Source organism: Zingiber officinale, chromosome 5A (assembly GCF_018446385.1).
Source record: "Zingiber officinale cultivar Zhangliang chromosome 5A, Zo_v1.1, whole genome shotgun sequence".
Taxonomy (NCBI): Eukaryota; Viridiplantae; Streptophyta; class Magnoliopsida; order Zingiberales; family Zingiberaceae; genus Zingiber; species Zingiber officinale.
Genome location: NC_055994.1, coordinates 92750703 through 92822791, shown reverse-complemented (window position 1 = coordinate 92822791; position 72089 = coordinate 92750703). Strand labels below are relative to the sequence as shown.

At 38.7% G+C, this 72089-nt stretch overlaps 1 protein-coding gene and 1 pseudogene across 3 annotated transcripts; one reads left to right on the top strand and one right to left on the bottom strand.

The window, feature by feature from the left end:
- Window positions 1-19280: 19280 nt before the first annotated feature.
- On the top strand, window positions 19281-24213 carry LOC121980995 (protein SPA1-RELATED 4-like). Of its 3 annotated transcripts, none has more exons than XM_042533292.1 (7): window positions 19281-20410; window positions 20488-20645; window positions 21194-22178; window positions 22260-22406; window positions 22540-22851; window positions 23135-23194; window positions 23761-24213. In XM_042533292.1, the coding sequence occupies exons 1-7, from the start codon at window positions 19745-19747 to the stop codon at window positions 23947-23949; spliced, it is 2517 nt and encodes an 838-aa protein (XP_042389226.1). In that variant the 5' UTR covers window positions 19281-19744; the 3' UTR covers window positions 23950-24213. The 3 variants fall into 3 exon arrangements, with proteins under 3 accessions (XP_042389226.1, XP_042389227.1, XP_042389229.1); XM_042533293.1 differs by having other exon boundaries at window positions 23733-24213; XM_042533295.1 differs by lacking the exons at window positions 23135-23194; window positions 23761-24213 and having other exon boundaries at window positions 22260-22429; window positions 22540-22815.
- A 1087-nt stretch (window positions 24214-25300) lies between these two features.
- On the bottom strand, window positions 25301-28237 carry LOC121979798 (annotated as a pseudogene).
- Window positions 28238-72089: the final 43852 nt, after the last annotated feature.

Here is a 72089-nt window from a genome sequence, read left to right as displayed (position 1 = left end):
ACTGTTAACCAATAAGAAAATAGATCTTCACAAGGAAAGGTTCAATGGATAAAGCCTGCTTGTCCTATACCGGACTCAATTGCTGAATATTATCACATACCCTGATTCCATTCATGTGAAGATTGTTAGAAATGTGAATGGAAAATAATAGGTAGAAGAAGGAAACTTCATTGTGAATGAATTTTAGTCTCACATTGTAAGTTTCATGGTTTTAGTGTTGGTTTATATTATTGCACATGCATTTATGATGTGAACAAATGCATAGGGAGAGACTCTTTCTCACACGTGGGTGCATAGGGGCTGCAAATCCAGGACTGGGATTGTACCAAACAATATTGACTCATGTATGAGTATAAAAAGTGCGCGTTGAATGTCAGACCAGTCGGGGCAAAATTTATCCAAGCAGAACAACCAACATTTTGTCACATGGATTCTTTTTGCTTGCTACTCAAACGAGTAACAAAAGCATTAACTATTGTTAATGACAATTTTATAACCTCCTAAATAATAATGGTCGAATATTGAGGTTCGACGACTATTATTAAGTCTTGGTCATTGAATGACCTTTACTCGACGTTCAATGCAGAGGAGGGATGGTGCTCCTATATAAAGAGACCATGGTCTTGAGTAAGAGAGTGACGCAGAACCGAAAGCTATAGCAAAGAAGAGAATCTTCATCCACCTTCGTTCCCTAAATCTCTTCTCTGCCGTGCATTTCGGTCGGTGGTTTGCCCATGATAACAATCAGGTAATTTCTCAGTTCACTACTAACAACTAATGCTTGGTTGTGTATGAAGTTCTGTCGTTGTATCTTGGGAAATGAATGCCCATCATAACCTGAAAGCACAGTCGGAGGAGAATGAATATGTTTAAGAAAATTGGTTGAAAGCAGACCTCAACAGTCAAGAGTCTATACTTGGGAGTCGGGCGTCTGCACTCGGACTTGGCAGTTAGGAGTCGGGAGTCTGCACTTGGACTTGACACTTGAACTTGGTAGCCGGGAGTCTACACTTGAGAATCAAGAGTCTGCTCTCAGACTCGACAATCGAGAGTCTACACTTAGGAATTGAGAGTCTGCACTCGGACTTGGCAGTCGGGAGTTTACACTCGGACATAGAAGGTAGCATAATTTTTCAGCTAATTTAGTCATCCTAAGTTGCTCTTCTTTCCTTGCTTGGTAGTCTGAAATTATCATCTCAGGTAGGGGCGTAGCCAGGATTTAAAATCACCATGGGGTTTATCGTTGACAGTTCCCAGAGGTCGGTGGTGGCACGGGATTGGGGCAGCTATGGTTGGTCGACATTAGTGTTCCAGCAACGGTGGTCATGGTTGAATCATGACGATAAGGTGGAGTTTATGTCACTTGCAATAAGGAGAGCAGTGGCAAAGAAATTCTAGACGAGGAGAGTGTTGGTGCAATTAGCACTAACGGTCTAATTCAAGTTTTGATGAATGACAAAATAGGTTAAGTTAGTTTTATTGTTATCTAACACTCTAACCGAGTGTGCAGGAGAAGCCCAGATAGGTCGACGGACTGACCTGATGTCTGGCACGAAGCCCAACTAGGTCGATGGGTTGACCGGATAGCTGGCACGAAGTCCAAACGAGTCGACGGGCTGACCGGACATTTGGCACGAAGTCCAGCTAGGTCGACGGGTTGACCGGATAGTTGCTACAAAGTCTAGACTAGTCGAAGGGCTGACCGGACGTCTGACAGGTAACTGAAGGTAAGTGACTGGAGGGGAGTGGCTGTGAGGACGTGTTCCCGGGAAAGGAACTTAGGCGCCGATCCGACTTAGAACCATTTTAGAACTCTAAGTCGAGATCTTGACTAGATTCCGGTCTCGGAGAGACGGAATCTAATTAATATTCTATTTGATTTTAAACTGTGCTAATACTCTGTGTTGCAGGATATATATCTTATATTTGACTCTGGACTAACGTTTTCTTGCAAGAAGGAATCTGTTGGAAAATGAGGGTCCGGGCGTCCGGGAGGGATCTGGCGCCCGGAGGTGAAATCTCATCCGCAACGTCATTTCGCCACGTGGAACGCCCTGGTTGGCTCGGCTACGTCATATTCAAGGCGCCCTGAAGGTTCCGGGCGCCCCGAACCTCCTATATAAGGAGGGTGAAGGCTAAAGTTCCAACAACAACTCACGATTCGCTCTTTTGTGCTCCTGCGATTCTGCGAAGATATTCTGACAAAGCACTGTTCTTTAATTCTTTTCTTTTGTCAGTATTGTCTTTTCATTAGCTTTCTTGTACTTTAAGTTGTAAACAATAATTTTGAATTGCTAGTGAATTGCCTATCGAAAGCACCCTTGCGTGCGGGCCTTGGAGTAGGAGTCGACACAAGCTCCGAACCAAGTAAAACTACTTGTGTTACTCTTTTCGCATTTATTATTCCGCTGCTTACTCCTGAATTTTTTTATCGATATTCACCCCCCCCTCTATCGAAATCTATGATCCAAAAAGTGGTATTAGAGCAGGTACCGCTCTAATTTGGTGCAACTACTAATCAGACAGGGGGTGAAACTAGTTTTTTTCTTTCTTTCTTCGATTTTCATATTTTCATAATTTTCCAAACTAGTACTATTACCTTTTTGGAAACGTTTCTTTTGTCGCAATCAACCTGAATTGGTGCAACACTAATTCATTTTTTAAATTATTTCTATCTTATCCCGCACTACTAATCCAAGACCTAGTCTTGGAATTTTTTTTATCTATTTCTTGTGTGCAAGATATCTCAAATTGAAGGCTTCAGCGCAGTACACCCTCTCTTGTTCAACGGGGATGACTTTCTGTACTGTAAGAAGTGGATGTCCAAGTTAAACCAAAGATGTCCAAGTGACTCATCATAGCCTAGAAGTTTGTCCAAAGAATATCTATTTGTTGAGCCCAAAACTAAACTTAAATTTAACACAAAGTTAAACCAAACCCTAAAACTGAACCAAATTCATCTCACAACATTATAGGATTCCCTGATTGAAAACGTAGATCGGGTGAGATGACTAAGGAGTCAATTAAATAAAATTTAATTATTAAATTAATTAAATAAAATCAAACTAATCTAAAATTAAAATTAAATTAAAATTGAATTAAAATTGAATTAAAATTAAAATTAAAATTAAAATTAAAATAAAATTGAATTAAAATTAAAATTAAATTAAAATTAAATTAAAATTAAAATTAAAATTGAATTAGAATTAAAATTGAATTAAAATTAAAATTAAATTTAAAAATGAATTAAAATTAAATAAACTTTAAAAATTATTTTAAAAATTACTTTAAAAACTTTAAAAATTATTTTAAGAATGATTTTAAAAACTTTAAAAATTATTTTAAAAACTCGTTTAAAAACTTTAAAAATTATTTTAAAAACTTTAAAAATTATTTTAAAAAAAAACTTTAAAAATTATTTTAAAAACTCTTTTAAAAACCTTAACAATTATTTTAAAAACTTTAAAAATTATTTTAAAAACTTTTTTTTAAAACTTTAAATATTATTTTAAAAACTATTTTAAAACCTTTAATTTTTTTTAAAAAAAAACAATTATTTTAAAAACTTTAAAATTATTTTAAAAACTCTTTTAAAAAACTTTAAAAATTATTTTAAAAACTTTAAAAATTATTTTTAAAAAAAAACTCTTTTAAAAACTTTAAAAATTATTTTAAAAAACTTTAAAAATTATTTTCAGAATTATTTTAAAAACTTTAGAAATTATTTTAAAAAACTTTAAAAATTATTTTAAAAACTCTTTTAAAAACTTTAAAAAATTATTTTAAGAATTCTTTTAAAAAAACTTAAAAAATTGTTTTAAAAATTCTTTTAAACTTCAAAAATTACTTTAAAAATTCTTCTTAAAAAAAATAAAGTAAAAAATCAGGGGCAGACGTCGCTTGTATTCCCTTCCGGGGCGCCCGGAAGGGATTCCGGGCACCCCGCCCCACCTGATCCCGAGCACCCGAAAAGGGTCCGTGCGCCCGAAGCCCCCTATATATAGGGGGGCAACGGTGCCCTCTCCCTTTGCCCCATATCTTCTTCACTTTTATCAAGGCTCTTTTCGAGCTTTACCGCAAGAGTGATCAAAATTAAAATTTTATTTCATTCTATGGTTATTACGCTGCTACGAATCAACCGAGGTCGTCATCTCTAAAATTTTTACTCACGATGCCTCGGTAAATTTCTTTTTCCCTCCTAAGTTTCCTTTAAATGTTTCACTGAATTTTTGCTTAGTATACTTTTTTATATAATGTAGAAAACGTTCTAGATCTGGTGCTAGGCCCTCTACTGCTAGTATTGACCCTAGGTTCCCTACTGACGAACTTAGGATTAAGTTTGAGTCGACCATCTATATGCCTATTAGGACTAAGTGCTTAGATAATGTTAGAACTTTCGAGCCGCAAAAATCATTTTTTGCGTTACGGAAACCTCGAAGCTAGCCACGGATCCGTGCGAAGATAAATAAAAATATTCATGTGCATGTTTGTCTACACTAGATCTACCTTAGATCTACATGAAAAGGAAGTATTACTCTTGTAGCGATGCCCTTCGCTTATCCCGCTCGTCCAAATGGTTGCCGGATCTCGTAGAGTATCAAGTGTACACTCCTCTACACGTATCCACACGGACAAAAGGTGGAGAGAACCACTTAGAGTGTGCTAGCACTCTTGAGAGGTCTCAACAATAGAGGAGAAGGAGAGAAAGATGAAGAGAGGAAGAAGAAGAAGAAGCCTTGAATGCACATCACCCACTTCATTACTATGGCCGACCACTTAATAGAGGTTTTATACCTCCATGTAATAGCAAGAGTCATGACTCTTGATCTTCCTCATTGTTAGGACCAAAAGTAGCTGGGGGGGGGGGGGTGAATAGCTCGTCGCGTTCGCTCGGTGCTCGGCGTTGCTTGTTCCTTCAAAGATGTGCAGCAGAAAATACAGAAACAAATACAACAACGCTAACACGGTTGGTTTACTTGGTATCCACCTCACAAGAGGTGACTAGTCCAAGGATCCACACCACGCACGCACCCTCCACTATGAAAACACTCCTTTTCGGTAACTACCGAGGGCGGAGAAGCCCTACAAGACTCTCCGTACAAGAAGAAAGGAAAGGGAAACAAAATACAAGCACAAAGCTTACAATGAGTACAGAAAACCCTAACCCTAGCTTCTCTTCTTGCCTTTGATCCGCCTCTTGACTTGGAAAGCTTCCAAGATCCTTCAAGAACTGGCGATCTGATCTTTGAGAGCGCTGTGGAGGAGCTGGCGAAGATCTGAGATGAAATCGTGAGGAGATGCCGCAGCCATCATACGCCTGCAGCTATAAACGACGCCAACGGTCGGATCCCGATCGATTCGAATGTTCCCAATCGATCGGGGAGGCTTTGGATCGATCCACGGATCGATCCAGAGCACCTCTGTGCTCTGGAAACGCGCTTGGATCGATCCACGGATCGATCCAGCGCTTATCGCGCGAAGCAGCCGCGTCCCAATCGATCCACTGATCGATTGAGACCTCTGGATCGATCCACGGATCGATCCAGAAGCTCTCTGTTCGCTGGGACAGGTCTGGATCGATCCACTGATCGATCCAGCACTTGATTTTTGTCCAAAACCAAGTCCAAAACCTCCCAAACCAACATCCGGTCAACCTTGACCTGTTGGTATGTCATGCCTAGCATCTAGTCACTCCCTTGACCTGCTAGGACTCCCTTACCAAGTGTCCGGTCAATCCCTTTGACCCACTTGGACTTTTCTCTGTGTCAAGTATCTGGTCAATCCCTTTGACCTACTTGGACTTTTCTTTCATGCCAAGTATCCAGTCAATCCTTTGACCTACTTGGACTTCCCAGCACCAGATGTCCGATCATCCTTGATCCATCTGGATTTTCCCTTGCCTGGCTTCACTCACCAGGACTTTCACCTAGCTTCACTCACTAGGACTTTCACCTGGCTTCACTCACCAGGATTTCCATCTGCCTAGCTTCACTCACTAGGACTTTCACCTGGCTTCACTCACCAGGATTTCCATTTGCCTAGCTTCACTCACTAGGACTTTCACCTGGCTTAACTCACCAGGATTTCCATCTGCCTAGCTTCACTCACTAGGACTTCCTACCGGCTTCACTCACGGGACTTTTCTTCTGGCTTCACTCACCAGTGTTTTTCTGCCCGGCTTCACTCACCGGACTTTCATACGCCTAGCTTCACTCACTAGGTCTTTCATTTTGCCTAACATCCCGTTAGGACTTCGATCAAGTATCCAACAACCTTGACCTACTTGACTCTTCTTCAATCAATATCTTATTGTCAAACATCTAAACCCAAACCAAGACTCAGCTTGGTTACACAGGTCAACCTTGACCTGAGGGATATTGCACCAACAATCTCCCCTTTTGATGTTTGACAATACCACAATAACACTTACAATCCCATATGTAAGTTAGGCTAATCCCATAGCCTCCTTCTTCATGCCACTAGGTAATGAAAGCATAAATTAAGCTCTTCATTCTCCCCCTAAGAGGGCAAACTCCCTCTAGGTAATGAAAGCCTAACTTACTCCCTTTCATGAGTCCTTTCATTCTCCCCCTATGACCTTCCCATAGGTAATGAAGGCCTAAGCTTAACCATACATTCTCCCCCTATTGGCACACATCAACCCATCGTTGGACACACATCAACCTATGCTCCAATTCTGGGCACACTTCAACAAATCCATTTGTTGAAGACTCTCCCCCTGAAGAGTTGCTCATCGTGATCACAACTTCACTCATTGTGATCACACGATAATGAGATCCCATACCCGTCATTATCACCTTAACTTCTCCCTCAATGTTGACAAATACCCAACCTTGAGCATTTTCAACCACTTGAGTGTCCACTTGAAATAATGAGGATATCCACTCCCCATTTCTCCCCATTTCAAGTTTAAATGCTCAACCTTGAGCAAGTTCACAACAGAAGGTTAACCACCTTCCAAGGTTCATGAAAAATAATTTTCATGTCTTTAAAGAGTCCCTCCCCCTAAAGACATGGTGGTAACTTCTGTCATTGCACCAACAATGACTTGGAATCCCTAAAACATTAGGAAACCCAAATTTAGAAGTTTTGAGGTTCAAGTATTCAAAATTTGAAACAACCTCAACCTAAACTTCTACTTAGTCTTCGTTAACCAATCCATCCTTGTTTTCAACATGAAAACACCCTTTGTATGTATACAAATGTATTTAAGGGGTTTGGAATGGTTACCTAGACTAAAATAGGTTCAAAGATGCTGAAATCAGGCCTTCCCAGCCAAAACCAGCAACTTGGATCGATTGAAGTTGGGTTCCAATCGATTGAACCTTTCTGAATCGATCCACTAATCGATTCAGACTCCCTGAATCGATCGGCTGATCGATCCAGCGAGCTTCTGCTCGCGGGAATTGCCGTTTGAATCGATCCATGGATCGATTCAGGAACTCCAATCGATCCATGGATCGATCGAGACTCGATAGTTGCTGAAATTCCATTTCATTCAACTTGAAACCCCTAGAAAATTCTACAAAATCCAAAATTATGAAATTTCGTGTAGACATTATTTAGGGCATACTTAATCATGGAAAAATAGCTTTCTATGAAAATACATCATATTTTCAAAGATTGACACAAACTTGAGAACTTGCAAAAACTTTAGTGTTTTTCTTCAAGTTTGTGTCTAACTATTCAATGGTGATTACTATCAAAAGATAGCCTTCACCAAGGTTTTCCAAAAACATTTTAAAAACTTTTTCAAAACCAATATCCCATCATGTTCCTTGGGCATAATGCACATGACTTGTACATTAGCTTTCCCAATGATGGGAAAACACATAACTATGTGTTTTGATGAATTTAAAACTCAAAAGAATGCACTAAATCAACATCTTGAGTTTTGTTCATCATCCTAACATCTCACTTATATATAATATGCACTAAAACACATACAAGTCACCTTAGAGGTCTTTGTGAGATGTAAAATTTGGTTTTGCCCTATTCTAGGGATCATGCATATCTATCTAGGATTTTAGAGATATTAGACATCCACCCAGGATGTCACTTGTTAATAAGTGTCGTTAAATGCCATTCGTCCTTAATTACAAGGAATTAAACTTAATGCATGATTATGTTATGGCATACATCAAAAGAAAATAATTTTCAAAAGAAAATATCCTATTACTACATGATGTATGAATGTCATGACATGGTATTTTTGGATTTTTCATAATAAAACATGAATGCAAAACTAGACATGATGTCATGGCATATTATGGGCAAACAATCATGGCAAGATTTAGCATAAATAAAATATACCTAGATTAGCTATCTAAGTATCCTTAAAATCTTAGCTAAACTTACAACTTAAACCTAGATTGCCCTAAAGTGCTTCAAGAGAATGCCAAAACCTAAATTGGCATTTCTAATTTCCTTGATTTAATGTATGCCAATTGAAAATAAACATGTCCTCAAATGTTGGCATATTCCATTTTTCCTCAAGAGTAACACTTTTAAATTTAAGGCCCGGATTGCCTTAAATTGCCTAAGAACATACCAAAATCCCAACTTGATAGTTCTTATGAATTTCCCAATATGTGCCATTTAAGATTAAAATCAATTCTTCCACCATTAGGCACATTTTACTCTTTCAAGGAGTAATCAATAATTCCATTTCATTTTCAAAGGTTAATTAAAACCTTGAAAATGCTCCTTGAGTGTCAATTTCCTCAAAGTTGGGTTAACTACCCTTCTAATCGGAGTTGACACTCTCTAACCCATCTATGGGGTAGAGAAGATGCTCCTAGGAACCCAACACCTATTGGTGCTCCTTGGATGCTCTAGGTACTCACTAGGGATAACTTCCCTAGATACCTTCCTAGTGACCTTGTTGGGCTTCTTAGAAGCCTTGGTCACATTTTCTAGGTCAATTCTAGGGATAGCCTCCCTTGTAACCTTGTTCGTGACTTTCTTAGACTTCTTAGAAGTCTTAGTCACTTTGGTTGCAAAGATACTTCTAGGGATATCTTCCCTTGTATCCTTGACTTGACCTCTAGACTTAGGGTTCGTTCCATAACTATATGGAACCCTATAATAACTAGGCACATCCTTCTTAGCTTTTGGTTTGTATCCCAAACCTTTATGGCCATTGGATGACTTTGATTTTCCTAAACCTAAGTTATGCTCACTTTGCCCTAATAGGATATTTTCCATCATTTTTAGGGTCTTCTCCATTTTATCAAGTTTTGACCTCAAGACTTGATTTTCTCTCACTAAGTCCTTAGTATTTGATCCATGAGCATTTTTGTTTCTAGGCTTGTATCTTAAATCCTTAGAGTTATCGCCTAGGTTTATACCTACATTCCTAGCCTTAGGGATAGTAGTTTTGGCATGTAGGGCCACATGCTTTTCCTTAAAGCCCTCATGCTTCCTATTCTTATGGTAAATCGCATTAAAATGATAAAAATTTGACCTAGCATGCTTTTTACCATTTTGCAAGGGAATAGGCTCAACGAAAGTTACATTCCTTTTTACCTTGGAGGCTCCCCCTTGACTAGTGCCTCCTTGAGCCTTGACCATCTTCTTCCCCTTGGGGCATTGACTTCGGTAATGCCCTTTTTGTTGACACAAGAAACACACAATGTGCTCCTTGCTCTTCTTTGTCCCGGGGGTGGTCTTCTTGGGCTTCTCCTTGCCCTTTTGTGCCATTTGGCCCTTCTTCTTGGCCAATTTAGGGCACTTGCTCTTGTAGTGCCCACTTTCCCTACACTCAAAACATATTATATGATTTTTATTTTTAATTGAAACATTTATACCTTCTTGTGTAGGAGTGGTGCTTTCTCCTCCATGTGATGTGGATGTAGGGGCTTCCTCTTGATCCGATAGTGATGCTCCTCCATTTGATTTTTCTTGACTTGTGGAGGTGGAAGCTTCTTCATCCTCTTCATCTCTTGACCCGGATGTAGAAGTTTCTCCTTCTTCTTGATCCGGTGTCACCAAGGATTGCTCCCCCTCAATCCTAGAGGTGGAGGCTTCATCATCTTGAATATGAAACAAGGAGTATGCTCCCTCCTTGTTCCCTTCGTTGCATTCCCTTGAGGATGAAGCTTCTTGGATTTCCTCTTCTTCGGAGGTTGAACATCTCTCAACCTTGGATTCCTCCTCTTGGTCTTGCTCCAAAGAGTCACCCTCTCTGGATTCTTCATGATCTTGTACAGTGGAGGGGATCTCTTCATGAAGCTTAGCCAATTTGCTCCAAAGTTCCTTTGCATCTTCAAATTCTCCAATTTTGCAAAGAATGGTGCTTGGCAATAAATTGACCAAAAGCTTGGTCACTTTGTCATTTGCCTCGCACCTTTGGACTTGTTCCGGGCTCCATTTGCTTTTCTTTAGAACTTTGCCCTTTGAATTTCTTGGAGCCTTGAAGCCTTCCATTAAAGCAAACCATTGCTCTATCTCCATCATTAGAAAATTTTCGATTCTTGATTTCCAAGAATCGAAGCTTGTAGATGAATATGGTGGAGCCACCCTTGTGTCAAATCCAAGTCCATTTTGGAATTGCATCTTGAAGTTGAGCTTGATAAAGTCTTGAACTTGAAGAATTTGCTTCAACTTCTTCACCCCTCTAGCTTTTCTTGTTATACTTGACCCTTCCGGCGATGATTCCGGTGAAGAGCAACCTCGCTCTGATACCACTTGTTAGGACCAAAAGTAGCTAGAGGGGGGGGTGAATAGCTCGTCGCGTTCGCTCGGTGCTCGGCGTTGCTTGTTCCTTCAAAGATGTGCAGCGGAAAATACAGAAACAAATACAACAACGCTAACACGGTTGGTTTACTTGGTATCCACCTCACAAGAGGTGACTAGTCCAAGGATCCACACCACGCACGCACCCTCCACTATGAAAACACTCCTTTTCGGTAACTACCGAGGGCGGAGAAGCCCTACAAGACTCTCCGTACAAGAAGAAAGGAAAGGGAAACAAAATACAAGCACAAAGCTTACAATGAGTACAGAAAACCCTAACCCTAGCTTCTCTTCTTGCCTTTGATCCGCCTCTTGACTTGGAAAGCTTCCAAGATCCTTCAAGAACTGGCGATCTGATCTTTGAGAGCGCTGTGGAGGAGCTGGCGAAGATCTGAGATGAAATCGTGAGGAGATGCCGCAGCCATCATACGCCTGCAGCTATAAACGACGCCAACGGTCGGATCCCGATCGATTCGAATGTTCCCAATCGATCGGGGAGGCTTTGGATCGATCCACGGATCGATCCAGAGCACCTATGTGCTCTGGAAACGCGCTTGGATCGATCCACGGATCGATCCAGCGCTTATCGCGCGAAGCAGCCGCGTCCCAATCGATCCACTGATCGATTGGGACCTCTGGATCGATCCACGGATCGATCCAGAAGCTCTCTGTTCGCTGGGACAGGTCTGGATCGATCCACTGATCGATCCAGAGCCTAGATCGATCCACTGATCGATCCAGCACTTGATTTTTGTCCAAAACTAAGTCCAAAATCTCCCAAACCAACATCCGGTCAACCTTGACCTGTTGGTATGTCATGCCTAGCATCTAGTCACTCCCTTGACCTGCTAGGACTCCCTTACCAAGTGTCCGGTCAATCCCTTTGACCCACTTGGACTTTTCTCTGTGCCAAGTATCTGGTCAATCCCTTTGACCTACTTGGACTTTTCTTTCATGCCAAGTATCCAGTCAATCCTTTGACCTACTTGGACTTCCCAGCACCAGATGTCCGATCCACCTGGCTTCACTCACCAGGATTTCCATCGCCTAGCTTCACTCACTAGGATTTTCACCTGGTTTCACTCACCAGGACTTTCATACTGCCTAGCTTCACTCACTAGGTCTTTCATTTTGCCTAACATCCCAGTTAGGACTTCCCAGTCAAGTATCCAGTCAACCTTGACCTACTTGACTCTTCTTCAATCAATATCTTATTGTCAAACATCTAAACCCAAACCAAGACTCAGCTTGGTTACCCAGGTCAACCTTGACCTGAGGGATATTGCACCAACACTCATGAGGTGGCACACAATGATGTAGTCTTGATGATGTGGAACATCATCATTGGCCGGCTCATGCCAAGTCACAATGAGATGGCATTTGGTCAAGTTAAACTTGACCCTTCATCTTCCCTCCCAAGTCAAGTTAAACTTGACCTCTTATCTCCCATGGTTGATCAAATATACCCTTTGATTCAAATCAATTTAATTTAATGAATCTCTATTCATTGGTTTAAATTGACTCAATGAATCATAGTCTAAATTAGACTCATTCGATACATGAATCAAATTGAGCTCAACTCAATTAGTCTAATTTGGATTACTCTTAATCCAATTTGGTTCATCACATGAACTTAATACTCTTGGTCCATCATATGAACCTAATGTCCATCTAACTGCCCTTTGTGTGTGACCCTATAGGTTCTTGTAACGTTGGCAATGCTCCTAAATCCATTTAGAAACATAAGCAATGAGCGATATCTAGCAACACAGCATTACTACCCAAGTTACAAGAATGTTGAGATCCAACATCACCATTGTGACTACTAATTGTGACTCTTACAATATGTGACAATGTTCTTCTATCCTTGACATCTAAATTGATCAATTGAGGCATAGACCGTGACATCCTCTAATCAATCTATGTCTTGAACTCCAAGTAGACTCACTCTAATCAAATGAGTTCAATATCTCATATTGACTTATTTGGGCATGGTCATGCACTTAGTGGTCTCACTCTATCAAGAATCATGATATCAACTCCCGTCATATAGGAGGGATAGAACTCTTTTATATCACTCACATTCCTCTGCATAATTTGTTACATACCCAGTAGTCGCCTTTATAGTCCATCCATTTACGGGTGACGTTTGACGAAGCCAAAGTATGCTACTCCTTATGTAGGGAACCATGGTGACTTCAGGTCCAAGCACTGATAGTCATACTAATAGTCATATGAGAAAGTATATGACACTCATATAACGATCCATGATACTTTCTCATGGCAGATCATTCAGTATACATTCTCCAATGCATACCCATGTGTCAACTTGATATCTAATATCCATGACTTGTGAGATCAAGTCATCGAGTTGACCTACATGCTAATCTCATCGCATTAACATTGTCCCTGAATGTTAATACTTGACTAGGAATGATTAAGAGTAGTGTTCTCTATATCATCTCATTATCAATTCAACCAACCTTCTACTCAAGGACACTATTATACTCAGTTATTTGGCATCAATACAAGTAAGTATAATAACCATAAAGAAATACCTTTATAAATAGGAATATGATATATCGAGTCTATACAACAATCATCACATGATCGGCTCTAGGGCTCTCACTAATAGATAGAGAGTTTTTCTTGTGTTCCTGTGTTCCAGCTGTAGAGGTCATTAACCACTATAACTTGTGGAACCTTGTTTACTGTACCAGTTCAGTAAACATAAATTTATGTGTTGAATTTATAATAACTTGGTTAGGGTAGATGATCTTACTTATGTTACTAGGGTAGTTGGTACAGATATTACATTATCTCCTACCACTATTCAGGACTTCTTAGAGTTACGACCATCTACGTGCCCTTTTCAGTGTTACGCTCCTAGGGATCTACCATTTGGTGATCCCTACTCACATATTACTCTGGATACGATTTACTCGTATTTTTTTGGAGGGGAGCGAGTACCCACTGTGACTATGTTTAGGTCAGTAGGCATTCAAGTTCACGATTATACACTCTATAGGGTTTTAGTTTTCTGCATCTTACCACTATCCACTCGCGACATAGCGATGATGCGTCCATTTCATTCCTTTATCTCGTATGCCCTTTGCCATACATTAGACATAGATATTAGTCTACATATCTTTCAGACCATTATCTACTCAGCTGGAGTCACCACCAGCGCTCGAGTTCATATGTCATATTGTCATATTTTGACGGCATATTTTGCCCACATACATATTGACGTCGCCCGAGGCAATGTTCAAGCCATGACTGAGTTCGACGTCTTAGGACCTAGGAGCTTCTCTTTAGGAGGTATCCATATAGATGATGAGGGTGTCCTGTCTTGGCGGAGAGGGCACAGCACCAGACAAACCCATATGCCCAGGAGAAGGCATAGCAGGATGAGTTTATGGTCGCGTTATTCGGTGAGGACACTCTGGCCCCTGTACCACCTCCACCTCCAGGACGAGCACCTCGTCTCGCTCCTCGCACTCTAGGCGATCGAGTTGCCGGACTCGAGATATCCATGACGAGTCTTCGTCAGGAGGTCTCCGACTTGAGACGAGACATGAGACAGGATATCTCTGACCTTCGACGTGATCTATCCAGTTCCCGAGAGGATGCCTGGACCCGTCACACTGAGCTGATCGAGATGTTACGTTCCTTGGGATACGGACCACCCCCTCCTCATCTCGATAGACTTCCTGATCACTATGTATATTCTATTATGATTATTGTATTTTGACCTCGACATTAACTTATGATATTCTGAGCTACTCCGTCTTAGGCATATTTCGACTTTGAAAATGATTTATTATGATTTATTTAATAGACTAGGATTACAAAAACTGTTTTCAAAAATAATATTTTCAAATTCTAGGATAAAATCTTTGTATTTTCTTAAAATCTTCCATTTCTAGAATTTTAAATCAGTTTTAGCTTTAGACTAGAATAATCCCTTAGAAAGCATGTTCCCCTAGGTATAGTACTTGAACATCTCACCAACACCCTACGATTCCCTTATTTGTGATTGCCAAACATAGAAAGGGGTGAGATGCAAGGCAAATTGCCTTGACTTAAGATGCTTATTTCAGTACATTGATATAAGTCTGGGCGTTAAATGCCAAACAGATATTAATCAGGTTAAGTCATTCAGTTTAGTCAAACACTAACTGATGCTTAGACTTAACTTGACTAACCAAGTGAAAATTGCTATCCTCTAATAGTTAGTGAGTAGCTAACTGGTTAGACAGATTTTGTAATGTTTGGTTCAGGGGGAGGTTAATTATTTTAAAATTAATCTTTGAAAAATATCTTTTAATTCTTTGGGGTTTTTAAAATTAATTTTGAAAGTTAAAATTATTTTTGAAAATTAGCAACATTTTCAAATTTAATTTTGAAAACGATACATTCGAAACTTAGTTTTTAAAGTTGATTTTGAAAATTGGACTCTTCATTTTGAAAATTATAGTCTACCTAGGTTTAAAAATTTATTTTTGAAAATTTATTTTAGAGGTTACAGACTCAGATTTGAAAATAAATTTTAGTTAGTTAAGTTTTATAAACTAAATTTTACTTAGCTTTAAAAACTTGACTTCTAAATTGAACTTAACCCTACTTTTTTTTTAAAAAAAAAATACTATCTTTGCGAATTATATTTCCAAATTGCAACACTCTTTTCGAAAGATTAAGTTCAAACTACAATTATCTTTCTAAAGTTAAACGTTGCTACTTTTTGGAAAAAAAAAAGATAAAAATTAAAAGCTTAAGTTATTTTTTCTATGTTATATTCCCCCAAGATAATCTGACTTACATTTTTAGATTGTTTTTACTTTGCATTTTTCAATTACACGTTGTTCTATGTTAATCTTTTGATGAATGCCAAAGGGGGAGGATTAGGTGGTTAAGTTAGTTAAACAAATAGTAAAATTTAAAAAGCTAACTTAACAACCTTATGCTTGTTTTTTACTTGCATATTTTTCACTAACTTAACCAGGTTGTCATTGCATCAAAAAGGAGGAGATTGTTGATGCGGTTAGCACTAACGGTCTAACTCAAGTTTTGATGAATGACAAAATATGTTAAGTTAGTTTTGTTGTTATCTAACACTCTGAGCGAGTGTGTAGGAGAAGCCCAGACAGGTCAACGGACTGACCTGATGTCTAACACGAAGCCCAGCTAGGTCGACAGGCCGACCGGATAGCTGGCACGAAGTTCAAACGGGTCGACGTGCTGACCGGACGTTTGGCACGAAGTCGAGCTAGGTCGACGGGCTGACCGGATAGCTGGCACGAAGTCCAAACGGATCGAAGGGATGACTGGACGTCTGGCAGGTAAGTGAAGGTAAGTCACTGGAGGGGAGTGACTGTGAGGACGTATTCCCGGGAAGGGAACTTAGGCGCCGATCCGACTTAGAACCATTTCGGAACTCTAAGTCGAGATCTTGACTAGATTCCGGTCTCGGAGAGACGGAATCTAATTAATATCCTGTTTGATTTTAAACTGTGCTAATACTCTGTGTTGCAGGATATATATCTTATATTTGCTTCCGGACTAACGTTTTCTTGCGGGAAGGAATCTGCTGGAAAATGAGGGTCCGGGCGCCCAGGAGGGATCTGGGCGCCCGGAGGTGGAATTTCATCCGCAACGTCATTTCGCCATGTGGAGCGCCCTGGTTGGCTCGGCTACGTCATATTCAGGGCGCCCTGAAGGTTCCGGACGTCCCGAACCTCCTATATAAGGAGGGTGAAGGTTGAAGCTCCAACAACAACTCACGATTCACTCTTTTGTGCTCCTGCGACGCTGCGAAGATATTCTGACAATGTGCTGTTCTTTAATTCTTCTCTTTTGTCAGTATTGTCTTTTCATTAGCTTTCTTGTACTTTAAATTGTAAACAATAATTTCGAATTGCTAGTGAATTGTCCATCGAAAGCACCCTTGTGTGCGAACCTTAGAGTAGGAGTCGACACAGGCTCCGAACCAAGTAAAACTACTTGTGTCATTCTTTTTGCATTTATTATTCCGCTGCTTACTCGAGAATTTTTTTTTTATCGATATTCACCTCCTCCCCCTCTATCGAAATCTACGATCCATCATAGAGTAGTGAAACAATGACGTGGCTGTGGCAGCAACTATAGTAATATGGTCGCACAAATATCACTCGCTATTAGAGAGAAAAGAGACCATGGTTGTACATGTCGAGCCTCGATTGGATCCTTAAGAGGAGAGATAAGGAAGGTGGTGCCGACATCACCTACTCGTATGGCAGATTGAGCAGCGCGCAGTGAGTGGGGATATGAATTAGCGGGGAAAAATTTAAAATTTACTTGAAATTGTGGTGAGCTCAAATGAAATTTTAATTTTCTTAAAATGATTGGGCCAGCTGGGGTTTAATTAAATAAATTTTTATTTTTATTTTTTTAAAAATGGGTAGGGCTCGAGCCCACTCTAATTAGTTAATTAGGACGGCTCCGTTCCTGAGCTAAGGTCAACTCAACCTATAAGTTTGAATTTAATTTTTTTAAAATTCAATCTTTGTAAACTATTTTGACTATAAGATTGTGCAACGTTACCATTCAAAACAATACGAACCCCTAAACCACGATAAACAAGAGAGACAAGCACCATTAAACCTGGCGTCGCTGACGTGCAGATACCGAGGAAGTCATGTTGCTTGCAAATGCAAACCAAACCACAAGTTGTCGCTTGAGCTGGAGTAAACAATACGGGAAGCGGAGAAACTTCACATCCTCTGTGGAACCAGAAATACCGAAGGACACAAAGTAAAAAAATTAAAGAAAAAGGATGACGACCTTTAATGGTCATTGCGTCCTCGAACAGTGGACGGGCCTTCTCTTTTCTTTTTCTTTGTTCCTATTGTTTGATTGACACAAAATACTTGTGGCCACAAGTTGCCGAAGAGGGACGTATGGTGTTTACGAAATTAAATCATCTATCCTTAAATTTGTCTGTCCCGGTGTATCACACATCATCCTAGCTCACCGTTGACGGCCGGAGGTCATCATCCCGATTAATACTATAACTCTTAGGAAAGGTGAATCCAAGGGGATTGTCATCGGTACGATCAGCGTCGAAATCCGGCCGGATCAGAACAGGGGTTTAGATCGACGATAAAAGAAAGTTTGCTCAAATCCGGCCAGATTCTGGCACCGATCGTATCCATCATGACCCCCTTGAGTTCACCTTCTCCAAGAGTTATAGTATTGATCGGGATAACAGCCGGAGGCTGTCAGTAGTAGACTGGGATGATGAGTGAGGTAAAAAACAGATGATATTAGGGATAGAGGATTTGATTACAGTGTTTACAGGCACATTCATTCGTTTTACCTCCCGATAAACTCTAGACGCCGCCCACGAAATGTCAATCCAACACGGGTAATGTCCCCATCCGTTACGGGCCGAGTCGGAGTGGGCCCAGTTTACTCTTCAATCATCAATGCTTCGCTATCTCATTCTCTCTTCTGCCATAAGTCTTAAATTATCGTTTCAAATATTACTTTATTCTTTATGATGGGAATTTTTAAGGCAATAATAAAAAAAAACTCCTCTAATTTTTTTTTTGGAATTGTAAAAAACATTTTTTATTTGTTATCACAAAGATGTCCCACCCCCACCTGTAAAATTGCCATCAAATATATTATGCGATTTTATTATCTCTATGATTTAGTAGTTACTTAATGCATGTTTTAACATGTTTAAAGATATTTAAATTGTTCGTAACTAATACAATGTGAATTTAACCATGTTCATATATTATTTGTAATAGCTAAAAAATTATAGATGTTTTACTAATTAAAATAATTAGGATATTGTAATTATTATAATAATTATAATTTTATAATTATTATAATACAGATTCAATTTGCTAGTCTAACATTTACATGGTACTAATTATAAATATTATAATCTTTAAGATTTTATAATGCTACAATCCGCCTGGTCAATTTAAAATTTAAGGCAAATTGTGTCAGTTGGGGGAGGGGGGACAAGTGAAAGTGAGGCATCTTCAAAACAAACGTCCTTTAATGATTCAAAACATAAGTATGTTTTTTTTTGCTATTTTTCCCATTTATTTTATTTATTATTTATTAAATTTATAATGAACTTTTAAAATATATTTCTTATTATTTATTTTATTTATTGGGTTTATTTTAAACTAATATTCATGTAGGCAGTAGGTTTCCATGCACGACCGCTTCTCCACCTCACAAGTAATCGCATGCGCTTTCCATCCAACTTCGCGAGCAGCTAACGATGACCGCTGCTGGGCAGCTGGGGGCTGCCACCACACCCAACTTCCCCATCAGGTCCACTGCCTTCACCTGCCATCGGCGCCTACGTTCTTGCGGCCAGTGTCGGGCCACGTAGCCCGAAATCGCCCTGGGAGCCAAGCGCGTGCGCTCGGCAGCGCAGCGAACACAATCCCTCCGCTAATGCCGCGGCTCCACGTCGTCCACAGTCCAGCTTCCAAACGCACCGCCATTATTACTCCCTACTGGTTACAGCGTTACTATGTTCGGTTTTCGTGGTCCAGAACGCAGCGGCTCTCCGATTCACCGTAGGCGAAGCGGCCGCCAAGCGTGCGCGATTAAAGGCGGAGAGAGAGAGGGAGAGAGTGTGTGAAAGAAGCGTGCCGTGAAATCGATCGAAGGGTGACGAGAAAGGGAAAGGGGGAAGAAGCGGAAGCGGAGGGACCGAATCAAAGGTGGGATTTTGCGGTTCTCTTTTGCCTCCGCGGTGTTTGGTCATCCTTATCTTTCCTTGCCTGGTGGTTCTCGTTTGCGAATGTTTGCTTTGTTTTGCCTCTGAACTAGCGAGCGGGGAGAGGGAGCAAGTCGCCGGTCTGTGGTGGATCGTGGTGTCGTCGCTTTGTTTTAATTGGATTTGATTTTGTTTGATTTGAACGGCGTTCATTGGAAGTTTGGCGGAGGAGGTAGAGGCACGGAGGCGAGGAAGATGGGTGGTTCGGAGGAGACGTCCGGGTGGGCGCGGTCGTCTTCGGCGTCGCGTGCCGCGGGCGGCGGCGCTTTAAGCGGCAGTATTGGCTTTTTCCGTGCGGCAACTGGATGCATCTCAGGTTGGGATCAGGAGGAGGAGGAGGAGGAGGAAAAGGAGGAGTTTGTGAGGGAGGAGAAGGAGAAGCTACGCCGCTTGCTCTCCTCCTCCGGCGGCGGCAGCGGCGATGGCGGTGGGGATGTCAGTCTACGCGAATGGCTCGACCGGCCGGGGCGGGCGGTGAACCACCTCGAGTGCCTGCACGTGTTCCGGCAGGTGGTGGAGGCGGTGGGCGCGGCGCATGAGCAGGGCATCGTCATCGGCAACGTGCGGCCCTCTTGCTTCGTGATGTCGCCTTCGAACCGCGTCTCGTTTATCGAGTCCGCCTCCGGTTCCACCTCCTCCTCCTCATCGTCCGAAGGCGAAGGCACTGAGGCGCAACCTGAAGGGCCTTCCTCCACTACCCAACGCAGGGACGCCGACGGCGGCTCTGGAGAAAACAACACCTTCCCGATGAAGAGCATCCTACTCATGGAGTCGAACTGGTACTCCAGTCCCGAAGAAGTCGACGGCGCTCCAGGCACATTTGCTTCCGACGTTTTCCGATTAGGAGTCCTCCTGTTCGAGGTTGTTGCTGCACTAATTGCATGTTTCTGCCCTATGGGTCCGCTACTCGATCGAGCTTATTTTTCCTTTGTAAGCAGTTGTTCTGCACGTTCAACACTCAGGAGGAGAAGCTGACCATCATGGCGGACCTCCGATATCGTGTCCTTCCGCCACAGCTACTGCTAAACTGGCCAAAGGAAGCTTCTTTCTGCTTATGGCTGTTGCACCCGCAGCCGGATACCCGGCCGAAGATGAGGTCAGTGCATAGTAGAGCTTCGATACTTGTTCATGCTGCATGCATCTGCATGATGTTGGTGCTTTTGATAAATTATTGAGTGGTCCACACAATAATGAGATGCTGCTTCAGCATCTCATTTAAATTGAAGAATTGAGATCCAATGGAAACAGGAACTTTGTTACCCTCTGGAATTGTAGCATATGATCTCTGCAAAGGATATTACTTTGATCTTTTCCTGTCCTTTAGTTTCAAGGGCTGGTTAAAGTACGGTAGCTTATTAGATTTACTCCATTGTTGTTTTTTAACTTTTTAAAATCCAACAGAAAAAGGAAATCTTTCTTTGCATTTTCGTTTCCGAGTAAATTAAGAAGTTCACAGTACATGAAATACAAGAGTTCCAATGTGAATGCTACAGTTCATCTTGCTTTGTTTGCTTTAGCAGAAAAAAATTTAACTTTTATCTAGCTAATGATAAATTGAGTTGCATTTTTGAATGTTTACTGTTTACCATATAACTGGTTTTGATGGTCGTGAAATTGACCAAAAGATTATGTGATTTTTTCTAGTGAAGTGTTGCATAGTGAATTCCTCAATCAGAAGATAAGTTTTTTGGATGAGAGTCAATCTGTAGCAAAGTTATCTGAAGAGATAGAAGATCAAGAACTGCTTAGGGAGTTTCTTTTGCATTTGCAGTATCGAAAGCTAGAAGTTGCTCACAGGTTGCATGATACTGTCGCTTGTATCTCCGCTGATATACAAGAGATCCAAGAACAGAGGTCAATCCTCAAAAAGAGTTCGTATCTAAAATTGGACAAAGATGGTCACTCATCGTCCTCGTGCTCAAAGTTTGATCAATCTGCACAATATGCTGTGGCCAACATGGATTCATCTTGCCTTGGTGCAAGGAAACGTCTCAGACCAGATTATAAGAAAGCAAGTGGAAATGAGCTCAATAATTTGGGTTCCGAGGATCCAGGATCAGTGACTGAACTGCAGATTGATCAGCAGAATTTAGCGTCAAAGAGTTCTAGATTGATGAAAAACTTCAAAAAGTTGGAGGCAGCTTACTTTTCTGCAAGATGCAAGCAATCAAAATCAACAAGCAGGCCGCCAAATAAGCTCCTGCCAGTTACAAGCAACGGCACAGGATCAGCTGTTTGGACCGAGCGGAGTTCAGTTGACGATACAGTTCTTAAAGACGGACATGGTGGTGGAAGGAAAAGTGAATGGATAAGTTCATTTCTTGAGGACTTGAGCAAATACTTGTCATTCAGCAAGTTGAAAGTTAGGGCCGATTTGAAGCAAGGTGATTTGTTGAATACCATGAACTTAGTATGTTCCATTGGTTTCGATAGGGACAAGGAGTTTTTTGCTACTGCCGGTGTGAATAAGAAAATTAAAGTCTTTGAATGTGACATGATTCTAAATAAAGATCGAGATATTCATTATCCAGTTGTTGAAATGGCTAATAAATCAAAACTCAGTTGTATTTGCTGGAACAGTTATATCAAGAGCCAGATATCTTCGAGTGACTTCGAAGGTGTAGTACAGGTAATCTTTTCTTGATTCTTGTTATGGTACATCTATTCTGCTGATTGGCTTCAATATGCAATTGACTGTTAAGTTATTCAGGTGTGGGATGTTACAAGAAGTCAAAGTTTGGTCGAAATGAAGGAACACGAGAGACGCGTATGGTCTGTTGACTTTTCGCTTGCTGATCCCACGAAGTTAGCTAGTGGAAGTGATGATGGTACTGTGAAGCTGTGGAGTATCAATAAGGCAATTCTATTCTTGCATTTGCTGTATGTCTGCTTTTGAACTATGTATGCTGCATAGTTAATTTCAAGATTTAGATGGAAATTCATCTTGGAACGAGTTGATTAACTAGTGCTCAAAATGTTTCACCCTGCAGGCTGGAAGTATTGGTACTATCAGAACCAAGGCTAACGTGTGTTCTGTTCAATTTCATCCTGATTCTGCGTACTCACTCGCAGTTGGTTCAGCTGATCATCAGGTCTACTGCTATGACCTCCGTAACTTGAGGATGCCTTCTTGTACGCTACCTGGTCACACGAAAACTGTGAGCTATGTGAGGTATCTGGATGCATCAAATCTTGTCTCTTCATCCACTGATAATTCGTTGAAACTTTGGAGTTTACCTACATGTACAACAAGGGCACTTGACAATATACTTCAAACCTTTTCAGGTCATACGAACAATAAGGTATGTTGAGTTCTGCTGCTGTTTTTTTTTTTCATAATTTATTGCTGATATTGTTTCACAAAATAGCATTATAACAGGCTGAGAAGTTTAATCTTCGCAAGTTTTATGAAAAATGTAATTTATGTTGTCAATGTTTCTGAAATGGCGGTCATTATGCACGAATTCTCATTGGTCCAATTGCTTTTCCTTTCTCTTATCTTGGTCATTTAACCCTTTAATATATTTTATTTTTCACTACATGCTGCTATGCTTACTTGATTTATGTCTTTTATCTCGATTCCAGAACTTTGTTGGGCTATCTGTATATGATGGATACATCGCCACCGGTTCGGAAACAAATGAGGTATGCATCTTAAAAACTTTTTTAGAACTTGTATGAAAAGCTATTGTTGTTCATAAAGTTCGTCATGTTCTTAAACCAGAACATTGAAGGCAAGCAAAAATGCTTAGAACTAGTTTGGTTCGCAAAAAGTTTATATTTCAGCTTGCACTTTTTGCCCATTCTCAATTTTCCCTTTTATAAAATTCTTCTACATTGAACTCTTGTCAAGCCATTTGTTGGTTGAAGAGTCATCGAGCGATCTTCAAACCCTAAACCCTAAGCTCCAACATGGCCGAACCTTTCTCCGCTCGATCTCATATAGTCAGTTTCTCCATTGAGGTCCATGTGCTGCAATGTTTGCCATAACAGTTAGTTCCATGGAATAAAACTCTTGCCTTCTTTCTTAACAATCAGTTTCCTATCTTCCACTTCTCCATTGAAAATACAAATCATGGCTATTGTTGCATCAGAAACCGAGTCGAGATTACATTTTGTTTCTAGGATTTATTTTTGTGTACTTGTTTCTTAATTTGTTCGATACTTCTAAAACTGCAATCAGTTGTATCTTTCTCCTTATCCTCATTCAGCTCTTCGTCTACCACAAAGCTTTCCCTATGCCAGTTCTCTCCTACAAATTCAGCAACGCTGATCCCATATCGGGCCAGGAAACTGATGACGCGTCACAGTTCGTGTCGTGCGTCTGCTGGCGAGGTCAGTCATCTACGTTGCTTGCTGCCAATTCCAGTGGCAACATCAAGTTCTTGGAGATGGTCTAATCCTTCAGCTCTGAGGAAGAATGACTTTGCCTGAGAAAATGAAGACACCACTGCTACTAAACTTTTGAAGCTCTGCAGCTTAACGACTAGAAGGTAGATTGTGACCTTCGATACAATGAGAAGGCGATGACCAAGAGCTAATTATTTTGTGTAAAGCTTTCAATTTGGGCTATATATACATATACATATGTATATACGATTGGTGAGGGATAAATGTTCATGGCAATCAACAAAGTTAATATGTTGAAATCTTCGGTTCGGGATCGACTATGGTCACATTATGGTTAAGAATTCCTGTTAAATTGCATATCAAATGAAGAAAATGAGTAACTATTAATTGCAAAAAAATATCTGTAGAAACCGATTAATGATTGTTATCGGAGTCCCGAGGGATGTGGCAGTCAAAGTTCTGAAAGACAAGACGGTCAAACCCTCGAAAGACGTGATAGTTGAAGTCTCAAGATGATTAACTTGAACTACTGGGCACAATTCTTAGGAGCTCGGCCGAGTACTTGTAAAAAGTCACTCGGAGATCTTTGGGTTGGTTCTCCTAAGAGACTCCAACTGGATGTTTTACATGTATGATTCCGAGTGAACTAGTTGGAGATCCTTGGGTTGGTTCTCCTAAGAGATTCCAACCGGGCGTTTTCCATGTATGGTTCCGAGTGAACTATTCTCATTGTCGGGCTCGTGAGTTCAATATACTTGGCATCCCTTTTCACGATCCGACCGAACTTCATAATTAGGAAGATGAATTGAAGTAGCAAAGGTTAACTCAATTGCTCAAATACTCAGCACTCCCGTGTATATCTGATCGAACCTACCAAGACCGTAACCAAGACATTACTAGGGTCCATCAAAGCCTGTAAACCCCAAAAGGCTCATCACTATGGAATAATAAGTAACAACCCATCGGTATGATAATTCTTTTAACATTATGTATAATTGTAATTTAGAAATCATTGTAAAAGACCTGTGCAACCCATGCAATGGAGGTTTTTGTCCTCCAAGCACAGAATTAATTGGCACAATTATGGAAAGACGACAAACTGTCAATATGATTAACTTTATTTTAGTAACTTATCTTGTTATTTGTGCTAAAGGAACACAATATTATATATATTTGGGGTCTCTTCTTCCCACGCATATAAGTTTTTTCATCGATCCCCACTATTTTCCTTCATTGTTCTTGTACCCTCACTGTTGAGTCTTCCTATTTGACTTAGTATCGGAGTAATTGTGTTGGCATCCCTCTACTGATATTTTCCTCTTCCTTATCCTTTTTGACGTGGCAGGCTCACTCACGGCTTCAAACACCATCCCGAGATCTTACGGTCAACAACGAGCCACCTCACTGGTGGTCCATCTTCTGAGACAAGAACAATTGTGGTTGGAATTCATGGAGGAACTCCATGACTCTGTAGTTATCAAGGAATACTTCACACGTAAAACGATCTTCCCTTGGTCGACTCCTAACTTTGCCCCTGTAACCAACCAATGCCCTGGAGTATCTTGTGGCCTTTTCAACATCTCTGTCATGTCCACAATCTTGGCAAGCTTGGTGAAGTCCCTTGATGCAGAAGAAGCTTGTTTTTGTGCCAGAGTAGATGATGGGCTATGATCCCACACCGACTTTATCGCGCAATTGGTCGCGATGTGGGAGTACCATGTGGAAGGAGGATCTTTGGTAGGGATGTGCTGCAAGTGGATGGCAAGTCAGTTTTGTTTGCTTCCTTTATTGTTTAACCTCAGGACAGTGACTGGTTTTCGACCAACAGATGCCTGAATTAAGTTCTGGAATCAGCAAAATATACAACAGATATGGTAAACTTAGATACTGCAGTTGGCATTACAAAGGGTTAATGAGATAACTGGCGACTAACAATAAGCTTAGTTTGTCTTCTGATCATACATAAGATGATAAGAATCGTATCATTGGTCAAATCATCAAAACTAATAAGGATCTTAAATAATGTTTACCTGTCGGTGCTAACATTGAGCTTCAGCCCTATTAAGCTAAACTGAAGAGAAGAGGATGCAGGTTCCTTTCTCTGGTGTCCGGGGGATATTAACCGGCAGCGGAGACCAGACTCTCTGGACTTGAAATTCCAAGAAATATCATAGCTCCTCTATGGGTGGTTTATCTGTGAGATACATAAACACAATCCCGGTCCTTCGACTCAGGAGGCTCTGAACAAAATAATAAAATGAGATCTCAAATAAATTTCTATTAATATATAATTTATCTATAATAACTTCTTTTAGCATTTATATTTGCAAAATCTTCTATAATATTATTAGTTTCAAGATTTTCTAAGATGTCTTTTGCAATACATAAAATTATCAATCCATTTAATCTTTCTTGAGACATTGACGATCTCAACAAAATTGTATAAGCAATTGCTACATATGGATAACAATCTACACTTTGAATAAATTCAAGAATATCAGACATTATCATATTTGATAAAGTCGTTTGTAATATTTTTAATTCAGTAAATAAATCATCTAACTCAACATCTGATGAGTTGTCATGAGTTAAAGTAGATTTTAAACTGACACAATATTTTCTCAATTCATCATCATCCAAAGTTCTTAATGTTTTTGAATCAAATAAAAAACCAAATATATTTTCAAAGGTTTTCATTTGCTCAAATCTACATTTTAAAGAAGTAATTGTCATGTCCACAACAACAATAAAATAATCAATTCTAAATGACTCTTCTAATGATAGTGAAACTTCATCATCTTCTCTTTCATTAAATTGTCTTTTCCTAAAAATACGACGTTTTGTTGTAAATATTGGCTCTATATTCATATCTAATGCAAGACTCTCATCAATAGTCAAACTTGTAGCATAACCATCATTCCTATACTTTTCAAAAAAATGAGATTACACCTTCTAATTGTTTCATGGCAGAGTCAATGCACATAGATTTTGATTGTAATTTCTTACTCACCATGTTTATAGCAAATAAGATATCATACCAAATGACCATACCAAGTAAAAATTCAAAATTTTCGATTGAATTAACTAAACTTTCAGCTTCACTTATTGACTTTGCATCATCACAAATATTATTTAATTCAAGTAAGCTGCTCTCACTTCCACAATTTGAAATCTAATAGCTTGAACACTTTTAATACGACTTTCTCAACGAGTATTCGACAAAGATTTGACAGTTAATCCCTTCACATTATTAAGTAAAATTTTCCATCTCTTAGGAGAACTTGAAAATAATGTATATATGCGTTGCACTACTCCAAAAAAAGAAACAGCTTTAACACAAGAATGTGTCATATCACTAAGAGTTAGATTAAGACTATGATAAGCACATGACATATACAACGCTCTTGGATTTATTTCAAGTAACCTCTTTTGAACTCCTTGGTGTTTTCCTTTCATATTGGAACCATTATCATAACCTTGAACTCTAATATTTTTGATACTAAGATCAAGTGATTTTAACACATTTTGTAATTCGTTAAAAAGTCCTAAACCAGATGTATCATCTACTTTTAGAAACTCTAAAAAGTACTCCTCTATTTTCACTTTATTACCTGACATATTAACGCATCGTACTATAAAAGTCATTTGTTCTTGATGACTTACATCTGGGGTACAATCAAGAATTATTGAAAAATATTTTACTTCTTTAATTGTATTAATGATAACATTTTTAACATTATTAGTTAAAATAAAAATCAACTCATTCTGAATTTTATGACCTAGGTAATGATAATGAATTTCATTACTTTGAAAACGTCTAATATGATCTTGCATCACATAATCAAATTCAGCAATCATTTCAATCAAACCCAAAAAATTTCCATTATTGTCTTGATAAAGTTTTTCATTAGATTCTCGAAAAGCCAAACAATGTTTAGAAAGACATTTTACAGTTGCTATTATTCTTGTTATAACTTGTCTTCAACTCTCTTTTTCTTTGGAAATTTCTCGTTGTAAGTCTTTATCAATTGTTAGATTTTTATCTAATCGCATTTTTAATTCATTCCAAGTGTTCATATTAGTTATATGTTCAATAGTATTTTCATGTTCTTTAAGTCGTTCACTAAGATGTTTCCAATCTCTAAATCCATCCTTTGCTAATGAACTTCTATTGTTTTCAGATTTAAACAACTTGCAACAAAAGCAATAAACTTTATCGACATATTTACTGTAAACCAACCACTTTCGGTCTCTTATTTCTCCATTACTTAAATGTCTAGAATAATGAGCACAAGAAAAATACCTAGAAGTATCATCCAAAGGATATACAATATTCATTTCTCTTATAGACCCTTTTTCAACTAAAATATCATGTGCATTATTATCAAAATTATCCCAATTTCTTGGATCATATATATCAAGTGAAGAAATAAATTGTTCATCAATGTCAATATTCTCATTATCTACCCTATTTATAACATTTTCATGCTCACTCAAATTTTCCCTTTATTCATTAACATCGTGAATCTCATTACACTGATCTACATCATTCACAATCATAGTTGAATTTTGTGCATTTTCATGAGAATTTTTAATAAAGAATTTATTAATAGCACTCTTTGTGATTCAGTCAATTGTTCTAATTTTTTTTTCTTTTTTTCCTTTTCTCATATCCAGAAAAATATTTTTTAGGCAACATATTATAATGTACAAAATCACAACAATTACAAAAAAAAACCAAATAATCAAATTATTTCACTAGTAAAAAATAATAACACCTGGAATATGATAGTTTTCAATATTAATGGAAATGTTCTAGGTCGTTAAGTTAAGCATCTCATCAGACAACACCTATTAAAAGAAAATTAAATCATTATCAAAATAAAACTAATTAGTAAAATTATGGTACTTAAAGAAACAACAATACTAACAATAACAACACAAGCAGATTTTTTCATGACTATTTCATCGAAGCATATTGATGACAGTAGTACATTCTTTCAAGTTTCAAGTTCAGTAACACCAAATGATTCAATGAATACACTATAGCATCTTTATCTGAAATATTTTCACAGATACCATAGCAGTGTTCATAATGCTCTACTGCAGCAAGTTGTATATAAGACCTAAAATCTTATAATAAGATTTAAGCTAGTTGTATATAAAGAAATAGCTTATAGTTTAGTATACCAACTATGATTCACTATGTTCATACTACTGCAGATTTTATCATTTTAATGAATTATAAGCTATTTCTGCAGCAAGTAATGCAAGAATCATTAGAAGTAGAAACAAAGTCAATTAAATCATTAGCTTGAGAATGAGACCTTGAGTAAAGAAAAACAGCACCTTGAGAGTTGAGAAGCTCACTGCTCACAATTAAATCATTAGCTTATAACCTGCATACAACCAAGAGCAATTCTTCAATTTTTTCACAACGACAAATCGACAATAGACAACCAAAGCTCACAATTCACAATGAACATTCTAATTCAATGGGATGTATTTATCATCTCTGTGGATACAAAAACAGTAAAAAAAAATCTTGAGAAATGACATAGATGTGAAAGAAGAAGAAGAGATGCGACAGATAGCCGTTGAAGATGAACCATGAGTGAAAGAAGAAGAAGAGATATGATAGGGACAAAAAATTTCAAATAGAAAAGGAGGAGAAGACATATCTTTGAGAGTTTGAGTCCTTCTCTTTCTCGTAGGCGTGCAGGCAGCAGGCGGCGCCGGCGTTGCAGCGAGTATTTCATTGTACAGGTACAGGCGGCGACAGAAGCAACGCCCTAAATCTGATATTCATTCTTTCATTACAGATTTACACCTATTAATTATTAAACATAATATTTTTTTTAAAAAATTGCGGCCCCTTAAAAATCTGGGCCCAGGGCCATCGCCTAGGATGGCCCTCCTCCAGGGTCGGGCCTGGTTTGAGTCCTTCTCTTTCTCATAGGCGTGTAGGCAACAGGCGGCGCCGGCGCCGGCGCCGCAGCGAGTATTTCATTGTACAGGTGCAGGCGGCGGCAGAAGCAAAGCCCTAAATCTGATATTCATTCTTTCATTACAGATTTACACCTATTAATTATTAAACATAATATTTAAAAAAAAAATTGGGGCCCCTTAAAAATCTGGGCCCAGGGCCATCGCCCAGGATGGCCCTCCTCCAGGGCCGGGCCTGTACATAAACATGGCATGGTTTCGACGTAGGTCAGAACTCAGAAGCAAGTTTAAATATCCTTAGGCAACATGCGGAATCAAGCGTGCACAGAATTGCTTAAAGCACTATATATAAAATAAAAGTAGACTAAAACATCTTGCTATGACATGGAAACTACTACATGTGTGAAGTACAAACAATTACGGTTCAGACGCTTGGCGATTGACTAGTGAGGGGATGAATAATCTCTGTACAAAAACAAATAAAAAATACTTTCCTCGGTTTATAACTTAAATAAATACTTGCATAAGAATAAATAAAAAATTAAAAAGAAAGAGGCACTGAGAATTTATTTGGTTACAATCAGAGAGGTTGTTAATCCAAAGAAATTGAAGCGCGCTAAGAATCTCCTTCAGGCGGAGAAGCCTCTTACAGCAATGACTGCACAAAAAGAAGCTAAACACAAAAACTAAAGCGTACAAGTGTTGTTTCTTTGTATTTCATGTTATTCTTAGCTTCTGGGAGTAGGGTTGCTTATATAGCCCTGCTCGGGGCGCCTAGAAACATTCCAGGCGTCTAGAATGAGATAAAACCTTATTCCCGAAGCATCGGTCAAAGTCCACGCCGATCTTGATAAAACTTGGGTTCTAGACGCCCGGAAGGGTTCCGGACGCCCCGGACTGCTCCGGGCACCCCAGACTGCTCCGAGCGCCCGGAATGGTTCCGTGCGCACCCGACTGCTCCGGGCGTCCGGAATGGTTTCGGACACCCCGAAGGGGAAAGTCAACATTTTGTTGACTTTCTCTCCGAGCCTCCAGGTTCGGCTCTGCTTGCTTTGGTCCAGGTCTTCCGCTCCGGCTCCGCTCGCTTAGATGATTTCGGCCATACAGAATAGGGCACACCCGAACCCAACTTCCAACCTTCTCGAGCAAGCTTCCGCTTCGGTGTCTCGCCCCTCAGAAACGCCGCGCTTCTCCTTCTCGTCCGCCCACTTACTCTTCCGGAACACCTTGTCCCTTAGACACACCGAGCCTGTCGGCTCTCTCCCGTGCTGTCTTTCTTACTAGTTGCGTCTTTTTCCTGTACTCCTAAGTTCCTGCACACTTAGACATAGGATTAAACACAACAAGACCTAATCTAACTTGTTTGATCACATTAAAATAACCTTTGGGTACCAACAATATTCCCCTTTTTGATGTGAGCAACCCAAGTTAAGTTAGAGTAAACTAATATAAAGTAAAAGAGATAAATTTTGCAATAAAATGCAAAAATTAAAAAAAGTTAAAACTATCTTTCCCTAGACTTAATCTTCCATTGTCCCCCTTTGATTAAAAAAAAATGAGGTACCAAAAGAAATTTAAGGGTAAATTTTTCAAAAAATAGGAAGTTTTTAGTAAAAAAAAATTTATTTTCAACCTTTTGAAAAACTTATCAAGTTTTTAAAAAAATTTGAAAATAATTTTAATAGCACTTAAAAAATTGCAATAATTTTAGAAAAAAATTTCTAAGTCAAAAAAAAAATTTGATATCACAAAAAAAATTTAACATCAATAATTTCCTAAATTAAATAAATTTATAAAAACTAATTTTGTAGAAATAATTTTGATAAAGTAAAGCTAATACTTCCCAAAAAAAAACTTTAAGTCTCTTTTTTTTTTTAAATTTCTAAGTTAAAAACACCCAAAAAAATGTTTAAATAACTATTAAAGTATTATTTAATTACAATTAAATTTTTTATCAGTTAGTCAATTAAACATTTTATTTAATTGACTTCCAAGCTGTGGCGAGGTACTAGGTCTTCTTGATTATTGGAGCAACAACCACTTTTTACACAAAACCTCTTAAAGAAATGCAAACATTTAATTTTCTCGCTGAAAGCCCTAAGTCCAATTAAACTTTTTAATTTATATAATTTTTTGGAACTCAATATAAGTTCCTTCCTACAGGGTTAATCAGAAATTTTGGGGACACATAACTTTTGAGAATTTTTCTAATTTGACCCCGTGAAATCTAAGATACCAGTATAGTCTTTTAAAATTTTGAGTTTGAACAGTTAAACATGTATGATTTTTCAAATTTTCTACTTGTGTCTTCAATTTATCATTTTTCAATTTTAATTTTTCAAAATCTTCTAATAAGCAGGATTTGGCTAGAATTAATTTTAATTCTTTATTTTTTTTTCTAATTTGTAACCGTCTTTAGATAATAACTTAACAAGTTTAAATAATTTATCGGGAGGAAGAGATTGTACCTGACTTACCTTGTCGATCTCGTTATCCGTAGCTCCCCTAAACTGCTGCTTTCTTCCGATGTTGCTCCCCCTTCATCGATGCTCTCAATGCTCAATTACAAGGATTTTCTAAAACTAATTAAGAACTCAATTACAGAAACTAGGTTAATAAAAATAAGATCCTAAGAACTAAATTAAAGAAATAAGGAGTTTGGAATGTGAAAATACATAATTGTAATTGCAAGAACAAAGAATTCAGTAACTAAATAACAAAAATAGAACTAAATTATAGTAACAAAGATTGCAGAAACTGAGAACAAAATTGAAATTGTTGGAATAAAAATTGAAGAACAGAATTGCATCAACAAGAATTTAGAAACTTAAAGAACTAAGACATCCCTAATCACACTTCAACTGTTCTTCCCCTTGTCGTCACATAAGGAACCACAATGACTACTTCACACTGTGTTAGAGAAGGAAACCTCAGCTACAAGCTTAGTCCTGAAGAGCTCAGCATGACCAAGAAACTTCCCAAGTAAGCGAAGAGCAATCGGAAGCTGTCAACGAACGAAAGCAACCAGATTCTGAAAATCAGAATCGTTGAACCAGAATAAAGGTTGTGGATGATGGATTATTGTCAGAAGGAGCTCAGTGCCACTAGAGGAATGCCACCCATGTTGTTGAGGTGAAGATGAACCACTAGATAGGAGGAACGCCTCCTATCAGTGGTGGAAATAGAAAATCACATAAAACTAAATTACCGTCGAGACACCTCTCGCCGACAATTCTAGATGATCGGAAGATGGTCACCAGATGTTGAAGTCCTCAATGCCGATGAAGTCATGCTAAGATACAGATCTAGGAGAAGGAATAAAGTTGTGCGTTGTGCGAAGAAGAACGACATGGTGAACAGTAGCACAAGCCACTGTTCACCATGCCAAAACCTAGGTTAAATACCTAGGTTTGGTTCAGTTCAATATAATGGACTTGGGTTGGCTTCAAGTGGGATTTTAGGGCATTTGGTAGAGGATTAGACTTGAGTTGAGCTCAATGGGTTTACTCCTTGGGAGATGAGTTGGAATCGAATTGAACCCAATTAGGGTTTTGGGCTTCTTCACTTGGTTGAATAAATCAAGCCTCCCCTTGAATTGACTTGATTTCACTTGAATCATGTTTCAATTTTAATGTCCTACAAGACCAAATTTAAATGTGAGGAATATATCACGAATTAAGAGAAGAAATACAATTTAGCTCAAAATAATTCTCAATTTGCAAATAATCTAAAATGTGTCAATTAACAAATGTTATTACCTCAAAATCACCCAATATCAACCAAAAGGATGTGCCAAATAAATGAATTATCAAGGAGCCGACATGATCGGTGTATCTGAGGAACGAAGTGCTACAGAAAAGTACACTGGTGGACGAGAATGACATATATGGCATTCGAGGGATGAGAAGCCAGAGAGGAAGCTTGCTCAAGGAGAAGGTCGGAGTTGAGTTCGGATGAGCTCAGCTTCGGTTAACAGAGCTGTTGGTTGCTACTCGGAAAGCCTAGAGGTTCCACTATACAAAATTTTTGTACAAAGGTCTGAACCTTTTCCTAGCTACCATGTGTTCTTTTAAATTAAATTTTGGATCGCCTGCGGAACTTAACACGTTTGATCCAAAACTTAATCTATTTGTTCTTTTAGGTTTTGACTTGGATCTCCTGCGAAACTTAACACGTTCGACCCAAATCACCTTAAGTTATTAATTCCATTAAATATTAATTTCCATAATCGGTTCCCAGTACTGACGTGGCGAGGCACATGGCCTTCTTGGATATGGGAGCAACCACCACCGACTAGACAAAACCTTTTATAGAAAGCTAATATTTAATTTCCTAAAATAACTTTAGGTTAACCGAAAAGAACAATCAAATCACAAGGAAAAGAAAAAACAAAAGAACACAACATCGAAAAACATATTCGAAATTCTAAAGTCGTAAGCCTCTTGTATTTGGTATTATTTCCAAAAATAACTAGTATGATGCGGAAAGAAAAATTACTAGTTATACCTTTTAGAAAGACCTCTTGATCTTCTACCGTATTCCTCTTCTAACCTCGAACGTTGTGTGGGCAACGATCTTCCGAGATGAGAAACCACCAACCACCTTCTTCTCCTCCTAGCTAGGTTCGACCACAAAAAGCTTAACCAAGGATGAAGAACAAAACACCAACCAAGCTCCAAGAGATGCTACCTTTCTCTCCTTCTTCTTCTTCTTCTTCTCCAAGTAGTATCCGGCCGCCACAAGAGCTCCAAGCCTTTGAGAGTTTCGGCCACCACAAAGAGGGAGAGAGGAAGAGGATGGCCGGCCACTCCAAGGAATAAAAGAGGGAGAGAAATAATAGAGGTTGTTCCTCATGAAGGCACCCTCACCCCTTCTTTTATATTCCTTGGCCTAGGCAAATTAGGAAATTTAATTTCAATAAAATTTCCTTAATTCCCTTGACATGATTTAATTGAGAGAAATAAAATAAAATTTCCCCAATTAATCTCTAATGGCCGGCCACATTAAAAGAGATAAATTAGACAAGTTTTAATCAACAATTAAAACTTCCTAATTTGTTTCCGGAAATTTTTAAAATTAAAATTTCTCTTTAAAAATCTCTTCATGGTTGATAAAAGGAAATTTCTATAATTTTAATTTTACAACATGTGAATAAATTTTAAAGAGAAAATAAAATATCTCACCAATCTACAAATAAGGAAAGAGATCTAATCTCTTTCTTTAATCTTTTGTAGATCTTTTACAAGAGAGATATTTTAATTTTAATTCTTTTTAATAAATTATATCTCCCACATAATAAAAATTAAAATTAAAATTAAAATCCCTTTTTAAATTAATATGGCCGGCCCCTCTAGCTTGGGTTCAAGCTAGGGCCGGCCACCCCAATTTATACCTAGGCCGGCCTAGCTTGGTTCCCAAGCTAGCTTGGCCGGCCCCCTATTGGTGGGTATAGAAGGTGGGTATAGGTGGGTATAGTACTCTATAAATAAGAGGCTATGATAGGGACCGGGAGGAGGAATTGGTTTTGGTCTCCCGATAAAATTAAATATCCCGTGCTCGCCCCGAACACACAACTTAATTTTACCAATAATAATTCATTCCACTAGAGAACTATTATTGAACTACCGCACCAATCCCAAATTACATTTTGGGCTCCTTCTTATCATGAGTGTGTTAGTCTCCCTGTGTTTAAGATAACAAATGTCCACTAATTAAGTAAGTTACTGACAACTCACTTAATTAATATCTAGCTCCAAGAGTAGTACCACTCAACTTCATCGTCATGTCGGACTAAGTCCACCTGCAGGGTTTAACATGACAATCCTTATGAGCTCCTCTTGGGGACATTCTCAACCTAGATTACTAGAACACAGTTTCCTTCTATAATCAACAACACACACTATAAGTGATATCATTTCCCAACTTATCGGGCTTATTGATTCATCGAACTAAATCTCACCCATTGATAAATTAAAGAAATAAATATCAAATATATGTGCTTGTTATTATATTAGGATTAAGAGCACACACTTCCATAATAACTGAGGTCTTTGTTCCTTTATAAAGTCAGTATAAAAGAAACGACCTCTAATGGTCCTACTCAATACACTCTTAGTATACTAGTGTAATTATATAGTTAAGATAAACTAACACCTAATTACACTACGACCTTCCAATGGTTTGTTCCTTTCCATCATGGTCGTGAGCTACTGTTTATAATTTATAAGGTACTGATAACATGATCTTCTGTGTGTGACACCACACACCATGTTATCTACAATATAAATTAATTGAGCAACTACATTTATCACAAATGTAGACATTTGACCAATGTGATTCTTATTTCTAGATAAATGTTTTATACCAAAAGCTAGGCTTTTAGTATACATTCTAACAATCTCCCACTTATACTAAAAGACTGAGCTGCCATATCTGCTGCCATACATCTGATTCCCATGCCTTTCAAAAAGCTCTTGCCTTAAAGACCTTAGGTTATCATCTGATACAATCTAGGCGGCAACAACTTTCTCGTATTGGGTGTTACTTGCGCTCTATTGTGTTTACTTGCCTTATAGACTCATGGTTTCTTCGAGTTTGCTACTGCACCATTATTATTACAATAAATTGTAATAATCTTTGGACAAACTAGAAATCATATCTAAGTCTATCTTGAGGTTATTTAAGTCATTCAGCTTTTATGGCTACCTCAAAGGCTTGCCATATACTCAGCTTCTATGGTGAAGTCCAGAAAACACCTATGCTTATCACTCTTCCATAGTTATGACTTTTCCTCATAAAGTAAACACAAAACCCCGAGGTTGACTTATTATTGTCTCTATCCGATTGGAAGTCAAAATCCGTGCAACCTACAGGAACCAAATTAACTGCCTTGTAAGCTAGCATATAATCTCTAGTGCCTCTAAGGTATTTTTAATATATGCTTTACTGCAGTCCAATGTTCTTGTCTAGGGTTACTTTGATATCTGCTAACTATGCCCTTGGCAAAACAGATTTCTGATCTCGTGCATAGCATACATTAGGTTGTCTAACTGCTGAAGCATAAAGAACTGCCTTCATGTCTTCAATCTCCTTAGATGTCATCGGAGACATCTCTTTAGATAAAGACACTCCATGCTTTAAAGGTAAGAATCCTTTCTAGGAGTTTTGCATGCTAAAAACGAACAAGGATTTTTCCGATGTATTAAGCTTGGGATAAGTAATAATTTTTTTTTCTTGCGATCCCTTATTATTTTGATCTCAAAAATATATACATTCTCCCAAGTCCTTTATATCGAATTATTTGGACAACCATAGCCTTACTTCTGACAACATTTTGATATTGTTTCCAACTACCAAAAATGTTATCTACGTATAGTACAAGAAACACCACCACATTTCCATCACACCTTTTGTATACACAAGACTTATCCATTTACTCAATAAATCCATAGGTCTGGATTACTTTGATAAACTGGATGTTCCAAGACCTTGAAGCTTTGCCTCAGTCCATAGACTGATTGAGCTTGCACACAAGATGCTCTTAGCCCTTTACAATGAACCCTTCTGGTTGCTTTATATGGATGCTTTCTTCAAGACTTCCATTAAGGAATGCTGTCTTGACATCCACTTGCCAAATAGATAAAAGAATCCGGATAGACTTAAGCATGGCTACTAGTGAAAAAGTTTCCTTTTTCATCTAGCCTTGCTTTTGAAAGTTTCTACCTTCCTGTCTATCCCTTTTTTCCTATTATAGACCTTTTTACACCCAAAGGCTTTTACACCATTTGGTGTTTCTACAAGCTTCCAGATTTTATTAGAATACATATATTCTAATTCTGTTATTCATTACTCTTTGCCAAGATGTTGCATCTTTATCTTGGAGTGCTTCGTCATATGTCCGGAGATCAGGTTCATGTCCTCCAGGGATCGAGTCCAAAAACTCTCCCAAAACATGAATCCTTTTAGGTTGCCTAACAACCCTCCCACTACGACAAGACACTTTCTGCAATTGTGTATTATTTATGATACGTGTTGCAGTTTCCTTGTGGTATCTCATCTTGTACAGTTGGTACTAGATTAGACATGTCTTTTATTATTTCCTTAAGAACAAATTTTCTTATGGGCACATGGTTTATTACATAGTCCTTTTCTAAATATCGGTCATTGATGCTAACAATGACCTTCTGATTTTTAAGACTATAAACCTACTTTCATTTCTCTAGGATAACCCACAAACAAGTGAATTCCTGTCCAACTTATCATTGTCTCTCTTCTGCATATGTGCTGGACTACCCGAATCCGAATATACTTCGAAATAGGTTTACGCCTATTCAGCAATTCTATATGAGTAGAGAGTTCTGTCTTTGGAAGGTACCATATTCATTTCTGTTTCCAGAGTATATCCTTAAAATGATTTTGGTAATATTCTAAATAACTCATCAATCTACTTATTTTCATAAGAGTCCTATACCTTCCTTGTTGGTGCAATATCCCTCAGGTCAAGGTTGACCTGGGTAACCAAGCTGAGTCTTGGTTTGGGTTTAGATGTTTGACAATAAGATATTGATTGAAGAAGAGTCAAGTAGGTCAAGGTTGACTGGATACTTGACTGGGAAGTCCTAACTGGGATGTTAGGCAAAATGAAAGTCCTGGTGAGTGAAGCCAGGCAGAAGGAAGTCCTAGTAAGTGAAGCTAGGCAGATGGAAATCCTGGTGAGTGAAGCCAGGTGAAAGTCCTAGTGAGTGAATCTAGGCAGATGGAAATCCTGGTGAGTGAAGCCAGGTGAAAGTCCTAGTGAGTGAAGCTAGGCAGATGGAAATCCTGGTGAGTGAAGCCAGGTGAAAGTCCTAGTGAGTGAAGCTAGGCAGATGGAAAACCCTGGTGAGTGAAGCCAGGTGAAAGTCCTAGTGAGTGAAGCTAGGCAGATGAAAGTCCTAGTGAGTGAAGCTAGGCAGATGAAAACCCTAGTGAGTGAAGCTAGGTGAAAGTCCTGGTGAGTGAAGTCAGGCAAGGGAAAATCCAGATGGATCAAGGATGATCGGACATCTGGTGCTGGGAAGTCCAAGTAGGTCAAAGGATTGACTGGATACTTGGCATGAAAGAAAAGTCCAAGTAGGTCAAAGGGATTGACCGGATACTTGGCACAGAGAAAAGTCCAAGTGGGTCAAAGGGATTGACCGGACACTTGGTAAGGGAGTCCTAGCAGGTCAAGGGAGTGACTAGATGCTAGGCATGACATACCAACAAGTCAAGGTTGACCGGATGTTGGTTTGGGAGGTTTAGGACTTGGTTTTGGACAAAAACCAAGTCTTTGGATCGATCGATGGATCGATCCAGCTGGATCGATCGGTGGATCGATCCGGCCATCGAGCCACGGATCGATCCGTGGATCGATCGAGGTCCCAATCGATCGATGGATCGATTGGGACGCTCCGATAAGCGCCGGATCGATCCGTGGATCGATCGGCAGAGGCGCTCTGGATCGATCCGTGGATCGATCCAAAGCCTCCCCGATCGATTGGGAACATTCGAATCGATCGGGATCCGACCGTTGACATCGTTTATAGCTGCAGGCGTTCGATGGCTGCAAGAAGAACTTCACCGATTCACTCCAGAGCTCTCGCCAACTCCTCCACAGCGCTCACAAAGCTCAGATCGCCAGTTCTTGAAGGATCTTGGAAGCTCTCCAAGTTAAGAGGCGGATCAAAGCCAAGAAGAGAAGCTAGGGTTAGGGTTTTGTACTCATTGTAAGCTTGTAAGCTTGTATTTCTTGTATCCTTTCCCTCTCTTCTTGTATTGAGTATTGTAGGGCTTCTCCGCCCTTGGTAGTTACCACAAAGGAGAGTTTTATTTAGTGGAGGGTGTGTGTGTTGGTGTGGATCCTTGGATTAGTCACCTCTTGTGAGGTGGATACCAAGTAAAACCAACCGTGTTAGCGTTGTGTGTTTGTTTCTGTATTTTCCGCAACGAACAAGCAACGCCGAGCACCGAGCACGCGACGACCTATTCACCCCCCCTCTAGCTACTTTTGGTCCTAACAAGTGGTATCAGAGCAAGGCCGCTCTTCACCGGAATCATCGCCGGAAGGGTCAAGCATATCAAGAAAAGCTAGAGGGTGAAGAAGTTGGAGCAAATTCTTCAAGTTCAAGACTTTATCAAGCTCAACTTCAAGATGCAATTCCAAGATGGACTTGGATTTGACACAAGGGTGGCTCCACCATACACATCGGCAAGCTTCGATTCTTGGAGATCAAGAATTGAAAATTTTCTTATGATGGAGATAGAGCAATGGTTTGCTCTCATGGAAGGTTTTGAAGCTCCCACAAATTCCAAGGGCAAAGTACTCAAAAGGAGCAAGTGGAGCAAAGACCAAATTCAAAGATGTGAGGCCAATGACAAAGTGACCAAGCTTTTGGTCAATTTATTGCCAAGCAACATCTTGGAACAAATTGGAGAGTTTGAAGATGCCAAGGAGCTTTGGAGCAAATTGGCAAGAATTCATGAGATCCCCTCCACTGTATCAAATCAAGGAGAATCCAAAGAGGGCGACTCATTGGATCAAGACCAAGAGGAGGACTCCGAGGTTGAGAGATGCTCAACCTCCGAAGAAGAGGAGATCCAAGAAGCTTCATCCTCAAGGGAATGCAACGAAGGGAACAAGGAGGGAGCATACTCCTTGTTTCATATTCAAGATGATGAAGCCTCCACCTCTAGGATTGAGGGGGAGCAATCCTTGGTGACACCGGATCAAGAAGAAGGAGAAGCTTCTACATCCGGGTCAAGTGAAGAAGAAGAAGATGGTGCCACCTCCGAAATTCAAGAAATATCAAATGGAGGAGCAAGTGCCATCCCTATACAAGAAGGTATAAATGTTTCAATTAAAAATAAAAATCATATAATATGTTTTGAGTGTAGGGAAAGTGGGCACTACAAGAGCAAATGCCCTAAATTGGCCAAGAAGAAGGGCCAAGTGGCACAAAAGGGCAAGGAGAAGCCCAAGGAGACCACCCCCGGGACAAAGAAGAGCAAGGAGCACATTGTGTGCTTCTTGTGTCAACAAAAAGGGCATTACCGAAGTCAATGCCCCAAGGGGAAGAAGATGGTCAAGGCTCATGGAGGAAGCTCTAGTCAAGGGGGAGCCTCTAAGGTAAAGAAGAAGGTAACATTTATTGAGCCTACTCCTCTACATTATGGTAAAAAACATGATAGTTCAAATTTATATCATTTTAATGCTATTTACCATGAAAATAGAAAGCATGATAGTGTTAAAGAAAAACATATAGCTTTTCATGCTAAAACTACTACACCTAAGGCTAGGATGGCAGGTAAAAACCTAGGCAATAACTCTAAGGATGTAAGATACAAGCCTAGAAACAAAAATGCTCATGGATCAAATGAAAAACCAAAAACTAAGGACTTAGTGATAGAAAATCAAGTCTTGAGATCAAGGCTTGATAAAATGGAAAAGACCCTAAAAAGGATGGAAAATATCCTATTAGGGCAAAATGAGCATAACCTAGGTTTAGGGGTACAAAAGCCATCCAATGGCCATAGAGGGTTGGGATACAAACCAAAGGCTAAGAAGGATGTGCCCTCTTACCATAGAGTTCCATATAGTTATGGAACAAACCCTAGGTCTAGTAGTCAAGCCAAAAATACTAGGGAAGTCATCCCTAAGAGTATTTTTGCAATAAATATGACTAAGACTTCTAAGAAGTCTAAGAAAGTCACAAACAAGGTCACAAGGGAGGTTATCCCTAGAGTCGACCTAGAAAAAGTGACCAAGGCTTCTAAGAAGCCCAACAAGTCACTAGGAAGGTATCTAGGAAGTTATCCCTAGTGAGTACCTAGAGCATCCAAGGAGCACCAATAGGTGTTGGGTTCCTAGGAGCATCTTCTCTACCCCATAGATGGGTTAGAGAGTGTCAACTCCGATTAGAAGGGTAGTTAACCCAACTTTGAGGAAATTGACACTCAAAGAGCATTTTCAAGGTTTTTGTTAACCTTTGAAAATGAAATGGAATTATTGATTACTCCTTGAAAGAGTAAAATGTGCCTAATAGTGGAAGAATTGATTTTAATCTTAAATGGCACATATTGGAAAATTCATAAGAACTATCAAGTTGGGTTTTTGGTATGTTCTTAGGCAATTTAAGGCAATCCGGGCCTTAAATTTAAAAGTGCTACTCTTGAGGAAAAATGGAATATGCCAACATTTGAGGACATGTTTATTTTAATTGGCATAAATTAATCAAGGGAATAAGAAATGCAAACTTAGGTTTTGGCACTCTCTTGAAGCACTTTGGGCAATCTAGGGTTTAAGTTTTAGGATTAGCTAAGATTAATGATACTTAGATAGGTAATCTAGGTATATTTTATTTATGCTAAACCATGCCATGATTGTTTGCTCATAATATGCCATGACATCATATTTTATCTTATTTGGATTTTGCATTCATGACTTATCATGAAAAATACAAAAATACCATGTCATGCCATACATACATCATGTAGTTATAGAAATCTTTCTTTTGAAAGCTATTTTATTTTGATGTATGCCATAACATAATCATGCATTAAGTTTCATTCCTTGTAATTAAGGACGAATGACATTTAACGACACTTATTGACAAGTGACATCCTAGGTGGATGTCTAACATTTCTAAAATGCCTAGATAGATATGCATGATCCCTAGAATAGGGCAAAACCAAATTTTACATCTCACAAAGACCTCTAAGGTGACTTGTATGTGTTTTAGTGCATATTATATACAAGTGAGATGTTAGGATGATGAACAAAGCTCAAGATGTTGATTTAGTGCATTCCTTTGAGTTTTAAATTCATCAAAACACATAGTTATGTGTTTTCCCATCATTGGGAAAGCTAATGTACAAGTTATGTGCATTATGCCCAAGGAACATGATGGGATATTGGTTTTGAAAATGTTTTTAAAATGTTTTTGGAAAACCTTGGTGAAGGCTATCTTTTGATAGTAATCACCATTGAATAGTTAGACACAAACTTGAAGAAAAACACTAAAGTTTTTGCAAGTTTTCAAGTTTGTGTCAATCTTTGAAAATATGATGTATTTTCATAGAAAACTATTTTTCCATGATTAAGTATGCCCTAAATAATGTCTACACGAAATTTCATAATTTTTGGATTTTTGTAGAATTTTCTAGGGGTTTCTAAAGTTGACTGAAATGGAATTTCAGCAACTATCAGAGCTCCGATCGATCCATGGATCGATTGGAGTTCCATGAATCGATCCATGGATCGATTCAAACGGCAATTTCCGCGAGCAGAAGCTCGCTGGATCGATCAGCCGATCGAGGAGTCTGAATCGATCCGTGGATCGATTCAGAAAGGTTCAATCGATTGGAACCCAACTCCAATCGATCCAAGTTGCTGATTTTGGCTGGGAAGGCCTGATTTCAGCATCTTTGAACCTATTTTAGTCTAGGTAACCATTTCAAACCCCTTAAATACATTTGTATACATACAAAGGGTGTTTTCATGTTGAAAACAAGGATGGATTGGTTAACGAAGACTAAGTAGAAGTTTAGGTTGAGGTTGTTTCAAATTTTGAATATTTAAACCTCAAAACTTCCAAATTTGGGTTTCCTAATGTTTTAGGGATTCCAAGTCATTGTTGGTGCAATGACAGAAGTTACCACCATGTCTTTAGGGGGAGGGACTCTTTAAAGACATGAAAGTTATTTTTCATGAACCTTGGAAGGTGGTTAACCTTCTGTTGTGAACTTGCTCAAGGTTGAGCATTTAAACTTGAAATGGGGAGAAATGGGGAGTGGATATCCTCATTATTTCAAGTGGACACTCATGTGGTAGATAATGCTCAAGGTTGGGTAGTTGTCTACATTGAGGGAGAAGTTAAGGATAAATGAAGGGTATGGGACCTTCATTATCGTGTTGATCACAACGAGTGATGTTGTGAACAACGATGAGCAACTCTTCAGGGGGAGAGTCTTCAACAAATGGATTTGTTGAAGTGTGCCCAACGATGGGTTGATGTGTGTCCAACGATGGGTTGATGTGTGCCAATAGGGGGAGAATGTATGGTTAAGCTTAGTCCTTCATTACCTATGGGAAGCTCATAGGGGGAGAATGAAAGGACTCATGAAAGGGAGTAAGTTAGGCTTTCATTACCTAGAGGGAGTTTGCCCTCTTAGGGGGAGAATGAAGAGCTTAATTTATGCTTTCATTACCTAGTGGCATGAAGAAGGAGGCTATGGGATTAGCCTAACTTACATATGGGATTGTAAGTGTTATTGTGGTATTGTCAAACATCAAAAAGGGGGAGATTGTTGGTGCAATATCCCTCAGGTCAAGGTTGACCTGGGTAACCAAGCTGAGTCTTGGTTTGGGTTTAGATGTTTGACAATAAGATATTGATTGAAGAAGAGTCAAGTAGGTCAAGGTTGACTGGATACTTGATCGGAAGTCCTAATGGGATGTTAGGCAAAATGAAAGTCCCGGTGAGTGAAGCAGTGGAAGTCCTAGTAAGTGAAGCTAGGCGATGGAAATCTGTGAAGTGAGTCGTGAAAGTCCTAGTGAGTGAAGCTAGGATGGAAATCTGGTGAGTGAAGCCGGTGAAAGTCCTAGTGAGTGAAGCTAGGCGATGGAAATCTTGAGTGAAGGCGGTGAAAGTCCTAGTGAGTGAAGCTAGGCGATGGAAAACTCGGTGAGTGAAGCCGGTGAAAGTCCTAGTGAGTGAAGCTAGGCGGATGAAAGTCCTAGTGAGTGAAGCTAGGCGATGAAAACCCTAGTGAGTGAAGCTAGGTGAAAGTCCCGTGAGTGAAGCCGCAGGAAAATCCAGATGGATCAAGGATGATCGGACATCGAAGTCCAAGTAGGTCAAAGGATTGATGGATACTTGGCATGAAAGAAAAGTCCAAGTAGGTCAAGGGATTGACCGGATACTTGCACAGAGAAAAGTCCAAGTGGGTCAAAGAGATTGACGACACTTGGTAAGGGAGTCCTAGCAGGTCAAGGGTGACTAGATGCTAGGCATGACATACCAACATGTCAAGGTTGACCGGATGTTGGTTTGGGAGGTTTAGGACTTGGTTTTGGACAAAACCAAGTGCTTGGATCGATCGATGGATCGATCCAGCTTCGGATCGATCGATGGATCGATCCGGCCATGCAGAGTCGGATCGATCCGTGGATCGATCGAGGTCCCAATCGATCGATGGATCGATTGGGGGCCCTGCGATAAGCGCCGGATCGATCCGTGGATCGATCCAGCGCTTCTGCACACAGGCGCTCTGGATCGATCCGTGATCGATCCAAAGCCTCCCGATCGATTGGGAGCATTGAATCGATCGGGATCCGACCGTTGACATCGTTTATAGCTGCAGGCGCGATGGCTGCAAGAAGAACTTCACCGATTCACTCTGAGCTCTCGCCAACTCCTCCACACGCTCACAACGCAGTTCTTGAAGGATCTTGGAAGCTCTCCAAGTCAAGAGGCGGATCAAAGCCAAGAAGAGAAGCTAGGGTTAGGGTTTTGTACTCATTGTAAGCTTGTAAGCTTGTATTTCTTGTATCCTTTCCCTCTCTTCTTGTATTGAGTATTGTAGGGCTTCTCCGCCCTTGGTAGTTACCACAAAGGAGAGTTTTATTTAGTGGAGGGTGTGTGTGTTGGTGTGGATCCTTGGATTAGTCACCTCTTGTGAGGTGGATACCAAGTAAAACCAACCGTGTTAGCGTTGTGTGTTTGTTTCTGTATTTTCCACTGCGCATCTTTGAAGGAACAAGCAACGCCGAGCACCGAGCGAACGCGACGAGCTATTCACCCCCCCCCCCCCCTCTAGCTACTTTTGGTCCTAACATTCCTTTTTCTATACCATTATGTTGGGGTATACCAGGTGCAGTTAGTTGGGATTGAATCCCTACTTCTGATAAGTGACTCCTAAATTCTCCCAAGAGGTACTTGCCACTACGATCTTACCATAGTGACTTTTACTTTATCATTTCTCCGCATCAGCCTTGTACTCTTTGAACTAATCAAAGTACTTAGTCTTGCGGTACATTAAGTAAATTTATTTGTATCTTGAATAGTTGTCTATAGAATAGACGAAATATTCAATACTACCTCTTGTCTGGATAGTCATAGGATCACACAAATCAGAATGAACCAATTTCAACATATCTTTGACTCTATACCCCTTAGACTTAAAAGCTTCTTGGTTATTTTTCCTTCCAAGTAAGACTCGCAGGTTGGAAAGATTTCCACTACTAATGAACCCAAAAGTTCATCAGCTACCAATGAATCCTACTCAAGTTAATATAACCTAGCCTTAGATGCCAAAGATATAATTGGTTCATTTCCGAAGGTTACTTTCTCTTAAAGTTAGAAGATGTGTTACTAATTTCCATTTGTTGCATCATGAGAGTTATTGGATTTATAAATTGCCAACCAACGTACCAGAACAGATAACTTCCCTCTTTTTCTTAATAACAACTTTGTTATTAAAAGAGACAGAATATCAAGTTCTTTGAATAGTTTAGAAACTGAAAACTAGTTCTTTCTAAACTTGGTGCGTAAAGACAATTACTCAAAAATCCATGTTTTATTCTTATCAAAAGATAAACATCTCCCACTACAACAGCTACCATTTTTACAGTAGTGCCCATGTGGACGGTGTTTTAATTTTCATTTAGTTGCCGGACTGCAATGAATTGCGGACATGATTAATGGCATTTGTATCTACACTCCAGGTTCTAGTAGATAACACCACTAAACATATTTCAACTAATGAATTAAATACACCTATATTGTTCTTAATTCTAAGAAGACAGTCTACCTTAATGTCCAAGTCCTATTTCCAATCATTACAATTGGGACTACTAAGCCTTTTCTATAGTATGACTACTAGGGGATTGACAAACATTTTAAATCCTAAGAATCACAAAAATATTTGGTCAAGATCAACTTCTTAAAATCCCCATGAATTTTGTATGCCACGATAGTGTGAACGTATACAAAATCGAAGAGGAGATTTTATTCATTAATTTTATTATCTCGTCAACTTTACTTTATGACGAATAAAATTAATAGTTGATCTGTCTTTGATCAAATATTTGGTCAAAACTTTTTGAATTTAAAATAACATTGATTCCTCAAACAATATTATTTAAATTCACCAACACCTCAAACACCGTGAATTTTGCATGCCACGATAGTGTGGACGTATACAAAATTAAACATTTGTAAGAGGAGGGGTTTACCCATTAATTACCTTGTCAATAAATCTTTATGACAAATAAAATTACCTCAAACACCGTGAATTTTGTATGCCACGATAGTGTGGACGTATACAAAATCAAACATTCGTAAGAGGGGTTTTTAATTTTATTATCTTGTCAACCTATTTATTTGACAAATTAATAGTTGGTTTTCTTCGGTCACACAAATAATAGCAGTGACTCCGATGGGGAGGATACTATTAGACGTGCCTAAGTGTATACCATTACTTGACACTAAGTCCATTAATAAGATTATGCCCCTTCCGATGGGGAAGATCACACGCTCTTAATTAACTTCCTATAGTCATCCAAAATGGAAGTTTAATCTAGTGATCTGCAAACAAGCTCATCCGATATGGAGGAAGGCACTCAGAGCCAACGCGCAAACTTGTTACATCACTTATAAACCAGTAATGGAGACCATGGAATTTATTTAAAATAAATCTCTCTCCCACTTAGTTATTTAAAGTGAGGAATTTTGACTATGCTAGTCTTCCTAACATGCATACTAACAAGCACACACAACACAGCATAAAAAGCAATAAATAGAAAAACTAATTTTCAACTATTATGGCTTTTATCTATTGCTGTCCTCCGTGTGTCGCCAACCCTAGCTGCTGCCATCTTTGGCCACCGCCACCGGGTCTAGTTGTCGCATCCATCCTGCTCCTTATTCCGCTGCGCCTCTGGTCCTCAAAAAGGTTCCACGCCTTGCAAGATTCGATCCGCGACACAAATAGAATTTTACATTTTTCGATCCTATATTCCTCGAAGGAATGTACATGTAAACTAGATCAAAAAATAAAATCCTAATAAAACTAAATACAGCTCCTGCTATATTTTATAATACAATCATGCACACACAATAAATGCCCTTGACATGTCCAAGGGTCCAATCACACACATAATAACTATAAGCCATAATAGTTGGATCCTGCATCCACAAAGTTAGCACATCCTACTATTATCCTTCTTAAATTATGTATGACATGTGCATAATTAAACTAATACCAAATACACAGAGGCAAAACCCTAGCTCTGATACCAATTGTTGGTTGCTACTCGGAAAGCCTAGAGGTTCCACTGTACAAAATTTTTGTACAAAGGTCTGAACCTTTTCCTAGCTACCATGTGTTCTTTTAAATTAAATTTTGGATCGCCTGCGGAACTTAACACGTTTGATCCAAAACTTAATCTATTTGTTCTTTTAGGTTTTGACTTGGATCTCCTGCGGAACTTAACACGTTCGACCCAAATCACCTTAAGTTATTAATTCCATTAAATATTAATTTCCATAATCGGTTCCCAGTACTGACGTGGCGAGGCACATGACCTTCTTGGATATGGGAGCAACCACCACCGACTAGACAAAACCTTTTATAGAAAGCTAATATTTAATTTCCTAAAATCACTTTAGGTTAACCGAAAAGAACAATCAAATCACAAGGAAAAGAAAAAATAAAAGAACACAACATCAAAAAACATATTCGAAATTCTAGAATCGTAAGCCTCTTGTATTTGGTATTATTTCCAAAAATAACTAGTATGATGCGGAAAGAAAAATTACTAGTTATACCTTTTAGAAAGACCTCTTGATCTTCTACCGTATTCCTCTTCTAACCTCGAACGTTGTGTGGGCAACGATCTTCCGAGATGAGAAACCACCAACCACCTTCTTCTCCTCCTAGCTAGGTTCGGCCACAAAAAGCTTAACCAAGGATGAAGAACAAAACACCAACCAAGCTCCAAGAGATGCTAGCTTCCTCTCCTTCTTCTTCTTCTTCTTCTTCTCCAAGTAGTATCCGGCCGCCACAAGAGCTCCAAGCCTTTGAGAGTTTCGGCCACCACAAAGAGGGAGAGAGGAAGAGGATGGCCGGCCACTCCAAGGAATAAAAGAGGGAGAGAAATAATAGAGGTTGTTCCTCATGAAGGCACCCTCACCCCTTCTTTTATATTCCTTGGCCTAGGCAAATTAGGAAATTTAATTTCAATAAAATTTCCTTAATTCCCTTGACATGATTTAATTGAGAGAAATAAAATAAAATTTCCCCAATTAATCTCTAATGGCCGGCCACATTAAAAGAGATAAATTAGACAAGTTTTAATCAACAATTAAAACTTCCTAATTTGTTTCCGGAAATTTTTAAAATTAAAATTTCTCTTTAAAAATCTCTTCATGGTTGATAAAAGGAAATTTCTATAATTTTAATTTTACAACATGTGAATAATTTTTAAAGAGAAAATAAAATATCTCACCAATCTACAAATAAGGAAAGCGATATAATATCTTTCTTTAATCTTTTGTAGATATTTTACAAGAGAGGTATTTTAATTTTAATTCTCTTTAATAAATTATATCTCCCACATAATAAAAATTTAAATTAAAATCCCTTTTTAAATTAATATGGCCGGCCCCTCTAGCTTGGGTTCAAGCTAGGGCCGGCCCTAGCTTGGTTCCCAAGCTAGCTTGGCCGGCCCCCTATTGGTGGGTATAGAAGGTGGGTATAGGTGGGTATAGTACTCTATAAATAAGAGGCTATGATAGGGACCGGGAGGAGGAATTGGTTTTGGTCTCCCGATAAAATTAAATATCCCGTGCTCGCCCCGAACACACAACTTAATTTTACCAATAATAATTCATTCCACTAGAGAACTATTATTGAACTACCGCACCAATCCCAAATTACATTTTGGGCTCCTTCTTATCATGAGTGTGTTAGTCTCCCTGTGTTTAAGATAACAAATGTCCACTAATTAAGTAAGTTACTGACAACTCACTTAATTAATATCTAGCTCCAAGAGTAGTACCACTCAACTTCATCGTCATGTCGGACTAAGTCCACTTGCAGGGTTTAACATGACAATCCTTATGAGCTCCTCTTGGGGACATTCTCAACCTAGATTACTAGGACACAGTTTCCTTCTATAATCAACAACACACACTATAAGTGATATCATTTCCCAACTTATCGGGCTTATTGATTCATCGAACTAAATCTCACCCATTGATAAATTAAAGAAATAAATATCAAATATATGTGCTTGTTATTATATTAGGATTAAGAGCACACACTTCCATAATAACTGAGGTCTTTGTTCCTTTATAAAGTCAGTATAAAAGAAACGACCTCTAATGGTCCTACTCAATACACTCTTAGTGTACTAGTGTAATTATATAGTTAAGATAAACTAACACCTAATTACACTACAACCTTCCAATGGTTTGTTCCTTTCCATCATGGTCGTGAGCTACTGTTTATAATTTATAAGGTACTGATAACATGATCTTCTGTGTGTGACACCACACACCATGTTATCTACAATATAAATTAATTGAGCAACTACATTTATCACAAATGTAGACATTTGACCAATGTGATTCTTATTTCTAGATAAATATTTTATACCAAAAGCTAGGCTTTTAGTATACATTCTAACAAGAGCATCACCATGTGAAGAAGATCAGCTAATGAGATGATCTGCCTTAGGGAGGCGCCTTCAATGGCTTAGAAGGCGCCTTCCATGAACAGTGTTGAAGGTGTCTTTTAGCCTATTGAAGGCGCCTTCAGATGATAGTTAGCCGAAGATAAAATTTTATCTTCGGCGATAAAACTTTTCTGATTGAAGGTGCCTTGAACCCTATTGAAGGCGCCTTTCAACTTCGGATAAAGTTTTTTGGGGAGCTATAAAAAGACTCCTGGAGGTAGGAAATAGACAACAACTTTCTTTTTCTTGAGCTATCAACATTTGTAAGAGGCTACTCCGCCTTCAACAATGGAGTATTTCTAGTAGAGCTTTTCAATGCTTTAGATTAATAACTACTTAGGTTATAACCAAGTAAATCTAGCCTTCTTACTTTCTTCTTTAGTTGTTCATTTTTATGTAATTTATTTCTGCTCTATTTTAATTGTGCTATCTAACCAAGTTGAAAGATCGAGAAAGAGATTATCTTTATTTTATAAGAAATTCACCTCTCTCTTGCCAGCCACACAGAACCTACAGATTCATACTCTGGTTTGAGTCCTCTGAGAATATAAAGCATCATATCATTCTCTGAACTCAATGTCTAATGCCTGTGAGATTGTCCGAGATGGATTTCACCTTCTGTACATGTTTAGTCATGGGCAACCCGCCCTTCTTCACTTTCTATAGTTGGAGTCGAAGTTGCATGAGTCGTGCACTAGATTGTGAGGCCACCATTTTCTTCAATCATGTCCACAAGTGCCTTAAGGTGGTACAAGAGGAGCCAATGACTTGACCCAAGACTTCCTCCAACAGTGTTGACAGAAGCCAACTGAGGAGACGTTGGTATTAGGGTACTAAATGATGTCATGGTAGGAGATGTTGTTAGCTATAGATTTTCAACCATAGGATCACTGGAATTATCCTTTGGCTCTGATACCAAGATAGAAAATATATTGCATTGATTTTTAGCATATAACTATAATGTGTTGTTGATACAATATTTATAGGAAAATAATGATAAGTCAAGATCCTTAATTTATGATATCATGATAAATACAAATCCTTAATTTGTAAGATTAGATATGATCCTTAAGGATTTGAAGATTTTTGTAATCCAGATCTGGAATACTTAAAATCTCGGGAAGTATATCTCTTAACAAATAGTAGCCAACATCAGCCTCCCTTCCTTAATTCCAACACTAGATTTCTCTAATGAAGTACTCTGACCTGTGGCCACCATCACAACTCCTAATCACTGCTCCTGAGGGCTCTTTCTCTTCCATTCTGCTATGCTCTAGCAAGAAAGATATTGAACTGTTGTTGTTGAGTTTTCTACTCTAATTGTACCATCGCTGTCATTACAGCGTGTCTTTTTCAAGCTAAATTCTCTTCTCACTTTCTTTTTCCTGTTTCCATTGTCAATTTTGCTCTTTTCTCTTACTGGAACCCTTCTTTTCAAGATTCAACTTCAAAATTATCCCTCTTTGAGGCTTGGTTTGCTCTTTGCATCATTTTTCTTTAAGATTCAACTCCCCTAAAATCTGATATTTTAATCCAGTCCATCATTCTCTTTTTTTCCCTTTTGCTTTTATGTTCAATGTCAAAAACTCAAAAGATATGTCAAATTTTTCTTAGAGTTAGGCATATTGATTCTCAATATCCTAGATGATTTGATAAAATTTTTATTGGTGGCCTTGTAGCTTTACAATAATCAACTGTTTCACAAACATATCCTAAAGTACTCTCGTCTATACCTACTCTTGGTAAACCACCGGAGTTTTCATCTACTGAATGATATATTGACACTAGAATAACTCATCATACCACATCAAACTATAATATCCATACAAAAATAATGTCGTATTATATGTTCAGATATGGTGCAAGTAGGTGATGATTCAGATTTGTAAATTGCTAATCTTGAAAGTACATACATTCATTTATCTAATCATACTTTTCATATAAGCAACATTGTTTATGTTCCATCTATTACTAAAAATTTACTCTCTATACACGCCATTTTTGTTTTGATAATAATATCTTATTTGAATTTCACCATGATCATTATCTTATAAAAGATAGAGGAACATATACTATTGTGTTTCATGGGAGAATCAAAAATAGTCTCTATTATCTTCAAAGTACTTCAATCAAAGCTTTTATTGGTGAATACACGAATAAACCAGCTAGCATACCCAACTTGGTCATCCTTCTCTTCACAATTCATATTATTCAGTTGATCATCAATATGTATGATTTACCTACTTCCTTTGTCTCCTCTTCATCTCATTTATGTAGGGCTGACATGAAATCTAAAAGTCATAAGTTACCTTTCTCTTCTTCCGATTGTGTTTAAAATTTTCCACTTAAAATAATTTATTTGAATGTTTGGGGACCTACACTTATCCTGCATAACCGAGATTTTCTATATTGTGTTACCTTCATTGATTATTTTAATAAATATATTTAGTCTCTCCTATGAGAAGGAAATCTAAATTAGACATATTATCTCATTTTTAAAGACAAGTTGAATGGTATTTTAATCATAAAATTCTCTCTCTTCATTCTGATTGGGGAGGTGAATATCAAGCTCTCCATCATTATCTTTTCTCTTGTGGAATTGTTCGTCGAGTCTCTTACCCTTACACTCCGAAGCAAAATGACTCTATATAGTTGAAACTACATTAGCTTTTCTTCCTAGTGCATCAATTCTGTGTAAATTTTGAGATGAAATTGTTTGCACTGTAGTATATCTCATAAATCAACTTTCTGCTCAATCATAAGTGTCCTTTGGAAAAATTTTATAATTAGACTCCACTTTTCTTTGAATTTTTAGTTGCGCATGTTATCCGTGGTTACACCCCTACTATAGGTATATAAACTTGACTCTCGTTCACTACAATATTTTTTTTTGTTATAGTAATTTACACCATGGCTCGTTGCTTGCATATACCAACAAGATGAATATATATTTCACGACATATTACTTTTGATAAGTCTCTATTCCCCTTTTCGACAACTTCTTCAATCTCTCTTCCAGATATAAGTGTCACCTTCTTGATGTCACCTAACATTGTACTATATCTCAGATATTTGACTCCTTCATCTAAAAATAATGCTAATACTGGAAATGATGGTATTCTAGGTACAACACCATCTCCACTTCGCTCTGGGGTCTTTCCTATTGATTTTTTTTTTTTTTTTTTGGCTACATCATCCAATCAAGAAAATACTTAACTTCCTTTATCGGATGAGCCACATATCGCATCTTCACAATCCCAACCTACTCATCACCCTCTTAGACAAGTGACTCTAATGAAGATGCTCCTTGGTGTACACTCCCTTTGAGTGGCATTTATGCACGATGTCCACCAATGACTGTTGGAGTGTATACTGAAAGTCTAAGCTTTGTAAACATTCATTATGAATAAAGAATCACATTTGGTCAAATTGTCTACATTTAGTTGTAGTTGTTCAATTAATTTATATTGTAGATAACATAGTATGTGGTGTCACATACAGAAGATAATGTTATCAGTACCTTATAAATTATAAACAGTAGCTCACGACCAAAATGTAAAGGAACAAACCATTAGAAGGTCGTAGTGTAATTAGGTATTAGTTTATCTTGACTATATAATTACACTAGTACACTCAGAGTGTATTGAGTAGGACCATTTGAGGTCGTTTCTTTTATACTGACTTTATAAAGGAACAAAGACCTCAGTTATTATGGAAGTGTGTGCTCTTAATCCTAATATAATAACAAGCACATATATTTGATATTTATTTCTTTAATTTATCAATGGGTGAGATTTAGTTCGATGAATCAATAAACCCGATAAGTTGGGAAATGGTATCACTTATAGTGTGTGTTGTTGATTATAGAAGGAAACTGTGTCCTAGAGATACTAGGTTGATAATGTCCTCAAGAGGAGCTCATAAGGATTGTCATGTTAAACCCTGCAGGTGGACTTAGTCCGACATGACGATAAGGTTGAGTGGTACTACTCTTGGACTAAGATATTAATTAAATGAGTTGTCAGTAACTCACTTAATTAGTGGAAATTCGATATCTTAAACACAGGGAGACTAACACACTCATAATAAGAAGGAGCCCAAAAATGTAATTTGGGATTGGTGCGGTAGTTCAATAATAGTTCTCTAGTGGAATGAATTATTATTGATAAAATTAAGTTGTGTGTTCGAACACGGGATGCTTAATTTTATCGGGAGACCAAAACCAATTCCTCCTCTCGGTCCCTATCGTAGCCTCTTATTTATAGAGTACTATACCCAACTATACCCACCTTCTATACCCACCAATAGGGGGTCGACCTAGGTATAAATTGGGTGGTTGGCCCTAGCTTGAACCCAAGCTAGTGGGGGCCAAATTAAATTAAAAAAGGATTTTAATTTTAATTTTTATTATGTGGAAGAAATAATTTATTAAAGAGAATTAAAATTAAAATATCTCTCTTGTAAAAGATCTACAAAAGATTAAAGAAAGAGATTAAATCTCTTTCCTTATTTGTAGATTGGTGAGATATTTTATTTTCTCTTTAAAATTATCCACATGTTGATAAAATTAAAATTATAAAAATTTCCTTTTATCAACCATGAAGAGATTTTTAAAGAGAAATTTTATTTTTAAAATTTTCGGAAACAAATTAGGAAGTTTTAATTTGTTGATTAAAACTTGTCTGATTTATTTCCTCTTGATGTGGCCGGCCATTAGAGATTAATTGGGGAAATATTATTTTATTTTTCTCAATTAAATCATGTCAAGGGAATTAAGGAAATTTTATTGTAATTAAATTTCCTAATTTGCCTAGGCCAAGGAATATAAAAGAAGGGGTGAGGGTGCCTTCACAAGACACAACCTCTATTATTTTCTCCCTCTTTTCCTTGGTGTGTGGCCAGCCATCATCTCCCTCTCTTCCTCTTGTGGTGGCCGAATACTTCATCCCTCTTGGAGTTCTCGTGGTGGCCGGATACTACTTGGAGAAGAAGAAGAAGAAGGAGAGAAAGCTTGCATCTCTTGGAGCTTGGTTGGTGTTTTGTTCTTCATCCTTGGTAAAGCTTCTTTGTGGCCGAACCTAGCTAGGAGGAGAAGAAGGTGGTTGGTGGTTTCCCATCTCGGAAGATCGTTGCCCACACAACGTCCGAGGTTAGAAGAGGAATACGGTAGAAGATCAAGAGGTCTTTCTAAAAGGTATAACTAGTAATTTTTCTTTCTGCATCATATTAGTTATTTTTGGAAATAATACCAAATACAAGAGGCTTACGTTCTAGTATTTCGAATATGTTTTTCGATGTTGTGTTCTTTTGTTTTATTTATCCTTGTGATTTGATTGTTCTTTTCGGTTAACCTAAAGTTATTTTAGGAAATTAAATATTAGCTTTCTATAAAAGGTTTTGTCTAGTCGGTGGTGGTTGCTCCCATATCCAAGAAGGCCATGTGCCTCGCCATGTCAGTACTGGGAACCGATTATGGAAATTAATATTTAATGGAATTAATAACTTAAGGCGATTTGGGTCGAACGTGTTAAGTTCCGCAGGAGACCCAAGTCAAAACCTAAAAGAACGAATAGATTAAGTTTTGGATCAAACGTGTTAAGTTCAGCGATCCAAAATTTAATTTAAAAGAACACATGGTAGCTAGGAAAAGGTTCAGACCTTTGTACAAAATTTTTGTACAGTGAAACTTCTAGGTTTTCCGAGTAGCAACCAACAATTGGTATCAGAGCTAGGGTTTTGCCTCTGTGTATTTGGTATTAGTTTAATTATGCACATGTCATACATAATTTAGGCAGGTTAATAGTAGGATGTGCTAACTTTGTGGATGCAGGATCCAACTATTATGGCTTTTAGTTATTATGTGTGTGATTGGACCCTTGGACATGTAAAGGGCATTTATATGTGTGTGCATGATTGTATGAAAATACAGCAGGAGCTATATTTAGTTTTATTAGGATTTTATTTTTGATCTAGATACATGTACATTCCTTTTATGGAATATAAGATCAAAAAAGTAAAATTCTATTTATATCGCGGATCGAATCTTGCAAAGCGTGGAACCTTCTAAGGACCAGAGGTGCAGCGGAACTAGGAGCAAGATGGATGCGGTAGCGGTGGCCAAATATGGCAGCAGCTTGGGATGACAACACACGGAGGATAACTAGAGATAAAAGCCATAATAGTTGAAAATTAGATTTTCTATTTATTGCTTTTATATTGTGTATGTGTTAGTTTACATGCTTAGTAGGCTAGCATAGTTAAAATTCCTCATTTATAAATAACTAAGTGGGAGAGGGATTTTTAAGTAAATCCCATGGTCTCCATTACTGGTTTGTAAGTGATGCAAACAAGCTTGCGCGTTGGCTCTGAGTGCCTTCCTCTATAACGGATGAGCTTGTTTGTGTATCACTAGAACAAACTTTCATTTTTGGATGACTATAGGAAGTTAATTAAGAGCATGTGATCTTCCCCAACGGAAGGGGCATAATCTTATTAATGGACTTAGTGTCAAGTAATGGTATACACTTAGACACATCTAATAGTATCCTCCCCATCGGAGTCACTGCTATTATTTGTGTGACCAAATAATACCAACTATTAATTTTATTTGTCAAAAAGTTAGGTTGACAAGATAATAAAATTAATGGGTTAAAACCCTCCTTTTACAAATGTTGAATTTGTATACGTTCACACTAACGTGGCATACAAAATTCACGGTGTTATGAGGTGTTGGTTAATTTAAAATAGTATTGTTTGAGGAATCAATATTATTCTAAATTTAGAGTTCTGACCAAAAGTTATTTGTGATTCTTAGGATGACTTTCAACCCACTGTCCATCATACTTCAACAGAATAGACTTACTGGACCTAATTACATAGATTGGAAAAGGAACCTGGACATTGTTCTTACTGCTGAAAGCTATAAATTTATACTGACTGAGCCTTGCACCCACTGGTGAATCTACCCAAGAGGAGATTGAATATCATAGGAAATGGGTAAAAGTAGATGAGATGGCGCGGTGTTACATTTTGGCTTCAATGTCAAATGTATTGCAACATCAAGATCAAGATTTACCAACGACCTATGATATCATGAACAATCTCAAGGAACTCTTTGGTCATCGTGATAGGGCTTCTAGGCAAGAAGCTATGAGAAAGATAATGGCAGCCATCATGCAGGGTACTCTGAAAGAGATCATATCCTAAATATGATGGCTTATCCGAACGAGATACGATCCTTGGAGGAGAAATTGATGGGAAACCCGGATCGATATGATCCTCCAAACGCTACCTAGAAGTTTTGAGCGGTTCACTGAACTATAATATGAATAAGAGGATTTATTCATTAGGGGAACTACTGAAACTGCAGAAGGATTATTTTGTCACAATTCTCAAATTCACTATGCTGAAAATGGTTCTACTTCTAAACCGAGAGGAAAGAAGAAGAAGAAACAAGCTGGCTCAGCAAAGAAAGTGAATAAATCTCAGAGTACGGGATTTAAAGCTGGAGTGAAGAAGCCCAAGGGCAAGTGCTTCATCTGCAAGCAGGAAGGACATTGGAAGGTGGGCTGTCCTCGTAGGAACCAAAACAAAGGTATATCTCATGCTCTAGTTGTTGAAACATGTTTAGCGGTGTTATCTACCAGCACCTGGTGTGTAGATACGGGAGCCACTGATCATGTCTGCAATTCCCTGCAGGGGTTCCAGGAAACCCGACGACTATCTGAAGGAGAGATTACCGTATACATGGGCAATGCTACTAAAGTGGTAGCTGTTGCAGTGGGAGACGTCTACTTATCTTTTAGTAGAAATAGAAATTTGATTTTAAGAAATTGTCTTTATGTACCCAGTTTTAGAAAAAAAAAATTAATTTCAGTTTCTAAACTGTTTTTAGATGGATATTCAGTTTCCTTTAGTAACGATGTAGTTATTAAAAGAAATAAAGTGATTATCTGTTCTGGTGCATTAGTTGGCAATTTGTATACTTTAAATCCAATTTCTTCCACAAAGCAAAACATGGAAATTTATAACTTATCTTCTAATTCTAATAATAGAAAAGAACCTTCGGAAATGAACCAAGCATATCTTTGGCATCTAAGGCTTGGTCATATTAACTTAAGTAGGATTCAGAGGCTTATAGCCGATGGACTTTTGAGTTCATTAGAGTTGGAAAATTTTCCAACTTGTGAATCCTGCTTAGAAGGAAAAATGACCAAGAGGCTGTTCAAGGCCAAGGGGTATAGAGCCAAAGAAGTGTTAGAATGGGTTCACTCTGATTTGTGTGGTCCTATGTCTGTCCAAGCAAGAGGAGGTTTTGAATATTTTGTCTCTTTCATAGACGATTATTCAAGATACGGATACATTTACCTAATGCGCTGCAAGTCCGAGTGCTTTGATAAGAATACAAGGCTGATGTGGAGAAACGATTAGGTAAAAGTATCAAGACACTACGATCTGATCGTGGTGGCGAATACCTCTTAGGAGAGTTTAGGAATTACTTATCGAGGTCGGGATTCAATCCCAATTGTCCGAACACCCCAATGGAATGGTGTAGCAGAGCGAAGGAATATGACTCTTATGGAGATGGTTAGATCGATGATGAGTTATTCGAATTACCAAATTCGTTTTGGGGATATGCTCCGGAAACAGTGATATGTTCCGAACTTAGTACCTTCTAAATCAGTTTCTTCTACTCCCATAGAATTGTGGAATGGCGAAAACCCATCTAAGACATATTCGGATTTGGGGTAGTCCAGCACATGTGCAAGATCTTGATAAGTTAGAATCTCGTAGTTCGCGTGTTTGTAGGATATCCCAAAGGAATGAAAGGTGGTTTATTTTATAGTCCTAAAGACCGAAGGTCATTGTTAGCACCAATGCCCGCTTTTTAGAAGACTATATAATGGATCACAAGCCCAATAACAAAGTTGTTTTAGAAGAACTTAGAGAGGACACGTCTACTTCAGTACCAATAGTACAAGATGGAGTACCACAAGAGACGCAACACGTGTCACACAACCACAGATAATGCCTCGTCGTAGTGGGAGGGTTGTAAGGCAACTTTGAGAGATTCATGTTTTTGGGAGAGTCTTGGACTTGATCCGTAAACATGAACCCGATCCACGAACATATGATGAAGCACTCCAAGATATATGCAGGATCTTGGCAAAAGGCAATGAATTCAAATAGAGTCTATGTACTCTAATAAGTCCGGAGCTTGTAGAACCACCGATGGTGTAAAAGCGTTGGATGCAAGTGGATCTACAAAAGGAAAAGAGGGATGACGGAAGGTAGAAACCTTCAAAGCTAGGCTTGTTGCGAAAGGGTACACTCGAAAAGAGGAATCGATTATGAGGAGACCTTTTCACCAATAGTCATGCTTAAGTCTATCCGGATACTCTTATCCATTGCTTTTCATATGGATTATGAGATTTGGCAAATGGATGTCAAGACTTTCCTTAATGGAAGTCTTGAAGAGAACATCCATATGAAGCAACCGAAGGGTTCATTGAAAAGGCAAAGAGCATCTAGTGTGCAAGCTCAATCGGTCCATTTATGGACTAAAGCAAGCTTCAAGATCTTGGAACATCCGGTTTAATGAAGTAATCCATTATATGGATTTAGTCAAAGTCCGGATGAGTCTTGTGTATATAAGAAGTGTAACGGAAGCGTGGTGGTATTTCTTGTACTATACGTAGATGATAGTTTGTTAATTGGCAACAATGTCAAGGTATTATCGGGCGTAAGGGTATGGTTGTCCAAACAATTTGATATGAAGGACTTAGGAGATTGTGCACACATTCTTGGGATCAAAGTTATAAGGGATCGTAAGAAAAGAATGTTGTGTCTATCCCCAAGCTTCATATATAGATACAATCCTTGCTCGTTTTAGCATGCAGGATTCCAAGAAAGGTTTCTTACCTTTTAGACATGGAGTAGCTCTATCTAAAGAGATGTCTCCAAAGACGCCGAAAGAGATAGAGGACATGAAAGCGGTTCCTTATGCTTCAGGAAGCCTAATGTATGCAATGTTATGACGAGACCGATATCTTTTACCGGTGGGCATGGTCGCATATCAGAGTAACTCTGGACAAGGACATTGGACTGTGTGAAAGCATATATTAAAGTACACGAGAAGGACTAGAGATTATATGCTAGTTTACCAAGCACGATCCGCTCCCGTGGGTTACAGTTGATTGATTTCCAATCGATAGGGATAACGAAGTCTACATCGCTATGTGTTTACTTTAGGAGGTGGAGCCATTTCATGGAGGAGTGTTAAGCAAATGCGTTTGACTCAACCATGGAAGCTGAACATGTAGCGACACGAGGCGAAAGAAGCGGTGATGACTCGGAATTTTCTAATGGACTTAGATGTGATTCTGGTTTCCCAAAATTATCACAATTTATTGTGATAATAGCGATTGCAAACTCGAAGGAACCACGAGCTCATAAGGCAAGTAAACATATAGAGCGCAAGTACCACCTGATACGAGATATCGTGAAGCGAGGAGAAGTTGTCATCGCCAAGATTGCATCAGCAGATAACCTGGCAGATCCTTTCACTAAGGCCCTTCCGGCAAAAGCCTTTGATCGGCATGTAGAGGGAATGAGAATCAAATGTATGGTAGAAGATATGACAGCTTAGTCATTAGTATAAGTGGGAGATTGTTGGAGTGTATACTGAAAGCCTAAGCTTTGTAAACATTCATTATGAATAAAGAATCACATTTGGTCAAATTGTCTACATTTAGTTGTAGTTGTTCAATTAATTTATATTGTAGATAACATAGTATGTGGTGTCACATACAGAAGATAATGTTATCAGTACCTTATAAATTATAAACAGTAGCTCACGACCAAAATGGAAAGGAACAAACCATTAGAAGGTCGTAGTGTAATTAGGTATTAGTTTATCTTGACTATATAATTACACTAGTACACTCAGAGTGTATTGAGTAGGACCATTTGAGGTCGTTTCTTTTATACTGACTTTATAAAGAAACAAAGACCTCAGTTATTATGGAAGTGTGTGCTCTTAATCCTAATATAATAACAAGCACATATATTTGATATTTATTTCTTTAATTTATCAATGGGTGAGATTTAGTTCGATGAATCAATAAACCCGATAAGTTGGGAAATGGTATCACTTATAGTGTGTGTTGTTAATTATAGAAGGAAACTGTGTCCTAGAGATACTAGGTTGATAATGTCCTCAAGAGGAGCTCATAAGGATTGTCATGTTAAACCCTGCAGGTGGACTTAGTCCGACATGACGATAAGGTTGAGTGGTACTACTCTTGGACTAAGATATTAATTAAATGAGTTGTCAGTAACTCACTTAATTAGTGGACATTCGATATCTTAAACACAGGGAGACTAACACACTCATAATAAGAAGGAGCCCAAAAATGTAATTTGGGATTGGTGCGGTAGTTCAATAATAGTTCTCTAGTAGAATAAATTATTATTGATAAAATTAAGTTGTGTGTTCGAGGCGAACACGGGATGCTTAATTTTATCGGGAGACCAAAACCAATTCCTCCTCTCGGTCCCTATCGTAGCCTCTTATTTATAGAGTACTATACTCACCTATACCCACCTTCTATACCCACCAATAAGGGGCCGGCCAAGCTAGCTTGGGAAGGGCCGGCCTAGGTATAAAATTGGGTGGCCGGCCCTAGCTTGAACCCAAGCTAGTGGGGGCCGGCCAAATTAAATTAAAAAGGGATTTTAATTTTAATTTTTATTATGTGGAAGAAATAATTTATTAAAGAGAATTAAAATTAAAATATCTCTCTTGTAAAAGATCTACAAAAGATTAAAGAAAGAGATTAAATCTCTTTCCTTATTTGTAGATTGGTGAGATATTTTATTTTCTCTTTAAAATTATCCACATGTTGATAAAATTAAAATTATAGAAATTTCCTTTTATCAACCATGAAGAGATTTTTAAAGAGAAATTTTATTTTTAAAATTTCCGGAAACAAATTAGGAAGTTTTAATTTGTTGATTAAAACTTGTCTAATTTATTTCCTCTTGATGTGGCCGGCCATTAGAGATTAATTGGGGAAATATTATTTTATTTTTCTCAATTAAATCATGTCAAGGGAATTAAGGAAATTTTATTATAATTAAATTTCCTAATTTGCCTAGGCCAAGGAATATAAAAGAAGGGGTGAGGGTGCCTTTACAAGACACAACCTCTATTATTTTCTCTCCCTCTTTTGTTCCTTGGTATGGCCGGCCATCATCATCATCTCCCTCTCTTCCTCTTGTGGTGGTCGAATACTTCATCCCTCTTGGAGTTCTCGTGGTGGCCGGATACTACTTGGAGAAGAAGAAGAAGAAGGAGAGAAAGCTTGCATCTCTTGGAGCTTGGTTGGTGTTTTGTTCTTCATCCTTGGTAAAGCTTCTTTGTGGCCGAACCTAGCTAGGAGGAGAAGAAGGTGGTTGGTGGTTTCTCATCTCGGAAGATCGTTGCCCACACAACGTCCGAGGTTAGAAGAGGAATACGGTAGATGTAACGACCCAACTCCTGGGTACTAGGCTGTGAGCCAGATCGCTACATTAACTACTGAAAATGCTGTGCGGAAAACTGAGCAAATTTGAAATTTGCTAAACTAATTACTGTAAAGTCTCAACTTGACATTCTAAGAGTACCTAAGTGTTGTACACATACTAGGAGAGACAATCTATGCCTCTTGAAGGTCCTGCTAGCTGTAATCAGACATTTCAACCGATCCGTAAGTCGATTGAGCCTTCGGAACGATTCACAGATCGTTCCAGCTGATACTGGCACGGAGGCACCCTCTGGATCGGTCGGGAGACCGATCAGTGAGCCTCCGTGCTTCTGCTGCGTTCTGTTCGCATCGAGCACCCTGATCGGTCGGTAGACCGATCAGTGCACTTCTTATGTTTCTGTTCGCCTCTGGGTCGGTCTGTCGACCGATCCAGCTGCTCACTGATCGGTCGGCCGACCGATCAGCGACTGCAGATTTCGTCCCGAACTCTCTGTTCGGTGCTGGATCGATCGGACGACCGATCAGATAGCATACAGTAGTATACTGTATGCCTCTGGATCGGTCGGCTGACCGATCCTGGATCCTGATACTGTAACGGATCGGTCGGCAGACCGATCCAACTCTGATATGAAATCAGAGTTTCTGATTTCAGGACTTTCCGGCACTAAAACGTGCCACAACTCACAGATATGAATTTTAAATACATGAAAAACATTCTAACATGAACCTACATGCATTCTAAACTTGACAAACTGAATAGTGCATAGTTTTATTGGATTAAAACATTTAACGAGCTCAAAAGTGAACATTAAGCAAACTGAAACCTAAATGCTGAAATTTAAGCTGTTTAGATCCCTAGGATCTTTATTCCAGACCCCTTGCACACACACATCATTGTAGCATCGCCCTCCAGCCTCCGCTAGTCCACTTTTCTTTTACCTGTATCTGCAGTATAAGAAAAGTAGTACCTGTAAGCTTAAAGCTTAGTAAGAAACCATCTACCTCACTAAATCATGCATACGATGCAATTATGATTTTAAATCATGTTGTTTGAAAAACATACTGAACATGCAAGCATGGCATGGCATATCAAACCAAGCATAAACTGGAACTGAAACATGGCATAACATATAAACTGAGCATGAAACTGAACTAGTCATGCATATGTCTAAATCTGTACATGAACTCAAATCATGTAAATTGAACCTGAACTGAACTGAAAGCTAAATTAGTGTTTTCATCACGGGTTTCAAATTTGAAAACTATACATATAATAGATGAAAATACTAAACATGCTGCTGGGGCCCTGGCAACTGTACCTACTGAGATCCGAATCCAGCAGGGTTACTAGGTTATCTGAACCTAGGGACGACTGTGGGAGTCCAGCCCATGGATATCTGATCCAAGCACGATGCCAACTGAATAAAAGTAAAATACTGAATATTGTTTAATTTTACTTTGCTGTTCTAGGTTATCTGAACCTAGAGGCTACTGTGGGAGCCCACCCAATGGATATCTGATCCATATAGCTGTAATAACTAATAATAAACTGAATAAAATGTTTCTATTACATTTTATATGCTGTTAGGACGCCTATTGGTACATCCTTCTGAACTGGGCATTCTACCGAATGCTTGGCGTGCACTAAAAGCATGCCCTAAAACTGAAAACTATAAAATTACTGAACTAACGCCATAACTAACAAGCGAGAGCAATTATACTGCAGGTGAGGGGTTTCTTACCTCAATCGTAAGGTTTTCTTACGATTCTATTCGCTAGGGGTTTCCGGAAAACTGTCCGCTCGACGAACCGCTTACGTCTTCGCGTTCCTCTCGCGGAGAAGAGCCCCTTTCGTGTTGGAGTCGTCGCCGGAAGATGATCCTATGGACCCTTGCCTTGGTGTGCCGTGCGTGAGGAAGAGGAGAAGAAGGGAGAGGCGGCGGTGAGGTTTTGGAAGAGAAAGTGTCGTGAGGTGAAGAGGTGCCGAACCAAAATAAACCAAACCCCACTTAAGTTTATTATTTATATTAAGTGGTTTAATGAACCCAACTCTAATATAAATATATTTGGTTCTCCTTCCTTTCAGCACGGCCCTGCTGGGTTCAACTGGTTACTAACATTATCCCTTACACCATAGGTCTCGGGTTCGATTCCCGCCTAAGCTATTTTGCGACCTATTTGTTTTTGCTACTCCCGCTACTCGGAAAATTCCGGAAAAATATCTAATAATTCCAGAAAAATCATAGAATAATTCTAAAATAAATTTGGGAATTTTTCGGGCTTTACAGTAGAAGATCAAGAGGTCTTTCTAAAAGGTATAACTAGTAATTTTTCTTTCCGCATCATATTAGTTATTTTTGGAAATAATACCAAATACAAGAGGCTTACGTTCTAATATTTCGAATATGTTTTTCGATGTTGTGTTCTTTTGTTTTATTTATCCTTGTGATTTGATTGTTCTTTTCGGTTAACCTAAAGTTATTTTAGGAAATTAAATATTAGCTTTCTATAAAAGGTTTTGTCTAGTCGGTGGTGGTTGCTCCCATATCCAAGAAGACCATGTGCCTCGCCACGTCAGTACTGGGAACCGATTATGGAAATTAATATTTAATGGAATTAATAACTTAAGGCGATTTGGGTCGAACGTGTTAAGTTCCGCAGGAGACCCAAGTCAAAACCTAAAAGAACGAATAGATTAAGTTTTGGATCAAACGTGTTAAGTTCAGCAGGCGATCCAAAATTTAATTTAAAAGAACACATGGTAGCTAGGAAAAGGTTCAGACCTTTGTACAAAAATTTTGTACAGTGGAACCTCTAGGCTTTCCTAGTAGCAACCAACAATTGGTATCAGAGCTAGGGTTTTGCCTCTGTGTATTTGGTATTAGTTTAATTATGCACATGTCATACATAATTTAGGCAGGTTAATAGTAGGATGTGCTAACTTATAGTGTGTGTTGTTAATTATAGAAGGAAACTGTGTCCTAGAGATACTAGATTGATAATGTCCTCAAGAGGAGCTCATAAGGATTGTCATGTTAAACCCTGCAGGTGGACTTAGTCCGACATGACGATAAGGTTGAGTGGTACTACTCTTGGACTAAGATATTAATTAAATGAGTTGTCAGTAACTCACTTAATTAGTGGACATTCAATATCTTAAACACAGGGAGACTAACACACTCATAATAAGAAGGAGCCCAAAAATGTAATTTGGGATTGGTGCGGTAGTTCAATAATAGTTCTCTAGTGGAATGAATTATTAATGATAAAATTAAGTTGTGTGTTCGAGGCGAACACGGGATGCTTAATTTTATCGGGAGACCAAAACCAATTCCTCCTCTCGGTCCCTATCGTAACCTCTTATTTATAGAGTACTATACTCACCTATACCCACCTTCTATACCCACCAATAAGGGGCCGGCCAAGCTAGCTTGGGAACCAAGCTAGGGCCGGCCTAGGTATAAAATTGGGTGGTCGGCCCTAGCTTGAACCCAAGCTAGTGGGGGCCGGCCAAATTAAATTAAAAAGGGATTTTAATTTTAATTTTTATTATGTGGAAGAAATAATTTATTAAAGAGAATTAAAATTAAAATATCTCTCTTGTAAAAGATCTACAAAAGATTAAAGAAAGAGATTAAATCTCTTTCCTTATTTGTAGATTGGTGAGATATTTTATTTTCTCTTTAAAATTATCCACATGTTGATAAAATTAAAATTATAGAAATTTCCTTTTATCAACCATGAAGAGATTTTTAAAGAGAAATTTTATTTTTAAAATTTCCGGAAACAAATTAGGAAGTTTTAATTTGTTGATTGAAACTTGTCTAATTTATTTAGTCTTGATGTGGCCGGCCATTAGAGATTAATTGGGGAAATATTATTTTATTTTTCTCAATTAAATCATGTCAAGGGAATTAAGGAAATTTTATTATAATTAAATTTCCTAATTTGCCTAGGCCAAGGAATATAAAAGAAGGGGTGAGGGTGCCTTTACAAGACACAACCTCTATTATTTTCTCTCCCTCTTTTGTTCCTTGGTGTGGCCGGCCATCATCATCATCTCCCTCTCTTCCTCTTGTGGTGGTCGAATACTTCATCCCTCTTGGAGTTCTCGTGGTGGCCGGATACTACTTGGAGAAGAAGAAGAAGAAGGAGAGAAAGCTTGCATCTCTTGGAGCTTGGTTGGTGTTTTGTTCTTCATCCTTGGTAAAGCTTCTTTGTGGCCGAACCTAGCTAGGAGGAGAAGAAGGTGGTTGGTGGTTTCTCATCTCGGAAGATCGTTGCCCACACAACGTCCGAGGTTAAAAGAGGAATACGGTAGAAGATCAAGAGGTCTTTCTAAAAGGTATAACTAGTAATTTTTCTTTCCGCATCATATTAGTTATTTTTGGAAATAATACCAAATACAAGAGGCTTAATTTCTAGTATTTCGAATATGTTTTTCGATGTTGTGTTCTTTTGTTTTATTTATCCTTGTAATTTGATTGTTCTTTTCGGTTAACCTAAAGTTATTTTAGGAAATTAAATATTAGCTTTCTATAAAAGGTTTTGTCTAGTCGGTGGTGGTTGCTCCCATATCCAAGAAGGCCATGTGCCTCGCCACGTCAGTACTGGGAACCGATTATGGAAATTAATATTTAATGGAATTAATAACTTAAGGCGATTTGGGTCGAACGTGTTAAGTTCCGCAGGAGACCCAAGTCAAAACCTAAAAGAACGAATAGATTAAGTTTTGGATCAAACGTGTTAAGTTCCGCAGGCGATCCAAAATTTAATTTAAAAGAACACATGGTAGCTAGGAAAAGGTTCAGACTTTTGTACAATATTTTTGTACAGTGGAACCTCTAGGTTTTCCGAGTAGCAACCAACAATGACAACTCAATATCCTCCTCCACAAGCTTTGATAGTTTCTTGAAAATTTGTTGAACCAACTTATTTTTTACAAGCAAATAAAGATCTAAACTGGCGTAGCGCAATGACTATATAATTTGATGCACTTATTCATAATGGAATATGGAACTTAGTTCAGCGCACTCCATCTAAGAATGTTGTGGACTCTAAATGGATATTTCATCTTAAACATCAAGCTAATGGTTTGTTGGTGCAGTGGAGACCGACAAGAGGGGGGTGAATTGCTGAAAACAAAAAATAAAATACCCTCCTCGGATTTCAACTCAGAATAAACGCAGTAGTAAAATAATAAAGACAGAAAATTAAAAACAGAAACCGGAATTTAACCTGGTTACAACCAAGGAGATTGTTAATCCAGGGCAGTGAAAAGCGCACTAAGAAAATTCTCCTTCTCTGAAGGCGGAGAAGCCTTTTACACTCTAATTGCTCAGAACTACTGCTAGGAATTGCTTACAGATTGATTGCTTGAGTTGTTCTTGAATTCCTAGGTCCAGGAGCCTTTATATAGCTCCTGAAAAGTCTATCCCGAGGGTCCAAGGCGCCTCCAGCTCGGTCAGCGGATAAAACTTTATCCGCAGCTTAAACGGTCAAATCTGACCTATTGAAGGCGCCTTCAACAGGGTTGAAGGCATCTTCATGATGGAGGCGCCTCCAAGCTGGCAGCACAAATTCCAGCTCGGTTTTTCCAGCTTCCGACGCTCCGTTCTTTTTGGGTGATTTCGGCCAACCGGAATAGGGCTCACCCGAACCCAATTCCCGACCTTCTCCTCGAGCAGCCTTCCGTCCTGGCTTAACGTCTCTCGAGCGCCCCGCACGCTCTTCACGCCCACCGGAGTACTCTTCCGCAACTCTCTCATCCTTTGGACGCACCGAGCCCGTCGGCTCCCTTCCCGTGCCGTCCTTCTCGCTAGCTGCGTCTTCCGCTCGACTTCCTGTGTTCCTAAGCTCCTGCACACTCAGACACAGGGATCAAACACAGCAGGACCTAACCAACTTGGTTGATCACATCAAAACTACCACGGAGTCCAACAATCTCCCCCTTTTAGATGTGCATCAACTCAAGTTCAAGTTAGGGTTAAAAATAGACATAAACAGTAATTTTAAAGAAGAAATTACTAAACTAACAAGTTACGAATAATTTTTGCAATTAGTAAAATTGCAATACTAAAAAACAATAACAGAAATTTTAAATTTTTCTAACTCCCCCTAAACTATTTCTAACTCACCCTAAACTTGTACTTTTCTCTCCCCCTTTGATCACAGCAAAAATGGGGTCTTAAGTAAAATATTTTCAAGTAAAATTCTAAACAAGAATGAACTTTTTATAAAACAAATTTCTAAGTCAAAACTAAAAAATTTCTAAGTTAGAATATTTGATAAACTTTCAAAGCATTCTTTAATTCTTGTTTAATGCTTTTTCAAAAAGTTAATTAAACATTTTCTTTCAATATTTTAGCTTCCAGGTCGTGGCGAGGCACTAGGCCTTCTTGGTTATTGGAGCAACAACCACTTTCTTAGACAAAGCTTGCATAAAGAATTTCAATGTTTAATTGTCTCACTGTAAGCTTTTAATTTTTGAAAAAAATTAATTAAGCACAGATTTTGGAACCCAATAGAGGTTCCTTCCTACAGGATTATTCAAAAATCTAGGGGGTACATAGTTTCTTGGTATTTTCCTAAGTTGACCTTGATGCTTCCTTATATACCAATTTAATTTACCATAAATTCTTAATTTTGAATTTGGAAATTGATTTAAGCATGCATCAGATTTCAGTTTTCCAATTTCTAATTTCAAATTTTCATTTTCTGATTTTAGATGATCATACATTTCTAACGGGCATGCTCTTGCTAGGTTCAACTTTAGTTCAGCATTCTCTTTTTCTAATTGATCTAACTCTTTAGAAAGAGACTTGATAAAATTAAAAGATTGAGTTGGGGTTAAATTGCGTACCTTACTTACCTGGTCTGGTGACGCTCCCCCTTCACTGCTGCTTTCTTCTTCTGATGTTCCTCCCCCTTCATCGATGCTCATCTCTGAGCTTGAGTCTTCTTCTGGTTGATAGTTCGCCAATAGCGCTAACCCTGAGAATTCTTCGATGTCCGACTCAGAGGTTGACGAATCTGACCAAGTAGCCTTCAGATTCTTGTACTTGGAGGGTTCTGGGTTCTTGTATTTTGGCTTTTCCTTTTCTTTCTCCTTTCTCTTCAATTTTGGGTAGTCCTCCTTGATGTGCCCTTCTTCGTTGCAGTTGTAGCAACGAACCGTCCTCATCTTTCGATGATGCCTCTGCGATTTAAATTTATTAGAACTGAAAAACTTATTGAAGCGTCTTACCAGTAGTGCCGCTTCGGATTCGTCGACTGAGGCTTCGGAGTTAGAATTGTTCATCTTTGACTTTAAGGCAATGTTATGACTTGTCTTCTCTGCTCCGTTGGGTTCTGAAACTCGAGATTCGTGAAGTTCAAAAGTCGAAAATAATTGTTCTAACGTACTTACCTCGAGGTCCTTAGAGATATAATACGCATCTACTAAGAAGGCCCACTCTGGAGTTCTCAGGAAGGCATTGAGCGCGTATCGGATAGAATCCCGGTTGGTTACCTCTTCTCCAAGGTTCGTTAGTTGCGTTATCAGCTTCTTGATTCTCGCTTGGAGTTGCGCTACCTTCTCGCCTTGGTTCATCCGGAGGTTCGTTAACTGGTTCCGGAGGATGTCGCGCTTCGCTAGCTTCGTGAAGCTCCAGGAATTTCTCTCATAGATCTTTCGTTGAGTCGTAGCTTCCGATCCGATTTACCTCCTGCGGCGGCAGCACACTGAGCAGGTGGAACTCTGCCTTTCCATTGGCGACGAAATCGGCTTGCTCCTTCTTGCTCCATGTGTTTTCTTCTTTGTCTTTCGGCGCTGCAAAATCATATTTCATTGTAATAAGAATATCAAAATCCATTTTAAAAATACCTCCATTTTGCGCTTCCAAGTGGCGAAGTCTCCGTCGAACTTCGGGGGATGGATGTTCGCTCCGGCCATCGTCTTGATCGTAGTGCTTCAGTTGGCGGTTAGTCCTTCTGAGGCGATCAGACTCTGATACCACTTGTTGGTGCAGCGGAGACTGGCAAGAAGGGGGTGAATTGCTGAAAACAAAAAATAAAATACCCTCCTTGGATTTCAACTCAGAATAAACGCAGTAGTAAAATAATAAAGATAGAAAATTAAAAACAGAAATAGGAATTTAACCTAGTTACAACCAAGGAGGTTGTTAATCCAGGGCAGTGAAAAGCGCACTAAGAAAATTCTTCTTCTCTGAAGGCGGAGAAGCCTTTTACACTCTAATTGCTCAGAACTACTGCTAGGAATTGCTTACAGATTGATTGCTTGAGTTGTTCTTGAATTCCTAGGTATAGGGGCCTTTATATAGCTCCTGAAAAGTCTATCCCGAGGGTCCAAGGTGCCTCCAACAAGGTTCAAGGCGCCTCCAGCTCGGTCAGCGGATAAAACTTTATCCGCAGCTCAAACGGTCAAATCTGACCTGTTGAAGGCGGTTGAAGGCGCCTTCATGATGGAAGCGCCTCCAAGCCTGCTGGAGGTGCCTCCAAGCTGGCAGCACAGATTCCAGCTCGGTTTTTCCAGCTTCCGACGCTCCGTTCTTTTGGGTGATTTCGGCCAACCGGAATAGGGCTCACCCGAACCCAATTCCCGGCCTTCTCCTCGAGCAGCCTTCCGTCCCGACTTAACGTCCCTCGAGCGCCGCACACACTCTTCACGCCCACCGGAGTACTCTTCCGCAGCTCTCTCGTCCTTTGGACGCACCGAGCCCGTCGGCTCCCTTCCCGTGCCGTCCTTCTCGCTAGCTGCGTCTTCCGCTCGACTTCCTGTGTTCCTAAGCTCCTGCACACTCAGACACAGGGATCAAACACAGCAGGACCTAACCAATTTGGTTGATCACATCAAAACTACCACGGGATCCAACATGGTTCTCTTGAATGGTACAAATCTCTACTTGTAGCTAAAAAATTTAGTCAACAACCAGGTATTAGCTTTAATAACACCTTTAGC

What these genes read in the sequence shown, in the direction of transcription:
- LOC121980995 (XM_042533292.1), top strand. Translation starts at nt 19,745, where the DNA reads ATGGGTGGTTCGGAGGAGACGTCCGGGTGGGCGCGGTCGTCTTCGGCG. An exon ending in GATACCCGGCCGAAGATGAG is followed by an intron (nt 20,646 to 21,193) that starts GTCAGTGCATAG and finishes GATTTTTTCTAG; the next exon opens with TGAAGTGTTGCATAGTGAAT. An exon ending in CAGGTCATACGAACAATAAG is followed by an intron (nt 22,852 to 23,134) that starts GTATGTTGAGTT and finishes TCTCGATTCCAG; the next exon opens with AACTTTGTTGGGCTATCTGT.